This window comes from Hibiscus syriacus, unplaced genomic scaffold, assembly GCF_006381635.1.
Source record: "Hibiscus syriacus cultivar Baekdansim isolate YM2019G1 unplaced genomic scaffold, ASM638163v2 tig00002193_pilon, whole genome shotgun sequence".
NCBI lineage: Eukaryota > Viridiplantae > Streptophyta > Magnoliopsida > Malvales > Malvaceae > Hibiscus > Hibiscus syriacus.
The window spans coordinates 367,188-439,276 of NW_024061914.1; positions in this window are offsets into that span (position 1 = coordinate 367,188).

Genomic DNA, 72,089 nt, shown 5'->3' on the forward strand with positions numbered 1-72,089 from the left:
TATGATATTGAGATGATATGAGCTAAATATCTTGCTGCCACGTATTATTATGGTAATGTGAGCTATGTTTGAAGGTTAGGAGCTAATTATATCATCTCTCATAATATGTGTAAGATTATGCATGAAGCTTAAGAGCTAATATGAATGCATATGAACTAAGGAAATGAATTATAAATATACTGCCTTGATGTATATATGATAATCATGCTTAAAATAATTATAAGACTATCCTAACATGCTTAAATATCGATGTGCATGTTGTGTCCATACTAAGTTATTCTTTAACTATTAAAACAATATATAACATAACATAGGAGGTGTTAAGTTATCAAATGAATCAAAAGCTTCAAGACACTTAGTTAGGAGAACTTCCCTGAATTGTTTGGCACTTGACCTAGTAATGGGACCTCGTGGCATGACTTCCGGATCTGGGGTGGGTGTGACCACATCATCCCCCCTTCCTTTTAAGTGATTTGTCCCCAAATCGTGTCCATTCTCAAAGGGTGATAAGTGTATGATGTTGAATGAAGCACTGACGCCACCAAACTCACTGGGCAACTCTAGTTTATAGGCATTGTAGTTGATCTTTTCCACAATCTGAAATGGGCCATCTCCTCGGGGTAATAGTTTGGACTTCTTGATGTAAGGTAATTCTACCTTCTCGTTTGATTGTGGATCTAGGAAGGAAGCAAAACAACCTGCACAAGTGAATGGCTCAAAACATAATGGATAAGGGTGGTAAACGTATGGTTTAATAGGTAGGCTATTTAATAAATGAGAGATGGAAGCGGAAGCTGATTGAATGGTTATGGTTATGGCGATGAAACAAAAGGATGGTGGTGAGGATAGTATCTTGAAGAATGCTCAAAGAAGAACTAATACTATAGAGAGCAAAGACCCAATATTTATATTGTTTCTTCAAGGGGTGGTGTTAAGTACTTTGACCCACTAGTTATATGAACTAAGAATCAGAAGTATCAAGATGAAAGAAGAGGGTTGACCCACAAGTATAAAATACTTGATAAGTCGATAAAAAGTCACCAGGACTTAAGGAAGAGAATAATCTCACTTTGATTAATAAAAATGGTCTGATTACAAATGATGAATGCTTTCCTATTTATAGGAAATGGAGGGGCATAGCCGAATAGAGACATAATGGTTTAGCCAACCCATGTATCTCCCTATAAAGACATAATTTAAATGCTAAAAGAGATGATGGTTCGGCCCTTGATGGAAGGAAATGATCCTTGGCTGAATAACACTTGTATCCCTTCAAATTGGTGCCAAATGGGAGAAGTAATGGTGATTGGCCGAATGGATAGATGGCCATTCATCTTGGTGCCTAAATGAACCATATGCAAGGCACATGGGGGATGATCACATGCAAAACACATGGCTTGGCCAAATAGGGAGAGAACTCTTCATCTTGGCGCCTAAATGATCCACATGCAAGGCATATGGGGGCTGGTCATATGCAAGGCACATGGGTGTTCTAGGAAGCCTTGTGGTGCAGCCTTGTGCATGGAATGATAGCTGGTCATGCTCTCTCTCTTGGGCGTGCGTGTGTCTTCTTCAACCTAGCTTGAGTTGTGGAGCTAGCTAGCAAAAATGGGCTGTTTGAGAACAAGCTTCCTAGCTAAGTCCTTGTGAGCTCCTTAACATTATGTTCAGCTACATTCAGCTACCTTTGACATCACTTTTGGCAACTCATCTCCAAATAGTCCAACTAGCTAAGTTTAGCTAGCCTTAAGCTCCTCCAGTTGAATCGAGGTTCCCTTAGTGTTCCATGAGCTGGCTTTCACTTTGTAAGCTGTTTGTGAGCTGCATATGACGTCCAAATCATTCACCAAGCTACCTCAATGTTTATTATGCTCCAATGTACTTACATGTGCAAGGAAACAAGGTAATTACATGGTATTGAGCTAATATGAGCTAATTACCTTGCTTCCATGTTTGATTATGGTAATGTGACCTAAGTTTGAATGTCATAAGCTAATTATATCATCTCCTAATATGTGTAAGGTAAGGTATAAAGCCTAAGAGCTAATATGAATGCAAATGAACTAATGAAATGCATTATAAGTATGCTGCCTTGATGTATATGTTATAATCATGCATAATATAATTATATAGTTATCCTAACATGTTTAACTTATTAAAATAACAATGTATAAGATGTATATGTATTCATACTAAGTTATTCTTTAACTAATATCCTTAGAATGATATGTAATATAATAGTATATATTATAAGGTTATTATAAAGTAAATGCATTAAAAGGATGTTCAAGAGTACTCCCTTTATAGTTAAAAACGTGCTTGCATAATCCCCCTTTCTTTAGGGTGATTTGCCCTCAAATCGAGTCCATTCTGTCCTTGCATAGCTTCATGCCTCTTTGCTAAAAGAAAGTATCCTTTGAACGTTTGTGTTCACCTTTTGAAAATGATCTTTATCTAGGGATATCCCTTTTGGATGTGACCTTTCACGTGAATTGTCCTGAAAAGTGAGGAGAGAAAAGGTTTCATATGAAGGGGTACTTACCTTTTGTAGATTAAAATCATTGGCGAAGAGTTGTGACTTTAAGTCCCAAACATCACCACTTTTCGAAGGTGACCCTTCATTTTCCAGCATTGAACCATCATGTATCTCTATGAAGAAGTTTGGTTTCTTGTTTAGTTCCTCTTCATTTTTCATCGGAGTTTTCTCTTTGCGCCATGCTTGTACACTCTTTCGCATATGCAATTGATCATGTTGTACTTCTTTTGGCATTAAAGGCATCAAGGTCACCTTGCATCCATCATGCTTAAAAGTGTATTGATTGTGAAAACAATCATGAATGGCCCTTTTGTCATATTGCCATGGTCTCCCAAGTAAGATGTGGCTAGCATGCATAGGGACAATGTCACAAACCACCTCGTCCTTGTACCTACCAACTGAGAAAGGAATTAGAACCTGTTTGGTAACATTTAACTCACCTCCTTCATTGAGCCATTGGAGTTTATATGGAGTAGGATGTTTTGACGTTGCCAATCGAAGTTTTTCAACCATAAGAGTGCTGGCTACGTTTGTGCAACTTCCTCCATCGATGATCATTGTGCAAACCTTATCCTTGACATGGCATCTTGTTTGAAAGATATTGTTTCTCTGAATATCATCTTGGGATGTTTGTGATTGTAGGCACCTCTTTGAAACAAGCATCTCACCATGATCTGCATTTTCTTCCGTTTCTTCTTCTTGTATTGTTTCAGGTTCCTCGTCAAAAATAGGCTCATCAGAATCTGATACAATATCTCCATTGTCAAGCACCATCATGGTATTTCGGTTGGGACATTGACTAGCAACATGTCCTTTTCCAAAACACTTGAAACATTTGATGTCTCTGGATCTCTCAAAAGTGCTGGTTTGCTTTTCTTTACCCTTGCTAGATTCGCCCACTTGTGTAGTTTTTAGGTACTTCTGCACGATTCTTTGTTTGGAATGGAGTTTGCTTTCAGAAAGTAATAGGTTCTTGCTTCTATTTGGTGGCCGAATTTGGACTGCTCCTAGTGTATGATTTCCTTTTGAGTTGTATTTCAATTTTCATGGCCACATGCACCATTTCTTCAATCTCTACATAATGCTGAAGTTCAACAAGGTTAGCAATATCAAGATTTAGGCTAGATAAGAATCTTTCCATTGTTACTTCTCTATCTTCATCCACATTGGCTCGGATCATGGCAATCTCCATTTCTTTGAAATAATCTTCAACGTTCTTGCTTCCTTGTTTCAAATTTTGTAATTTATGATAAAGATCTCGGTGATAGTGAGTAGGAACAAACCTTTTCCTCATAATGGCCTTCATTTCATCCCATGTTGTGATGGGGCGCGTTCACCATTTCATCTTCTTGAACTCACCAATTGGTCCCACCAAACTAAGGCATAGTCCACGAATTCTATAGCAGCAAGCCTAACCTTCTTTTGCTCCGTATAGTTTTGGCATTCAAAAATGTGTTTAATTTTGATTACCCAATCAAGATAGGCTTCTGGGAATAGTCACTTTGATGTTGCTGAAGTTGTCATTTTGATTTCGATGAACATCTCTCCTTGCTACTGATGTTACTTCGGTTTCTTCCTCTTCTAAGTCTTCTTCCATTCTAGGGCGGTTTACTCTACGGTTGCCTAAAGATGCTTCTAATTGATCCATACGATCTTGCAAAGGCTCCAATTCTAATTTCAACAATCTTACCATTTCGTGCATAATAGCTTGTGTCTGCAAGTTAGGGCTTCTCTTTCTGGGGATCATCCTGAACTCCGAGACATGGTTAGTGAAATAAGAAAAGAATAAGATGTGTAAAAGACCTTACCAGAATATACTCTCACAAAGCCTCACGAGTCACTCTAAGAAAATTTGATGTCACTCAATCCGCTCGTGTTTGCACTCTAGGACTTTAATGGCTTTTACTTGTCCTCTTCTGATCTCACACACGCTCCAGCCTTTTTCCTCTCGATTCTCTTGTCTCAAGTTCTAGAAAACTTTTACTCAAGACTATATCGAGTAAATTTTACTTGTTTGGCGTCGGCTGCAAATGGGTTAGTAGGAATGGAAAGCAAAATATAATTGAAAGGGTGGCTTAGCAATTGAAAGAAAAGAACAAAATGGGTTACTTACACAAGTCACTTTACAACCTTCTATCACCACAATCAAATTTAAAGGCTTACTTGAATGGCTTGGTGATGAGAATTGTTGATGACTGCTTCCAACTTTTCTTTCTTTCTTTTTCTTTTTCAAGTGCTTTCAATTTCTTTTTTTGAGTGCTTTTGTTTTCTTTGCTGATTTTTTTTCTTGCTTTCTTTCACTTTTGCACTCCACTGCACTTCTTGTTTTTTGTATTTTTCTTCGTTGTTGTTGTTGCACGTTGCTTTCTTCCACCAAAGCTCTAATTACCGCTTGATGTAAGGTAATTCTACCTTCTCGTTTGATTGTGGATCTAGGAAGGAAGCAAAACAACATGCACAAGTGAATGGCTCAAAACAGAATGGATAAGGGTGATAAACATATGGTTTAATAGGTAGGCTATTTAATAAATGAGAGATAGAAGCTGAAGATGATTGAATGGTTATGGTTATGGCGATGAAACAAAAGGATGGTGGTGAGGATAGTATCTTGAAGAATGCTCAAAGAAGAACCAATATTATAGAGAGCAAAGACCCAATCTTTATATTGTTTCTTCAAGGGGTGGTGTTAAGTACTTTGACCCACTAGTTATATGAACTAGGAACCAGAAGTATCAAGATGAAAGAAGAGGGTTGACGCCACAAGTATAAAATACTTGATAAGTCGATAAAAAGTCACTATGACTTAAGGAAGAGAATAATCTCACTTTGATTAATAAAAATGGTCTGATTACAAATGATGAATGCTTTCCTATTTATAGGAAATGGAGGGGCATAGCAGAATAGCGACATAATGGTTCGGCCAGCCCATGTATCTCCCTATAAAGATATAATTTAAATGCTAAAAGAGATGATGGTTCGGCCCTTGATGGAGGGAAATGATCCTTGGCCGAATAACACTTGTATCCCTTCAAATTGGCACCAAATGGGAGAAGTAATGGTGATTGGCCGAATGGAGAGATGGCCATTCATCTTGGTGCCTAAATGAACCATATGCAAGGCACATGGGGGATGATCACATGCAAAACACATGGCTTGGCTGAATAGGGAGAGAACTCTTCATCTTGGCGCCTAAATGATCCACATGCAAGGAATATGGGGGCTGGTCATATGCAAGGCACATGGGTGTTCTAGGAAGCCTTGTGGTGCAGCCTTGTGCATGGAATGATGGCTGGTCATGCTCTCTCTCTTGGGCATGCATGTGTCTCCTTCAAGCAAACATGGGTTGTTTGAGAACAAGCTTCCTAGCTAAGTCCTTGTAAGCTCCTTAACATTATGTTCAGCTACATTCAGCTACCTTTGACATCACTTTTGGCAACTCAGCTCCAAATAGTCCAACTAGCTAAGTTTAGCTAGCCTTAAGCTCCTCCAGCTGAATCGAGCTTCCCTTAGTGTTCCATGAGCTGCCTTTTACTTTGTAAGCTGTTTGTGAGCTTCATATGACGTCCAAATCATTCACCAAGCTACCTCAACGTTTATTATGCTCCAATATACCTACATGCGTAAGGAAACTAGGTAATTACATGGTATTGAGCTAATATGAGCTAATTACCTTGCTTTCATGTTTGATTATGGTAATGTGACCTAAGTTTGAATGTCATAAGCTAATTATATCATCTCCTAATATGTGTAAGGTAAGGTATAAAGCCTAAGAGCTAATATGAATGCAAATGAACTAATGAAATGCATTATAAGTATGCTGCCTTGATGTATATGTTATAATCATGCATAATATAATTATATAGCTATCCTAACATGCTTAACATATTAAAATAACAATGTGTAAGATGTATTCATACTAAGTTATTATTTAACTTCATAACTAATATCTTTAGAATGATATGTAATATAATAGTATATATTATAAGGTTATTATAAAGTAAATGCATTAAAAGGATGTTCAAGAGTACTCCTTTTATAGTTGAAAATGTGCTTGCATCACTTCTTTTGGTTTGGGAATCTTTCTTTCCTAAAGTGTACCCATACCCAATCTCCCACGTCGAAAGTTACCTTCTTTCTTCCTTTGTTTGCTTGCTATTCATATTGTCTTGTTCTCCTTTCAATATTATCCTTGAATTATTGATGGAATCTTTTAACAAATTCTGTTTTTTTTCTTTCCATCTTTGTTCACTAGTTGATCACAAGGTAAAGGAAGTAAGTCCAAAAGATTTAAAGGATTGAAACTATACACTACCTCAAATGGAGAATATTTGGTTGTTGAGTGAATGGTTCTGTTGTATGCAAACTCCACGTATGGTAGGCATTCTTCCCAAGTCTTGATGTTCTTCTTGATGATGGATCTTAGTAGTGTTGATAAAACTCTATTAACTACTTTAGTTTGTCCATCTGTTTGAGGATGGCATGTAGTAGAGAATAGAAGTTTTGTGCCAATTTTACTCCACAAAGTTCTCCAAAAATGGCTTAAGAAATTAACATCTCTATCTGATACAATGGTTCAAGGTAGTCCATGTAACCTTATCACTTCTCGGAAGAATAATTTGGCAACATGAATAGCATCATCGGTCTTATGACATGGTATAAAGTGAGCCATTTTATAGAATCCATCAACCACCACAAATATGGAATCCTTTCCACTCTTTGTTTTTGGTAATCCCAAAAACAAAGTCCATTGAGATATCTATCCATGGCATGGTTGGTATCGGCAAAGGCAAGTACAATCCATGAGGCATGACTCTTGATTTTGCCTTTTTACATACTAAATACCTTTCACATACCTTTTCACCATACCTTTTCATCTTTGGCCAAAAGACGTGTTCTTTCAAAATGCTAAGTGTTGTTTCAATGCCAAAGTGCCCCATAAGTCCTCCTTCATGCACTTCTTTGGTTAGCACTTCTCTTATGGAATCTTGTGGGATATATAGTCATCCTTCTTTGAAAAGATATCCATCATGCCGATAATATTTGTCATGAGCTCCTGTTTCACATAACTTATACCTTTCTCCAAAGTCCAAAGCAGTAGCATAATGTTCTTTAACGAATGAAAAACCAAAAAGTTTGGAATCCAAAGTGTTAAGTAAGACATACCTGCGTGAAAGAGCATCTGCCACAATATTGTCCTTTCATTTCTTGTAGTGTATGACATAAGGAAAAGACTCAAGGAATTCTACCCATTTGGTATGTCTCCTGTTGAGTTTGTGTTGTCCTTTGATATGCTTTAATGCCTCATGATCAGTGTGTATCACAAATTCTTTTGGCAATAAGTAGTGCTACCAAGTCTCCAAGGTTCGAATGAGGGCGTACATCTCTTTGTCATATGTTGGATAGTTCAAAGTTGCACCATTTAGTTTTTCACTAAAGTAGGCGATGGGCTTTCCTTCTTGACTTAAAACTGCACCAATCCCAATTCCGGAGGCATCACATTCAACTTCAAATGTTTTGTCAAAGTTTGGCATTGCAAATAGTGGAGCCTTTGTTAAACAACCCTTGAGTTCGTTGAATGCTTCATCTTATTCTTTGCCCTAAGAGAAGTTTGAATTCTTCTTAATGATCCATGTTAAGGGGGCGACAATAGAACTGAAATTTGGTACAAACCTTCTATAAAAACTGGCTAATCCATGGAAACTCCGGACTTGGCTGACATTTACCGGCTTTGGCCATTCTTGTATTACCTTAATCTTTTCTGGATCCACTGATAACCCCTGTGAACTTACAATGAAACCTAAGAAAGTAACTTGATTAGTACAAAAAGCACACTTCTTGAGATTAGCATATAAGTGCTCTTCTCTCAAAGTGTTAAGAATGGAACGTAAATGTTCAACATGATCTTTCAAAGACTTACTGTATATCAAAATATCATAAAAATAAACAACACAAAACTTACCAATGTAAGGCCAAAGGACATGGTTTATCAAACGCATAAAGGTACTAGGGGCATTAGTTAAGCCAAAAGGCATGACTAACCATTCATACAAACCTTGTTTAGTCTTAAATGCAGTTTTCCACTCATCACCTTTCTTCATTCTAATCTGATGGTAGCCACTTTTCAAGTTAATTTGGGAGAAGATGCTGGCTCCACTGAGTTCATCAAGCATGTCATCTAATCGAGGTATAGGGTGTCTATATTTGATAGTGATCTGGTTCACAGCCCTACAATACACGCACATTCTCCAAGTTCCATCTTTATTTGGAACCAACAAAACGGGTACAGCACAAGGGCTTAAACTTTCCCAAATGTTACCTTTGTCTAGGAGTTCTTTGATTTGTCTTTGTAATTCCTTTGTTTCATCAGAATTACTCCTGTATGCTGGTCTATTAGGGATAGTGGCTCCAGGAATGAAATCAATTTGATGTTTAATTCCTCTAATTGGTGGTAATCTATCGGGAATTTCTTCATGGAACATATCCTCAAATTCTTGCAAAAGATTAGAAATAGAATAAGGCAAGCCTTTATGAGGGTGAGTAAGTAGAAAACTTTCCTTATACATAAGTATAAGTAGAGCCTTCTTAGTTGATAAATGTTTCCGAACATCTCCTCTGTTGGCATTTATATTCATTTTCAGAGTATGAATTTTTTTGGCCTTCTTTTCTTTCTCCCATTCTTCTATCCGTGACTTGAGGGTCACTTGACATTCATGAACTCACCATGGATGTTCTTCAAAGCTGTTTCTAAGGGAGTTCTTCATTACCCTATCTTATACTATATCATTTATATATTCTATTCTATCATAAGCATGCATTCATATGTTAGTATAAATTATCATATTATTATTTCCATCCTATGCTTATTTGATCATGTTTTTCATATTATTCAAACATATACTATGATTACATATCATTTCCTAGGATATTATTATTACATGTTTCCATTTATCATTTATGAATACCATGTTATATGATATTCATGCATACAACATATACCCATATCTTTATGATTGATACACAATGTTATAAGCATGTTAGGATAGTCTTATAATCATATTAAGCATGATTATCATATATACATCAAGGCAGCATCATTATAAATCATTTCATTAGTTCATATGCATTCATATTAGCTCTTAAGCATCATGCATTATCTTACACATATTTTGAGATGATATAATTAGCTCATGACCTTCAAACATAGCTCACATCACCATAATCATACATGGCAGCAAGGTATTTAGCTCATAATAGCTCAATATCATGGACTTACCTTGTTTCCTTGCACATATAGGTACATTGGAGTGTGATGCACGATGAGGAAGCTTGGTAGAGTATTTGGACGTCATATGCAGCTCACAAAACAGCTTGTGGAACACTAAGGAAAGCTCAACTTAGCTAGAGGATCTAGCATGTAGTTGAACTTAGCTGGAGGAGAGCTTTGGACCAAAGTGCTGAAAAGTGGACTAAAGGTAGCTGGAAGTAGCTGGGAGAGTAGCTGAGGAGCTAAGAAGACCAAATCTAACTAGCTTGAGTTTATCAAGCTATAACTCACCTAGTTAGCTACCAAGACACTCATCTAGCTCACCTTGAAGCTTGTTCATCTCTAGGCTGCCCAATGGATGCCATGTAATCTAGATACACGTTGGAAGCTAATTCACGCCTAGTTGTTTCCTATCTTCATTCTATGGACTTCAAGACATCATCCTATGGTTGCAACCTCATCAAAGCATAGCAAGAAGACCCATGTGCATTCATGTAGGCTGCCATGTGCATCATTCAAGCATGTGCACTCCATGTGACATCAAATTGGCGCCAAAACACCAAGGGATGCTTCCTATTCGGCCAAAGACTCTTTCCTCTTCATTTTGGCGCCCAAATAACTTCCAAAAGCATTCAAATCATCCTTAGGGCCGAACCAACACATAACCATTCGGCCAAGAGCATGTATTTTCATTAAAGTCTTGTTTTTTCATTAAATATCATGTCATTTTAGGAAGGTACAAGGGCTGGCCGAACCAACATGTACCTATTCGGCCAAGTCTCTTCAAAAACTATAAATAGGCTTTCCTATTTCATTTGTAATCAGACCTTTTGTTTTAATTAAAGTGAGATTATTCTCTTCCTTAAGTCCTGGTGACTTTTATCGACTTATCAAGTATAATTTATACTTGTGGCGTCAACCCCTTTCTATTTTCACCTTGATACTTCTGGTTCCTAGTTTTTTATAACTAGTAGGTCAAAGTACTTCATACCACCCCTTAAAGAAGCAATATAAAGTCTGGGTCTTTGCTCTATATAGCATTGGTTCTTCTTTGAGTCTTCTTTAAGATATTATCCTCACAACCATCCCTTTGTTTCATAAACCATAACCATAGCCATATCAACCATCTTCCGCTTCCATCTCTCATTTTAAATAGCCCTCCTATTCACCATACGTCTACCACCCTTAACCATTCTGTTTTTGAGCCATTCACTTTCGCAGGTTGTTTTGCTTCCTTCCTAGATCCACAATCATTTGTCAAGGCATCAGAAGAGCCTTACATCAAAAATTGTGATGGAAGATGGTGATGTTTAGGTAGTATCTTATAAAACTAAGAAGGAACCAATACTATAAAGGAGCAAAGACCCGTTTCTTATAAGCCTTATAAGGGATGGTATGAAATGACTTTGACCCACTAGTTATAGAAACTAGGAACCAGAAGTATCAAAGAAAAGGGTTTGACGCCACAAACTATGAAAGCTTGCTTAATCGATATAGTTCTAAAAAGAAATTAAAGAGAGAATAATCTCACAAAGATTTAATTTATCAAAGGGTTGAGTTACAATTGAAATGCCAAAGCATATTTATAGATTTGTATAGGCTTGGCTGAATAGATGCATGTCTTTTCGGCAAAGTACGTGATTTAAATTGAAAATGCATGATGCTTGGTTGAAAGGAAGTGTCCTTGGCCGAATGGTCTTCTTATGGTTCATCTTGGCGCCAACTTTAAAGCAATGCCTTGGTTTGGTCGAATAGGGAGAAACCTCTTCACTTTGGCACCCATTTCACCCACACGTTTGGCACATGTGTAGGCTGGTCATGAGGCACTCACATGGATGGTGTAAAATGCTTATGGTGTGGACTCCTTCATGGCGTGAAGATGAGCAGCAAGTTAGGCCTAACTTGGCATCACACATGTGTCTAAATGACATGTCATCATTTGGGCAGCAACTAATTATGAAAGGACACATTTGTGTGAAGCAACCTTTCATCATTTGAGCTACTTCCCATGTGTTTAAGCTGAAGATGAGTTGGCCATAGATGAAATACATGACTATGAGTCTTAGGACAGCTCTTTGTGAAAGGGCACTTCTCGGATTGGTAACTCTTCGCGAAAAGGTAGAAATTCACAAAATTCAACCTAGACCATATTTGTAGTGCTCTGTGTGGTGAAGATGATGGTGCAACTCTCCAGCTGAAAAGAGGTCTCTAGCTAGCTCAAAAGTCCAGCTCAAGTGAGCTATGAGCTTGGAGGTCAGCTGACAACTTTGTCTCAAAATGTCCTTGAGCTGTCCCGGAGTTGTCCTAGTCAAGTTTCCTTAGCTCAATGAATCCAATGCTAGCTTTAAATCAGCTCCAATGATGTGGCTGAATATGTACCTACAAAAGAAAGGATATAATAAGCTAAATAATATAAGATATAATCATGTAAATATGTGGTTCATAATAATAACTTCATACATTCATAATATCATCATCATAACTATAAATATAATGTATGTAAGTTATTATCATAACTATGGTATAAAGAAAGATTAAGTTAAAGAAAATATCCCTTTGATTTTTGAGAAAGTTTGGAGATGCAAGTCCATTTTTTATGTTGAATTGGATCACATCAGCACATGCTTGAATGATGCACATGGGTCTTCTTGCAATGTTTTAATGAGGTTGTAACCATAGGATGATGTCTTGAAGTCCATGGGCAGCCTAGAGATGAACTAGCTTCAAGGTAAACTAGGTGAGTGTTTTGGTAGCTAACTAGGTGAGCTATAACTTGATGAACTCAAGCTAGTTAGCTTTGGTCTTCTCAGCTCCTCAGCTACTCTCCCAGCTACTTCCAGCTGCATTTAGTCCACTCTTCAACACTTTGGTCCAAAGCTCTCCTCCAGCTAAGTTCAGCTACATGCTAGCTCCTCCAGCTAAGTTCAGCTACATGCTAGCTCCTCCAGCTAAGTTGAGCTTTCCTTAGTGTTCCACAAGCTGCCATGATATTTGTGAGCTATTTCTGAGCTGCATATGACGTCCAAATACTCTACCAAGCTGTCCCAACGTGTGCCATGCTCCAATGTACCTACATGTGCAAAGAAAATAAGGTAATTCAATGGCATTGAGCTTGTATGAGCTAATTACCTTGCTGTCGTGCATGATCATGGTCTTGTGAGGTATGAATGCATGACATGAGCTATGTATATCATCATATACTATATGTGAGATAATGTATATGACTTAGGAGCTGAAATGAATGCAAATGAGCTAACAAATGAATGATTAAGCATGCTTCCATGTCATGAATGTATTGAAACATACTTAGATAAATGCAAAACGAATATGAAACAATAACATGCTTGAAGTATCATTGTGTAGCAATTAATATAAACATGTGGATATGTTCAATGCATGAATATCATATAACATGATATTCATAATAAATGATAAATGGAAACATGTAGTAATAATATCCCAAGAAATGATATGTAATCATAGCATAGATATGAATGATATGGAAAACATGATGAACTAAACATAGGATTGTATGAATGATATGATAATTTACACTAACATGTGAATGCATGATTATGATAGATTAGAATGTATAAATGATATAATATAAGATAAAGTAAGAAAGAAATCCCTTAGAATCAGCTTTGAATAACATCCATGGTGTGTTCAAGTCATGGAGAAAGTTGGAGCTAATTTGGATCGTATCATTAAGAACTTTGACCCACTAGTTATAAGAACTAGGAACAAGAAGTATCAAGGGGAAAAGGGGTTGACACCACAACTATAAAAATACTTTATAAGTCGATAACAGTCACTAGGACTTAAGGAAGAGAATAATCTCACTTATATTAATTAAAATGGTCTGAATACAAATGATATTTGCTTTCCTATTTATAGGAAATGGAGAGGTATGGCCGAATGATTACAAGGGGATTCGGCCAGCCTTGTGCTTTCCTATAGAGTCATAACTTAATTGCAAAATAGAGAGGATGGTTCATTTTAAATGGAGGGTAATAACCCTTGGCCGAATAGCTCTTGTGTCCCTTCATGTTGGTGCCAAATTGGATAGGAGATGATGCTTGGCTGAATAGGGAGAAGGTTTTCATCTTGGCACCTAAATGATATCACACGCAAGGCACATGAGGGCTGGTCATATAGACGCACATGGGTGCTCTAGGGAGCCTTGTGGTGAAGCCTTGTGCATGTGATGATGGCTGGTCATGTCCTCCATCTTGGGCATGCATGTGTCTCCTTCCAAGCTAGCTTGATTGTGGAACTAGCTAGCAAGCATGGGGTTGTTTGTGAACAAGCTTCCTAACCGAGTCCTTGTGAGCTCTATATCAACATGTTCAGCTACATTCAGCTACCATTGATATCACTTTTGGCAACTCAGCTCCAAATAGTCCAACTAGCTGAGTTTAGCTAGCCTTAAGCTCCTCCAGCTGAATCGATCTTTCCTTAGTGCTCCATGAGCTGCCTTGTACTTTGTGAGCTGCATGAAGCTTAAGAGCTAATATGAATGCATATGAACTAAGGAAATGAATTATAAATATGATGCCTTGATGTATATATGATAATCATGCTTAAAATGATTATAAGACTATCCTAACATGCTTAAATATCGATGTGCATGCTGTGTTCATACTAAGTTATTCTTTAACTATTAAAACATTATATAACATAACATAGGAGGTGTTAAGTTATCAAATGAATCAAAAGCTTCAAGACACTTAGTTAGGAGAACTTCCCTAAATTGTTTGGCCCTTGACCTAGTAATGGGACCTTGTGGTATGACTTCCGGATATGGGGTGGGTGTGACCACATCATCCCCCCTTCTTTTAAGCGATTTGTCCCTAAATCGTGTACATCCTCAAAGGGTGATAAGTCTGTGATGTTGAATGAAGCACTGACGCCACCAAACTCACTAGGCAACTCTAGTTTATAGGCATTGTCATTGATTTTTTCCACAATCTGAAATGGGCCATCTCCTCGGGGTAATAGTTTGGACTTCCGTTGGTTTGGGAATCTTTCTTTCCTAAAGTGTACCCAAACCCAATCTCCCACATCGAAAGTTACCTTCTTTCTTCCTTTGTTTGCTTGCTGTTCATATTGTCTTATTCTCCTTTCAATATTGTCCTTGACTTGTTGATGTAGTTTTTTAACAAATTCTGCTTGTTCTTTCCATCTTTGTTCACTAGTTGATCACAAGGTAAAGGAAGTAAGTCTAAAGGAGTTAAAGGATTGAAACCATACACTACCTCAAATGGAGAATATTTGGTTGCTGAGTGAATGGTTCAGTTGTATGCAAACTCCACGTGTGGTAGGCATTCTTCCCAAGTCTTGATGTTCTTCTTGATGATGGATCTTAGTAGTGTTGATAAAACTCTATTAACTACTTCGGTTTGTCCATCTGTTTGAGGATGGCATGTAGTAGAGAATAGAAGTTTTGTGCCAATTTTACTCCACTAAGTTCTCTAAAAATCGCTTAAGAATTTAACATCTCTATACGACACAATGGTTTGAGGAAGTCTATGTAACCTTACCACTTCTCGGAAGAATAAGTTGGCAACATGAATAACATCATCGGTCTTGTGACATGGTATAAAGTGAGCCATTTTAGAGAATCGATCAACCACCACAAATATGGAATCCTTTCCACTTGTTTTTGATAATCCTAAAACAAAGTCCATTGAGATATCTATCCATGGCATGGTTGGTATCGGTAAAGGCATGTACAATCCATGAGGCATGACTTTTGATTTTGCCTTTTTACATACTAAACACCTTTCATATACCTTTTCAACATACATTTTCATCTTTGGCCAAAAGAGGTGTTCTTTCAAAATGCTAAGTGTCTTTTCAACGCCAAAGTGTCCCATAAGTCCTCCTTCATGCGGTTCTTTGGTTAGCACTTCTCTTATGGAACCTTGTAGGATACATAGTCGTCCTTCTTTGAAAAGATATCCATCATGCCGATAATATTTGTCATGAGCTCCTGTTTCACATAACTTATACCTTTCTCCAAGGTCCTAATCAGTAGCATAATGTTCCTTAATGAATGAAAAACCAAGGAGTTTGGAATTCAAAGTGTTAAGTAAGACATACCTGTGTGAAAGAGCATCTACCACAGTATTGTCCTTTCCTTTCTTGTAGTGTATGACATAAGAAAATGACTCAAGGAATTCGACCCATTTGGCATGTCTCCTGTTGAGTTTGTGTTGTCCTTTGATATGCTTTAATGGCTTATGATCAGTGTGTATCAAAAATTCTTTTGGCAATAAGTAGTGCTGCCAAGTCTCCAAGGTTCGAATGAGGGCCTACATCTCTTTGTTATATGTTGGATAATTCAAAGTTGCACCATTTAGTTTTTCACTAAAGTAGGCGATGGGCTTTCCTTCTTGACTTAAAACAACACCAATCCCAATTCCGGAGGCATCACATTTAACTTCAAATGTTTTATCAAAGTTTGGTATTGCTAATAGGCGATGGGCTTTCCTCCTTGAGTTTGTTGAATGCTTCATCTTGTTCTTTACCCCAAGAGAAGTTTGAATTTTTCTTAATGATCCCTGTTAAGGGGGCGGCAATAGAACTAAAATTTGGTACAGACCTTCTATAAAAACTGGCTAATCCATGAAAAACTCCAGACTTGGCTGACGTTTACCGGCTTTGGCCATTCTTGTATTGCCTTAATCTTTTCTGGATCCACTAATAACCCCTGTGAACTTACAATGAAGCCTAAGAAAGTAACTTGATTAGTACAAAAAGCACACTTCTTGAGATTAGCATATAAGTGCTCTTCTCTCAAAGTGCTAAGAATGGAACGTAAATGTTCAACATGATCTTTCAAAGACTTACTGTATATCAAAATATCATCAAAATAAACAACACAAAACTTACCAATGTAAGGCCGAAGGACATGGTTCATGAAACGCATAAAGGTACTAGGGGCATTAGTTAAGCCAAAAGGCATGACTAACCATTCATACAAACCTTATTTAGTCTTGAATGCAGTTTTCCACTCGTCATCTTCCTTCATTCTAATATGATGGTAGCCACTTTTCAAGTCAATTTTGGAGAAGATACTAGCTCCACTGAGTTCATCAAGAATGTCATCTAATCGAGGTATAGGGTGTCTATATTTGATAGTGATCTGGTTCACAGCCCTACAATCCACACACATTCTCCAAGTTCCATCTGTCTTTAGAACCAACAAAACGGGTACATCACAAGGGCTTAACTTTCCCGAATGTAACCTTTGTCTAGGATTTCTTTGATTTGTCTTTGTAATTCCTTTGTTTCCTTGGGATTACTCTTTGTATGCTGGTTTATTAGGGATAGTGTCTCCAGGAATGAAATCAATTTGATGTTTAATTCCTCTAATTGGTGGTAATCTATCGGTAATTTCTTCAGGGAACATATCCTCAAATTCTTGCAAAAGATTAGAAATAGAATAAGGCAAGCCTTTAGGAGGGTGAGTAAGTAGAAAACTTTCCTTATACATAAGTATAAGTAGAGCCTTCTTAGTTGATAAATGTTTCCGAACATATCCTCTGTTGGCATATATATTCATTTTCAGAGTATGAATTTCTTTGGCCTTCTTTTCTTTCTCCCATTCTTCTATGCGTGACTTGAGGGTCACTTGACATTCATGAACTTGGCATGGTAACAAGGGTGCCAATATGATTTTCTTTCCTTGATGCTGGAAAGAGTAATTGTTAGAGAATCCGTCATGGATAGCTTTCTTATCATACTGCCAAGGTCGTCCTAGTATAAGGTGGCTTGCACTCATGGGCACCACGTCACAAAGGACTTCATCACTATATCTTCCAATTGAGAAAGGTACAACAACTTGTTTGGTTACCTTTGCTTCACCCACATCATTGAGCCATTGAAGTTTGTATGGATGAGGATGCTTGGAAGTCTTGAGACCCAACTTTTCCACCATGTGAGTACTTTCTACGTTTGTACAACTTCCTCCATCAATGATCACCACACAAACTTTATCTCCCACGTGACATTTGGTATGGAAGATGTTCTCTCTTTGTTCATCTTCTTGAGTTTGAATGTTCAAAGTCCTTTTGACTACAAAGATGTTGAATGGAAGAGACATGTTAGCAAATAAGGAAAAATGAAATGTGTGTAGGACCTTACCAGAATATACTCTCACAAAACTTAACGAGTCACTCCAAGGAAACTTGAATGTCACTCAATCCCCTCGTGTTTGCACTCTAGGACTTTAATGGCTTTTACTTGTCCTCTTTTGATATCACACACGCTCTAGCCTTTTTCCTCTCGATTCTCTTGTCCTAAGTTCTAGAGGACTTTACTCAAGACCGTATCAAGTAAATTTTTACTTGTTTGGTGTCGGCTGCAAAAAGGTTAGTAGGAATGGAAAGCAAAATATAATTGAAAGGGTGGCTTAGAAAATAAAAAGAAGAGAACAAAAGGGGTTACTTACACAAAGTTACTTTACAACCTTCTATTACCACAATCAATTTAAAGGCTTACTTGAATGGCTTGGTGATGAGAATTGTTGTTGTGTGCTTTCAACTTTATAGGAAATGGAGAGACATGGCTGAATAATTACAAAGAGATTCGGCCAGCCTTGTGCCTTCCTATAGAGACATAATTTAATGCTAAATAGAGATGACGCTTCAATTTAAATGGAGGGTAATAACCCTTGGCCGAATAGTTCTTGTGTCACTTCATGTTGGCACCAATTTGGATGGTAGTTGATGCTTGGCTGAATAGGGAGAGAACTCTTCATATTGGCGCCTAAATGAACCAAATGCAAGGCACATGGGGGCTGATCACATGCAAAACACATGGCTTGGCTGAATAGGGAGAGAACTCTTCATCTTGGCGCCTAAATGATCCACATGCAAGGCACATGGGGGCTGGTCATATGCAAGGCACATGGGTGTTCTAGGAAGCCTTGTGGTGCAGCCTTGTGCATGGAATGATGGCTGGTCATGTGCTCTCTCTTGGTCGTTCATGTGTCTCCTTCAAGCTAGCTTGAGTTATGGAGCTAGCTAGCAAACATGGGTTGTTTGTGAACAAGCTTCCTAGCTAAGTCCTTGTGAGCTCCTTAACATTATGTTAAGCTACATTCAGCTACCTTTGACATCACTTTTGGCAACTCAGCTCCAAATAGTCCAACTAGCTAAGTTTAGCTAGCCTTAAGCTCCTCCAGCTGAATCGAGCTTCCCTTAGTGTTCCATGAGCTGCCTTGTACTTTGTAACCTGTTTGTGAGCTGCATATGACGTCCAAATCATTCACCAAGCTACCTCAACGTGCATCATGCTCCAATGTACCTATATGTGCAAGGAAACAAGGTAATTCCATGGTATTGAGCTGATATGAGCTAAATACCTTGCTGCCATGTTTGTTTATGGTAATGTGAGCTAAGTTTGAAGGCCATGTGATGTAAGGCGAATCTACACGCTTTGATGGAAGAGAGTAGATAGCCTTATTATGTCCTGATCTAGGATTGACAAGTACTGATGTCCTTGAATTTATAAGTTTGGACTGCAAAATAAGATAAGAAAATATGATTAATAATGGACTTAAATAAAGGAATAATAATATAAGTAATGAAATGAAATAAAGATAGGATAGAGATGGCTTCAGAATTGATGGTATTGATGGATGTTGTTGATGGTGGCAATGATGAAATGGAGATGGTGTTGATTTGTATCTCAAACTCGCCAAAGATGAAATAATGCTAACGAGCACAATCCCGGTCTTCACAAACTTGTTTGAGGGGTGGTGATAGTGTCTTCAACCCACTAGATATCAATCTAGGAATTTTGGAATCAGGATGGAATGAATGACGCCACAAGTATATGAATTATACTTGCTTAATCGATAAAGTTCACAAAGAACTTTGAAGAGAAATAACTCACAAGAGTATATTTTATATTAGAGATGAGATGCGTACAAATGAAGGCAAGCCACTATATTTATAAGAAATGAGAGGGCTTGGCCGAATAGTTACATGATGTTTCAACTAGATACATGTCTTTAGGAAAATACATAATGCTTGAGATGAATGAATAAGTCCTTTGGGCTTGTGATGGTTTGGCTAACTCTTCATGAAAGGCCTTAATGATTCGGTCAAAGGGTGGAGAGACATCTCCCTTGGCCGAATGGTTCATGCTTGTTCATCTTGGCATTAATTTCCTCTCCTTGGCTGAATAGTCATGTGCCTTATCATGTTTGGCGCCAAAGCTTCCATGTGCAAGGCATGTGGTGTGACCGAATAGGCTTGGAGCTCTATCTCATGTCTCTTGGTGATTTAAGCTTCCAATGCTAGCAATTCCCTTCACCAACGTGCTCCTAGATGAAAAGGCATCTTTATGGGCAGCATCATTCATGAAAGGTCACAATGTTTGAGAAAGGTGTCCCTTCATGTTTGAGCTGCTTATGGTGTGAATGAGCTAAAGGTGAGCTGGCCATAGATGACTTGTGACATGGTGAACGTTTGGGCAGCTCCTTGTGAAAAGGTACCTCTTGAGGTGGCAACTATTCGCGAAAAGGTATAATTTCACAAATTTTAACTTAGGACATATTTGAAGTGTCCTAAGTGGTGATGATGATGGTGCAACTCCCCAGCTGAAATAAGGTCATCTTGTAGCTCAAATCTTCAGCTCAATCTAGCTATGAGCTCACGGCCTCCGAACTACTTTTCACCAATTATTCCTCGTGCTCTCCTAATTGATCCCATGTAAGTTTCCTTGCTGTTACATGCTCCATTTAGCTCTAATGCAGCTCCCAAGTGTTGGTCGAATGTGCCTACATGCATAACATAAAGAAATAAACTAAGTATATAAGCTTATATAATGTGTATATTATAAGATTGTGACTATAGTATATGATAATAACTTGTATCTCATATATAAATGGTTAACTTATTATCATAATAACTATAGGTATAATATCTATATATGAAAATAACTATCTTATAACATATGAAATAAGCATCTATAGGTATAAAGATAGAAAGTTTCTTCCTTGGAGAGGTTGGAATAGCCATGGTAAATATGAAGTCTGAATTGGATCACATCATCCTCCCCTTCTTTTAATCGATTTATCCTCAAATCGAATGATCGTCTTTTCCTAGTGTCCTTCCATTCAATCTTTACAAAAAGGTTCATATCCGTTGAAAGACTGCTTTGGAAGTTCTTAACCTGAAAAGAAAGAAAACTTTCATTAGTAAAAATGTGATCAAACATAACTAAAGTTAAGAAATATTTCCTGTAAAATTGAATGTTCAAAGTTCATATCTATTGAAGTCATTTTTCTTTGAACGTTTGCACCCTTTTGCATTCCAAAAATCACGTCCATTTGTTCTTTAATAGATGTTTGCATTGATTCGTGAAAGATGATGACTCTTGGAATGGTGATGTTCTCATAAGTCACGCCCCTTGGTTGAAAAATCGCTTCCCTTTGATTTTCATTAGGCATAATTCTTGATTCTTGAAGGATCACGTCCTTTGGATGAAGAATTACCACTCTTTGCTTTTCAAAAATCGCATCTTTTGGCTCTTGAAAGGTCACGTCCTTTAATTTCCCAAATCGATGGATTGTGTCACTTGGATCATCCTGCAAATCAAAGGAAATTCCTGCATTGTCAACGTTAGAAAAATCTTCATTGACCTTGCACCTCGTCAGTAAACATCTTTGTAACAAGCACTTAGATGTATAAGCACTTATTTTTGGAATGTTTTCTTCCTGGATTAACTTCGATTTTCCTTTCCTCATGGCCTCAACACTTTGTTTCATCTTGATTTGCTCAACTTGGACTTGTTTAGGCGTCAAGGGTGTTAGGATGATCTTCTTTCCTCCATGGTTGAATGAATACTGATTGGTAAAACAATCATGAATGGTCCTCCTATCATATTGTCATGGTCTTCCAAGGAGTAAATGGCTAGCATGCATAGGAACAACATCGCACATAACCTCGTCCTTGTACTTACCAATTGAAAAAGGGACCATCACCTGTTTGTTGACATTAAGTTCACCTCGTTCATTGAGCCATTGTAGTTTGTAGGGATTTGGATGTTTCAATGTTTGCAATCCCAATTTCTCCACCATGATGGTACTGGCAACATTAGTACAACTCCCTCCGTCTAGAATCATGAAACACACTTTTTCATTCACATGGCAGCGGGTATGAAAGATGTTTTCCCTTTGTGCATCGTCTTCTACTACTTGGGAACTTAGACTTCTCTTGACCACTAGGGCTTCACCTTCCACAGGAGCACCAATTTCGATTTCTTCCTCCACTTCTGTTGGTGGTGCTTCTTCTTCTTCATGGTTAGATTCAATCTCACCATTTCCAAGTAATAACATGGTGTTTCTATTGGGACATTGTGTGGATATATGCCCCCTCCCAAGAGATTTAAAACAACGGATGTCTCTTTTTCGTTAAGGGATCTCTTTCCCTCGATTCTCCTTACCAAGTTGGGATGCATTTGATGATTCGGCTTTTTCCTTGATAGGAGTAGGAGTAGACTTCTTCAAATTGTTAGGACTCCATCTCGAAGGCATGGTAGTGCGAGATATAGATCTCCTTCGTAATTGCCTCTCTATTTTCATAGCCATTTGCACCATTTCATCAAGTTTGATATAATGATACAATTCTAGTGTGTTGGCAATCTCAGGATTGAGTCCAGCAAGAAATATAGCCATGGTTGCTTCACGATCCTCCTCAATATTGACTCGAATCATTTCCACTTCCATTTCTTTATAATAATCCTCCACACTCCGTTGGCCTTGCTTCAAATTCTACAATTTCTGAAACATGTCTCGGTGATAATGAGTAGGAATGAAACTTTTACGCATGATACCTTTCATTTCGAGCCATGTTGAAATTGGTCTCTCTCCATTCCTTATTCGAGTAATAGTAAGTTGATCACACCATATCAAAGCATAATCAACAAACTCCATGGCTGCCAATCTTACTTTCTTGAGTTCAGAATAGTTATGGCAACTAAACACATGTTTCACCTTGCTTTCCCATTCAAGATAGGCTTTTGGATCAGTCTTCCCTTAGAATTGAGGAATTTTGATTTTGATGTTGCTCATATTATCATCAACATTGGCACACCTAGGTCCTTGTATCAATGCTGGTTCTTCTTCATCATAAGGATTTGGGACATCATCTTCTGGAAGAGGTTGTTACCTCCGAGGAGTATTATTGTTTCTAATTTATGGTTGATCTTGTCTTTTGTCTAGTTTCTCATAGAGAGCATCAAATTCTGTTCGAAACAATCTCATCATTTCTCCAATCAGTGCTTGCATTTGCAAATTGGGCTGACCTGCATTTCCTTTAGGACTTTGAGACATGGTTAGTAAATAAAACAAAAAAATAAACCTTACCAGCACACTCACAAAGTCTCACAATTTCACTCCAAAGAAAAGATAAGATCACTCCACTCAACACTCGTGTTTACTCTCGGGAATATATATTTGGCTTTTAACAATTCCCCTTCTGATCTCACTCTCTCAATAGCCTTTTTCCACTCAATTTCTCTTGCTATGTCCTTTGAGGAACTTACTCAAGATTAGAACAAGTTAATTCTTTCCTTGTGTGCGACGGTTGCAAATAGGTTAGGGTAGAAAGAATAGAAAAAATGTAAAGGTAGAAGAAAGGATTTAAAGGAATTAAAAGATAAAAATGGTTGAAGACAAGGAAAATGAAAGGATAGAAAAGGAAGAGGTGACTTACAATTCAAGAAACAACACTTACTGCAACCTTTCTCAAGAAACAATAAGGTTATCTTCTCTTAGTGTAGATAGGCCTCTTTGATGTACTTTGCAATGGTAAAGCACTTTCCTTAGCTCGCTTTCTCTTTTTGAACTTCTCTTTTTCCTTTCTTTTCTTCTTTTCTGATTTTTCTCTTCTTTTTGCACTCCAATTTGTTAAAGGAGTCTTTTTCTCTTTTGAATTTCTTTTTGCTTTGCACGCCAATGACACTTTTGTTGTCAATCCAACTATGCTCTGATTACCGCTTGATGTAAGGCGAATCTACACGCTTTGATGGAAGAGAGTAGATAGCCTTATTGTGTCCCGATCTAGGATTGACAAGTACTGATGTCCTTGAATTTATAAGTTTGGGCTGCAAAATAAGAGAAGAAAATATGATTAATAATGGACTTAAATAAAGGAATAATAATATAAATAATGAAATGAAATAAAGATAGGATAGAGATGGCTGCGGAATTGATGGTATTGATGGATGTTGTTGATGGTGGCAATGATGAAATGGAGATGGTGTTGATTTGTATCTCAAACTCGCCAAAGATGAAATAATGCTAACGAGCACAATCCCGGTCTTCACAAACTTGTTTGAGGGGTGGTGATAGTGTCTTCAACCCACTAGATATCAATCTAGGAATTTTGGAATCAGGATGGAATGAATGACGCCACAAGTATATGAATTATACTTGCTTAATCGATAAAGTTCACAAAGAACTTTGAAGAGAAATAACTCACAATAGTATATTTTATATTAGAGATGAGATGCGTACAAATGAAGGCAAGCCACTCTATTTATAGGAAATGAGAGGGCTTGGCCGAATAGTTACATGATGTTTCAGCTAGATACATGTCTTTAGGAAAATACATAATGCTTTAGATGAATGAATAAGTCCTTTGGGCTTGTGATGGTTCGGCTAACTCTTCATGAAAGGCCTTAATGATTCAGTCAAAGGGTGGAGAGACATCTCCCTTGGCCGAATGGTTCATGCTTGTTCATCTTGGCGCCAATTTCCTCTCCTTGGCCGAATAGTCATGTGCCTTATCATGTTTGGCTCCAAAGCTTCTTTGTGCAAGGCATGTTGTGTGACTGAATAGGCTTGGAGCTCTATCTCATGTCTCTTGGTGATTTAAGCTTCCAATGCTAGCAATTCCTTCACCAATGTTCTCCTAGATGAAAAGGCATCTTCATGGGCAGCATCATTCATGAAAGGTCACAATGTTTGAGAAAGGTGTCCCTTCATGTTTGAGCTGCTTATGGTGTGAATGAGCTAAAGGTGAGCTGGCCATAGATGACTTTGACATGGTGAACGTTTGGGCAGCTCCTTGTGAAAAGGTACCTCTTGAGGTGGCAACTATTCGCGAAAAGGTATAATTTCACAAATTTTAACTTAGGACATATTTGAAGTGTCCTAAGTGGTGATGATGATGGTGCAACTCCCCAGCTGAAATAAGGTCATGTTGTAGCTCAAATCTTCAGCTCAATCTAGCTATGAGCTCACGGCCTCCGGACAACTTTTCACCAATTGTTCCTTGTGCTCTCCTAATCGATCCCATGTAAGTTCCTTGCTGTTACATGCTCCATTTAGCTCTAATGCAGCTCCCAAGTGTTGGCCGAATGTGCCTATGATAACATAAGAAATAAACTAAGTATATAAGCTTATAATGTGTATATTTAAGATTGTGACTATAGTATATGATAATAACTTGTATCTCATATATAATGGTTAACTTATTATCATAATAACTATAGGTAGAATATATATATTAAAATAACTATCTTATAACATATGAAATAAGCATCTATAGGTATAAAGATAGAAAGTTTCTTCCCTGGAGAGCTTGGAATAGCCATGGTAAATATGATGCTGAATTGGATCACATCACCATGAGCTAATTATATCATCTCATAATATGTATAAGGTTATGCATGAGGCTTAAGAGCTAATATGAATTCATATGAACTAACGAAATGCATTATAAATATGCTGCATTGATGTATATATAATAATCATGCTTAATATGATTATAAAACTATCTTATCATGTTTAACATATTAAAATAAGAATGTGCAAGATGTATTCATACTAAGTTATTCTTTAACTTCATAACTAATATCCTAAGCATGATATGTATTATAATAGTATATATTATAAGGCTAGTATAAAGTGAATGCATTATAAGGATGTTAAAGAATACTCCCTTTATAGTTGAAAATGTGCTTGTATCAGTTTAGCTAGACTTGAGCTCCTCCAGTTGAGTTGAGCTTTCCTTAGTGTTCCACGAGTTGCCTTGTACTTTGTGAGCTGATTGTGAGCATGTACAAGGAAACAAGGTAATTCCATGGCATTGAGTTGATATGAGATAAATACCTTGCTGCAATGCATGATTATGATATTGTGAGCTATGTTTGCATGTCATGAGTTAAATATATCATCTCATAATGTTTGTGAGGTAATGTATAAAGTCTATGAACTAATAATAATGCATATGATTTAATAAAATGAATGATAAGTATGATGCCTTGATGTATATGTGATAATCTTGCTTAATATGATTGTAACATGTTTATCATATTAAAATAACAATGTACATAATGTGTGAAGATGTATTTATGTTAAGTTATTTATTAACTACATAACTAGTACTAATTCTTAACATAAGATGTATTATAATAGCATATATTATCAAACTAGTATAAAGTAAATTCAATATAAAGATGTTCAAGAGTACTCCCTTATAGGTGAAAACGTGCTTTCATCATTTCCTTGAATTGATGATCACAGGCAAAGAACCTTCCACGTAAATGATTTAATGTGCTGCAAAAAAGAAATAAGTTAGAACATGAAACGTCATTAACAATGTGAATGAATGTACAAGATTCATTAAGGTTCATGAATGGAATTTGGTTCGTTGAAACTTCCCTTTCATAAGGTTCATTGGATCTTGAATATAAAGTGAATGTACTTCGAATGTGAAAGAGCACATGCTTTGGAATACCAAATGTTACAACCTTTGGAACTTCAATGGACAAATGTGATTCATGAATTTGCAATGGTATGGCCTTTGGAATAACCTGCAAATCAAATGAAAGAATAGGAAGAAAAGATTTATTAGTAGAAAGTAAAACTTCATTCTCCTCACATTCTTTTCACATGTTCATGTCCTTTATAAATTTCACTTAGTCATACTCCTCTCATATGCTCTCTTTGCATTCCTGTTCTTTTTGAGTTCCACTCTCACACTGATGTTTTACAACACACTCATCTTCACTCTCAATGCTCTTACTCTCATTTTGGATTACTCCAATGGCCTTCTCACGTAAAATCACACTCTCATTTTTAACTCCAAATGTCTTGGTTTTCTCACGATGTTCTTCAATGTTTTTCTTTAGTTGAGTTTGCTCTTCATGCACTTAATTTGGCAACATTGGCACCAAGGTGATCTTCTTTTCATTATGGATGAATGAGAAGTGATTGGTGAAGCAATTATGTGTTGCTCATTTATCAAATTGCCAAGGTCGACCGAAAAGAAAATGGCTTGAATTCATGGGAACAACATCACATAATACTTCATCTTTGTATCTTCTAATTGAGAATGGTATAAGTACTTGTTTAGTAACCTTCAACTCTTCTTCGCCATTTAACCATTGCAATTCATATGGGATGAATGTTTGATCGTTGTAAGCCCAGCTTTTTACCATATATGTGCTAGCAAGGTTTGCACAACTTCCACTATCAATGGCTACAAGACATACTTTACCATTTACATGGCAACGAGTATGAAATACATTTTCTCTTTTTTTAATGTTCTCCATTGCTTGGGAAGAGGAAAGATCAAGTAACATTGTTAGTTAAAAAAATTGAAATGTAAAAAAATATGACCTTACCAAATTTCACACAACAAAACCTCACGGTCACTCCAAAAAAGAATTGTGATGTAACTCCACTCAAGCACTCGTGTTTCATTCGGGACTATGCTTTTGGCTTTTGTAATTCCCCCTCTGATCTCACACGCTCTTTATGCCTTTTTCCACTTGTTTCTCTTGTTAAGTTCTAAATGAACAAACTCAAGACCTTCAAATGAAGTGCTTAGGTGTTTGCTGCAAAATGATGTTAGGTAGGAAAAACAAGAACAAATATAAAGTAAAAGGTTTGCTTAAAAAGAAAGGAAAGAAATTGAAAGAAGGAAATGAGTTCTTACTACAAGACACTTACAACCTTCCCTAGCCATAATCAAAGTCTTGAAAATGGCTTCAGGCTTGCTTGCAATTGTTGTGTAGATCACCTTTTTATTCACTTTTTATTTTATTCTTGCTTTGATTTTGTCTTTTCTTTTGCTTTCTTTTGTACGTTTCTTCAATGATTTTTGAATAGCACTTCTTTTTCCTTTTGGTTTACTTTATTCGTTAAATCAACACTTCACAAGTTGCTTGCTTCCACCATAGCTGTGATACCATATGATACAAGCACACCCTACTCCACTTGGTAAAGACTTGCACTTTTATTGTAGGACCTAGGAAGGCAACAAGTGTTCCTGAAATAAGAAGACTTAAAAGAAAATGGTTATGTATGAATGAATAAGTTGGTAAGATAAAAAAAATGGCAGCGGAATAAATAAAGAGATGATATGTTGAAAGGATTTAGAGAAGTATTTGTATGGTGAATGATGGTATGGTTATGGTTGAGTTTATGAAAAAAAATGGAAGATGATGGATAGTATCTTAGAAAGACCAAAGAAGAACCAGGGCTACAATGAGCAAAGACCCAGTCTTACAAATCTCTCTAAGGGGTGGTAGAAAAGGAATTAGTCCCACTATCTATAAAGAGATAAGAACCACAAGTATCAAGGTGGATAGAAGATATGATGTGAGGCTAACCAGGCTTCTTCAATGATAGAGAAGTTGGCAACCTTGTTGTTTCCCGATCTAGGAGAGACACCAAATGCTACACCTTGGATTGAAAGTAATATGCACAAAAAGAAGAAGAATTGATTAAGTAATATGATAATTAAGAAATGAAAAGTAAATAGAAATGGAAAGATTTGAAATGGATAGAATAGTTATCAAAGATGGGCTGCGGAAGTGTTGAATAAATCTCCTTCAAGTGATGTTGACTTCGGCCTCCAATGGTGGTGATGAAGTATGCCTTGTTGATGAATGAAGGATGATTTAATGGTGATGAAATGGTAATGGAAGGATGATGTTATTGGCGTGATATGGTGATGGAATATGGTGATGATATAGGCGTGATAATGGTGATGGACTATGGTGATGATATAGGCGTGATAATGGAGATGGATTATGGTGGTGAAAATAGTATCTTATAAAACTAAGAAGGAACCAATGCTATAAAGGAGCAAAGACCCGTTTCTTATAAGTTCTATAAGGGATGGTATGAAAGGACTTTGACCCACTAGTTATTTAAACTAGGAACCAGAAGTATCAATGAGGAAATGACGCCACAAGCTTTAGAAAAGGCTTGCTTAATCGATATAGTTCTGAAAAGAACTTGAAGAGAGAATAATCTCACAAAAGGATTTTTAATTATCAAAGGGTTCTGTTACAAATGAAATGCAATAGCCTATTTATAGTTTTCAAAGGGTTTAGGCCGAATAGATACTTGATGGTTCGGCCAAGGTTGAAATCCCTTTGAAAATACATGATTTTTGATGAAAATACATGATTTAAATGAAGATACATGCTCTTGGCCGAATGGTTATGTGTTGGTTCGGCCCTAAGGTTGATTTGAATGCATTGGAAGTTATTTGGGCGCCAAAATGAAGAGGAAAGAGTCTTTGGCCGAATAGGAAGCATCCCTTGGTGTTTTGGCGCCAATTGATGTCACATGGAGTGCACATGCTTGAATGATGCACATGGCAGCCTACTTGAACGCACATGGGTCTTCTTTCAAGGCTTGGTGATGTTACATAGGATGGTGTCTTGAAGTCCATGGAATGAATATGGCAGCAACTAGGCGTGACTTGGCTTCCAACATGCATCTAGGTGTCATGGCCTTCAATGTGCAGCAACTTGTCATGAAAGGTCACATTATGTGGAAGGTAACCTTTCATCATTTGAGCTACTTTACAATTGTTTGAGCTGAAGATGAGTGGCCATAGATGAATTACATGAAGATGAGTCATAGGTCAGCTCCTTGTGAAAAGGCACCTTTTGGAATGACAACTATTCGCGAAAAGGTACGAATCCACAAAAATTTACATAGACCATATTTGAAGTGTTCTGTGTGGTGAAGATGACGGTGCAACTCTCCAGCTGAAATGAGGTCTCTAGCTAGCTCAAAAGTCCAACTCAAGTGAGCTATGAGCTCGGGGGTCAGCTAGCAACTTTGTCCCAAAATGTTCTTGAGTTGTCCCGGAGTTGTCCTAGTTAAGTTCCATAGCTCTTGGACTCCAATGCTAGCTTAAGTCAGCTCCCATCATATGGCCGAACATGCACCTACAAAAGAAAGCATAATATAAGCTAAGTATATGAATTATTATAAAGTAATAAGAATGTGCATATTATAAAGATGTGAACTATAGGTTATTGATAGGGAAGCGGTGGCGGATTGATGAACGTTGCTCTTGTTGAAGAATCAAACCTAGAAAGCTCTAGACTCGATTAAGAACAAAGGGAACGAATAGGGGAAGGTGGCGGTAGCAAGTAGGGTTCTTAGAGTTTCTTTTATGTGCTGGAATCAAGGCAATAAGATTAGAATAAAATAAACAAAAGATAAATAAACGGAAGATGAAATAAGATAATAAAGAAATCAAAATATCTCCCTTATGAAGGTGAACGGTAAAGATGATTGATGGTGCGGATGGATTTGTGGAAAAATATATGATAAGTGTCCTATCGAGCCCTCCTAGTTGCAATGAAAAGGCAAACACGATAAATGGCTCTAACCAACCCTCCTAGTCGTGATGAAAAGGCAAATTGGAGTGTGAAGATTAATCTCCCTCACAAGAACTTGAAGAACTCAAGGAGAAGAAGCTTCGAAGGCACAAGGCAATCAGCACTTGCAAAAACGAACTCTCGTTGTATTATTAATCAAAGAAATCTGATTTACAAAGTTGAATGAAGCCTCCTTTATATAGGGGCTGAATTCTAAAGGTCCTAAATAACTAAAGAATAAAATATTAATAAACTAAACATGTTTTAACCCTAATTCCTAATAAAATAATAATAACTAAAAATATTGTTTTAACCCAACCTTAATTCCTAAAAAATAATAAATCTGATCCTAAAATAATTAATCATCCTATATTAAATTATATTACAAATAATCATATAAATATTGAAAATTCGTAATATTTACAAAATAACGTATTAATCCCGTATAGGATTTCCTGCATGCACCGTCTTCAGTAAAATGACCATATCTTGAGTTCTAGATATCAAATTGATACAATTCAAGAACCGTTGGAAAGATAAGAGACAGACGGTTGTATCTCCAGAAGACATGTCGACCAAATAAGATCAGGATACCATTCAAAAAGTCGTCGCAAGTCTGCTACTGTTCTGATCTTCTTTTCCAAAGCTTGGACGAGTGGATCATTTGGAAGAGTTATTACTTCTTCCTTTGATGTGAACCTTGTGATGCATGTATCATCCTCCCTTTCTTCAAAAAGATTCGACCTCGAATCTGAAACATTAAAGGGTTCAACATTAGAATAGTTTAATAATTCATTCACATTATGCTTACCGAATAGATATGCTTTGAATCTTCGAGACTTTGTTCTTCTAATAGGTTCGAGTAGAAACATTAGTCCAAAGAAGCATGTATTATGGACTCTGGTGCATGTATCATTCCCCCACTCCTCAAAAGGATTCGTCCTCGAATCTGAAAATCCAAAAGAAAGAGAATTAGATGTTGAAATAAAAACTTGTGAAACATTTACCAGGATCAATGTGATGTGTCTTTATGCGTTTTAGTCGAGGTTTCTTCTTTGTAGGAACTGATTTCTTGTAGTCTTGAAATCCTCTTTTGCATACAAGTCTTGTAATCTGATGTTTTGGTTGAATTTCAACATGGCGCCGATCACTATTGGCTTTCTGTATGATTATTTCAGATAATTTCTCCATGGTTTTATTCGTGTGTGGCGAGAATGAGTGTTTAAAAACCATGTCAACTGGTTTGTTAACGTAATCCCTTAAGTCTCCTAAGTGTGGTTCATGAATTAATGATTCCCAAGAGGAGATTTGTGGACTGTATAACCTGTTTAGTTGGCAAGGAAACTCATATACAAGATAAAGCTCATTAAAAGCACTTTTAAATGTATGGGTAGAAATATCATAAATATTCGAGTTATCGTGATATACATCTTTGATATGTTCAATTCTCGGAATAGAAGTATGAGTTTGATAGGTAAGAGTATACCTTCGTGGTAGTGTATCGTCTACTGTGTTTGCTTACCTTGGTATGTTACGCACTTAAAGGAGTTGTGTTTAGTATGGATGACAACTTCACGAGCCTTACCTTGTAAGAAGAGAGAAGTACGTTACAATGTCATTAAAATGAGTAATAAAATAATTACCTTTGGACTCTCGTAAATCGTGACTCTTCATTGGTATGGCATAGTGATTAGGGCTTTCAGGTGGTAACCCGTCAGGAGGGTCACCTAGCACTATTCGACAACTCTTGGCGATGGAAGATGGTGTGGTCCAGTCTCGTGTTGCTTTTACTTTCTCATCATTTACATGGATTCTCTGTGCATGAACTATAAAGCCTGAAGAGTGTTCAAATCATATTTCGTCATTATGATGGCGTCACGACTAAGGCTTTCCTGGATGTAGCCTTTTTGTAACAAATCCAATTCTTTGGTTTCTTCGAGATTGTATGTTTGACGAGGTATGATGGAACCTTGAATTAGATTGATTTGGCATTGTTTTCCTCTTTCAGTGGTAATTCGTTAGGTAGATCACCTAACACTTCTCGAAAATCCTGTAAAAGAGATGAAAACACACTAGGCAAATCCTTGTTAATGTTAGAAATCGAAACAATTGATTCCCTAAAGTGAACAAGGATGCAAGGTTGTTTGTAAATAAGGTTCTCTCTCAATTCTTTTGTGCTCACACATAGATTTGAGTCACTCTTTTTTCTCACATTTAGGTTCACTCACCTCCCATGGGTCATTATTCTTTTGGCTTTTATAACTAGTAACCTCTTTTGCTTTTGCCTCTTCTCAACTTTTTCTTTTTTTGCTTTCCCTACCTCCTCACAAATTATCATTTGATCTTTAGGGACTGGAAGTGTGTCATTCTTTGCTGGTCGTTCTTTCTCCTTGTCAGGTTTGTCATCTCTTGGCTTTTTTAGAGAAGCTGGAGTAGAAGATGAGGAAGGATTTGAAGGATTACCTTGGTAAGAGGATGAAGTACCTAGGTAATGTTCACCGAATCTAGATCTCCTTTGGATTTGTGCTTCGATTGTCATTGCTTTCTTTAGTGCGTCTTCAAGGTTTTGTACCCTTGTAGATCAAGAAGATCAATGATGTTTGAGTTTAAACCGACGATGAATCTTGACACGGTGACCTCTTCTTTTTCGGTTATGTTAGTCCTATTGAGTAAGGACTGCATCTCCTTGTAGTAATCTTCAAACTGAACTTCTACCTTGTCGAAGTCGGTTGTAGTCGTTGTTTAACTTCTCGTGTATAATGTGTCGGTAGGAATCGGTTCCTCATGGTTTGTTGAGGTCGGTCCAAGAAGTGATTGTTGGAATTTGGAAGTTCTGGATCTTTTTCCTTGTTTGCATCCACCAAGTTCGAGCATATCCTTCAAATTGTATGGTGATCAGGTGAACTTGTTTAGCTTGGGGGCAGTCATGGTATGCGAATATGAGATCAACTTTTCCTTCCCATTCGATGTACCTGTCTGGATCGTTGTCTCCTTTGAAAGACGGAATCATGAACTTTGGTTTTGTAAAGAGTTTGGGTGCTTGGAAACGTGGTTGTTCTTTCTCGGGTACCAAAAGTTCAGCATTGTTTGGTCTTGGATTATGGTTTGGTAGATTCAGTTGTGGTTCTTGTCGTTCTCTGACGATTTCATCAAATCTTTCAACTTGAGTCGTGAGTGGGCAAGTGTGGCTAAGTAGCCGTAAGTGTCTTGTTGTTAGTGTCGCCCATTCTGAAATCATAACACTCAAAAGAAAATTTTAAAGTAAAATAAAAATAAAATAAATTCAACAAAGCAAGAAACCTCACAAGTCACTCCAAGAAAGTAACACAACGAGAGGCAAGTAAGCCGATCTTGTACTCTTTAAAACTCACTTTTACCAAGTAGTCTTTCACAGTTCGTATCGGAGTTTGATTACTAGCAAAGGCGATAAGAAAAACCTAAAAGCTCTAAGAGGCCAAACAAAGGTTAGACTCCAAGCGAACGAGAATGCAAAGAAGGAAGAAGTATGCAACTCTTTAGTCATACTAACAATGAAGATAAGTGTTAGATAATGTAAAAGAACATAACAAGGAAAAACAAAAGAATTAAAGCACTAAGAGTCAAAGAAAAAAAAGAACCAACCCAGAAACCTGGAAAACGCTGGATCAATTTTAGAAACGTTTTTGAGGGGTTTACCGGTGTCAAAAAATTCTGGAAAAATTCTTGAATGTCTTTGATGCGTCAAGAAACCACCTGTAAAATTTCAGAACCAAATACCTTCAGTAGTATCCAGTAGACTCTGTTGAACGGTGAGTCCTCAAACAATCTGTTTTTCTTGATTGCTTTGTTCGAAGGTGTTGTTGATCTCCAAAAATTTGATTTTTTGTTTGAATGATCTTCAATATATGAATTTTCAATATGGAAATTTTCACCACGAAATTCCTCCTGTAAAATTTTCAAGAAATTCGACAAGATTCTAAACCGAATCTGCCGCTGAAACTTGAATGATGTATTGAAGGCTCCAATGAACTCCAATTGGGGTGAAATTTGGACTTGGGTTTAATATTAGAATGAATATGATATATGGATAAAATCAGCCCTAAATACCTTCGTTTGCAATTTTTTGAAATTTTGGCTTTTTTGGCTCTTTTTTTGTTTTTTGCCTTTTTTTTTTTTGCCTTTTTTTGTTTGTTTTTTTGAAAAAAAATAGCAAACTAACAAGAAGGATTTAAATATAAATTAAAATTAAATAAAAAGAACCTGAAACGCTGAATCTTTTGTGAACTAGCTCCGTTGGGGTACCTTGACGATTTTGTGTGCAAGAACAAGCAAAATTGCTTGCTTCTTTCCAAGAATCGGCCCAAATCTGATACCAATTGATAGGGAAGCGGTGGCGAATTGATGAACGTTGCTCTTGTTGAAGAATCAAACCTAGAAAGCTCTAGACTCGATTAAGAACAAAGGGAACGAATAGGGGAAGGTGGCGGTAGCAAGTAGGGTTCTTAGAGTTCTTTTATGTGCTGGAATCAAGGCAATAGATTAGAATAAAATAAACAAAAGATAAATAAACGGAAGAGAAATAAGATAATAAAGAAATCAAATATCTCCCTTATGAAGGTGAACGGTAAAGATGATTGATGGTGCGGATGGATTTGTGGAAAAATATATGATAAGTGTCCTATCGAGCCCTCCTAGTCGCAATGAAAGGCAAACACGATAAATGGCTCTAACCAACCTCCTAGTCATGATGAAAAGGCAAATGGAGTGTGAAGATTAATCTCCCTCACAAGAACTTGAAAGAACTCAAGGAGAAGAAGCTCGAAGGCACAAGGCAATCAGCACTTGCAAAAACGAACTCTCGTTGTATTATTAATCAAAGAAATCTGATTTACAAAGTTGAATGAAGCCTCCTTTATATAGGGGCTGAATCTAAAGGTCCTAATAATTAAAGAATAAAATATAATAAACTAAACATGTTTTAACCCTAATTCCTAATAAAATAATAAATAACTAAAATATTGTTTTAAACCCAACCTTAATTCCTAATAAAATAATAAATCTGATCCTAAAAGATAATTAATCATCCTATATAAATTATATTACAAATAATCAATATAAATATTGAAAATTCGTAATATTTACAAAATAACGTATTAATCCCGTATAGGATTTCCTGCATGCACCGTCTTCAGTAAAATGACCATATCTTGAGTTCTAGATATCGAATTGATGCAATTCAAGAACCGTTGGAAAGATAAGAGACAGATGGTTGTATCTCCAGAAGACATGTCGACCAAATAAGATCAGGATCCCATTCAAAAAGTCGTCGCAAGTATGCTACTGTTCTGATCTTCTTTTCCAAAGCTTGGACGAGTGGATCATTTGGAAGAGTTATTACTTCTTCCTTTGATGTGAACCTTGTGATGCATGTATCAGTTATAATAATAACTCATGCATCATACGATAATGAATGAATATTATTATTACAACTATAGATTATATGCATGAATATCAATCAATGATGCAAACCATAGGACATAATGAATGAATGCACATGTTATGATAATCAAGCATAGTCTAATATGAAATTGTATGCTTATAATAATATATAGTGCATAAATAAGTAATATAAGATAAAGTAAGGTAGAACTCCCTTAGAACCAGATTTGAATAACCTCCATGGTGTGATCAAATCATGGAGAAATTTAGAGCTAGAGGATCACATCATCCTCCCTTCTTTTGAGCGATTTGTCCTCAAATCGAAATGTGACTTCTCCTTAGTGTCCTCCCATCCGGTATATGCAACGGGGATCTTTATGAAATGTTTCTTTTCATAAGTCATGTCCTTGAATAAGTGCTTTGAATGTACTGACCTGAAAAGAAATATAACTCTCATAAGTAAAAACCCGATTAAATACAAATAATGGAAAATTGTACTTCCTGTTGGTGTTTGATGGTTGGTTAAAAATCATGTCTGTTGAAGACATGTTGCTTTGAATGATCATGTCCCTTGGCATCCCAAAAGTCATGTCCATTGGATCATGAAAATTCACGATTTATGCTCTTGAAGGGTCACATCCATTAAGCCTTTATGATTCACGTCTCTTGGCTCTTTCCCTTGACAAATTGTGTTTTGAATCATCCTTGTCATCACAAATTGATAAGATAATGCCACAGACATAAATTGAATTGCTGCAAAATGAATCAAATAAGTAAATGAAAAACTATTGACAAGATGAATAGACATATTCAAACCAGGGTGGATGTTAATGGGAGTTGGTTGTTGAATTCTTTTCATAATTGGAAATGTACTTGGAATGTCAACGGCTGCTACTCTAGGTATTTCAAGTGACACTTCCTTTGAAATATCAAGAGACATGTTTGTGGATCACCAAAAAGTCACATCTTTTAGTCCTCAACAGCCATGATTCTTGATTCATCTCCTTGAAAAGATATGTCCCTTAAATGGTCCTGGAAAACAAAAGGAATGATAGGGGAAGAAAGGTTAGATAAAATTTGTTCTTCACTCTCCTCTTTTTCTCCAAATTCATTCTTCTCATTTTCAACTCCAACGTTTTCTACATCCGCTCTCTTTTGTTCAACTTCAAAAGCTTTTCTTCATTTGATTCTTCCTCCAAACGTTCTCCTTCAGTGTATATCTTTAAGTTGCTTGTTCATTGCTTCAATTCTCATTTCAAATGAGTTTGATCTTCACTCACTCGGCTAGGAGATAATGGAGTCAAAATGAATTTTCTTTCATTGTGGATGATTAAGTATCGATTTGAGAATCCATCATGGACAGCCCGTTTGTCAAATAGCCATGGTCGTCCAAATAGGCACCACGTCACATAGAATCTCGTCTTTGTACCTTCCAATTGATAATGGCATAAGTACTTGTTCAGTGACCATCAACTCTTCCTCGTCATTAAACCATTGCAATTCATATGGGCTGGAATGTTTAATTGTTGAAAGCCCCAATTTGTTCACCGTGTATGTGCTTGCAATGTTTGTACAACTTCTTCCATCAATAGCTACAAGACACACTTTACCATCTACATGGCAACGAGTGTGAAATGTGTTTGTTCTTTGTTGTTCGTCCTCTAATGTTTGGAAAGATGGAAGATCACAAGGCATTGTTAGTAGAAAAAAAAATTAAACCTTACCAGCGCACTCACAAAGCCTCACTTGGTCACTCCAAAGAAAGTTCAGATTCCACTCACACTCGTGTTTGCACTCGGGGATATGATCCTTGGCTTTTTCTGATCCCCCTTCTAATCTTACCCTCTCGTTTGCCTTTTACCGCTCAATTCTCTCTTGTGGGTCCTTTTAAAGAACTAACTCAAGATTGAGCAAGTTTCTTTAGTTTGTGCGTCGGTTTAGAAATGGTTAAGGTATAGGATAAAGGATAGGCTAGAAAAAGTTAAGAAAGATGATAAGGTAATGGAATAAGAAAAGATGAAAGAAAAGATGACTTACAACTCAAGTTGCAACAATTACTATCTTCCTTCACAAGAAACAACAAGGATACCTCCTTCAAGTTTGATGTTGGGCAGATTGTATGGTGCTTCTCTTTGAGTGTACTTTGCAACTTGCTTCACTTTTCTTTTGCTTTTGAATTTCTTCTTTTCTTTTCTTTCTTTTGCACTCCAAATTTGTTGTAGGAGTCTTTTCTTTTCTCTTTTGTTTTCTTCTTTCTTGTTGCTTTTGTTGTAGCACTTTTAATGTCAATCCACCAAAGCTCTGATACAACTTGATGTGAGGCTAACCAGGCTTCTTCAATGATGGAGAAGTTGGCAACCTTGTTGTTTCCCGATCTAGGAGAGACACCAAATGTACACCTTGGATTGAAAGTAATATGCACAAAAAGAAGAATTGATTAAGTAATATGATAATTAAGAAATGAAAAGTAAATATAAATGGAAGATTTGAAATGGATAGAATAGTTATCAAAGATGGGCTGCGGAAGTGTTGAATAAATCTCCTTCAAGTGATGTTGACTTCAGCCTCCAATGGTGGTGATGAAGTATGCCTTGTTGATGAATGAAGGATGATTTAATGGTGATGAAATGGTAATGGAAGGATGATGATTGGCGTGATATGGTGATGGAATATGGTGATGATATAGGCGTGATAATGGTGATGGACTATGGTGATGATATAGGCGTGATAATGGAGATGGATTATGGTGGTGAAATAGTATCTTATAAAACTAAGAAGGAACCAATGCTATAAAGGAGCAAAGACCCGTTTCTTATAAGTTCTATAAGGGATGGTATGAAAGGACTTTGACCCACTAGTTATTTAAACTAGGAACCAGAAGTATCAATGAGGAAATGACGCCACAAGCTTTAGAAAAGGCTTGCTAATCGATATAGTTCTGAAAAGAACTTGAAGAGAGAATAATCTCACAAAAGGATTTTTAATTATCAAAGGGTTCTGTTACAAATGAAATGCAATAGCCTATTTATAGTTTTCAAAGGGTTTAGGCCGAATAGATACTTGATGGTTCGGCCAAGGTTGAAATCCCTTTGAAAATACATGATTTTTGATGAAAATACATGATTTAAATGAAGATACATGCTCTTGGCCGAATGGTTATGTGTTGGTTCGGCCCTAAGGTTGATTTGAATGCATTTGGAAGTTATTTGGGCGCCAAAATGAAGAGGAAAGAGTCTTTGGCCGAATAGGAAGCATCCCTTGGTGTTTTGGCGCCAATTTGATGTCACATGGAGTGCACATGCTTGAATGATGCACATGGCAGCCTACTTGAACGCACATGGGTCTTCTTGCAAGGCTTTGGTGATGTTACAACCATAGGATGGTGTCTTGAAGTCCATGGAATGAATATGGCAGCAACTAGGCGTGACTTGGCTTCCACATGCATCTAGGTGTCATGGCCTTCAATGTGCAGCAACTTGTCATGAAAGGTCACATTATGTGGAAGGTAACCTTTCATCATTTGAGCTACTTTACAATTGTTTGAGCTGAAGATGAGCTGGCCATAGATGAATTACATGAAGATGAGTCATAGGTCAGCTCCTTGTGAAAAGGCACCTTTTGGAATGACAACTATTCGCAAAAAGGTACGAATCCACAAAAATTTACATAGACCATATTTGAAGTGTTCTGTGTGGTGAAGATGACGGTGCAACTCTCCAGCTGAAATGAGGTCTCTAGCTAGCTCAAAAGTCCAACTCAAGTGAGCTATGAGCTCGGGGGTCAGCTAGCAACTTTGTCCCAAAATGTTCTTGAGTTGTCCCGGAGTTGTCCTAGTTAAGTTTCCATAGCTCTTGGACTCCAATGCTAGCTTTAAGTCAGCTCCCATCATATGGCCGAACATGCACCTACAAAAGAAAGCATAATATAAGCTAAGTATATGAATTATTATAAAGTAATAAGAATGTGCATATTATAAAGATGTGAACTATAGGTTATAATAATAACTCATGCATCATACGATAATGAATGAATATTATTATTACAACTATAGATTATATGCATGAATATCAATCAATGATGCAAACCATAGGACATAATGAATGAATGCACATGTTATGATAATTCAAGCATAGTCTAATATGAAATTGTATGCTTATAATAATATATAGTGCATAAATAAGTAAATATAAGATAAAGTAAGGTAGAAATCCCTTAGAACCAGATTTGAATAACCTCCATGGTGTGATCAAATCATGGAGAAATTTAGAGCTAGACAGGATCACATCAAGATAGGTGACGCCACAAGCACAAGAGCACTTGATAAGTCGATATAGTTCTTAAAGAACTCGAAAGAGTAAAAATCTCACAAGTTTTGATTAAACAAAGTTGGTTCCTTTACAAAATGAAAGCTAAACTATTTATAGGCCTAAGGATTCCTAGGATACACATACAAGCTTTAATGAGTGAACATTCATGAATGAATGTTCATACTTTAAGTATATACAAAGCATGGTTTAGGTGAATGAATTTTGATGAATGGATGTTCATCTTTTAATGGAATACATCCTTTGGCCGAATTCATCCCACCTTGTGTGAACTTGTTGATTTGTCTTATATGGATGAATGTTCATGAATGTATCTTGGCTGAAATTCTTCCCCCTTGTGTGAACATGACTATTTGGCTTCTTGCATGAATATGCATGAATGGATGAACTTAAAATCCTTTGAATGAATCCTTGCACCTCCTCATAAATGTTTTGATTCATTTTAATATTTTTTCTCGTCTATGCATGTCTTCATTAATTCCTCCCATGCATAAGTCCTTTAAAGGAGATAAATGGTTCAAATCCTGTATTAATTTCCAGCTCAAACGGTCTTCAGTAATCTGGGAATATCTCAAGCTCCCGATATCGGATTGATGTGATTCAAAGTGCGTTGGAAAGATAAGAGATAGGGGATTAAATGTTAAGACTTCATCACCGAAAGATGCTTGGAACATGTTAAAAAATGGAGACGAATCTGATTGACGTGAATTGTCCAACCAACTCTTCAATTGCCTTTAGTCTTCTTGGCATCCAATGTACCTAGACAAAGTTTGTAAACAAATAATTAGATAGGAATTGAGCTATGATAATTATGAATGCATGCTTCCACCTATGTTCATAATGTAAATGATGTAAGGCGAATCTACACGCTTTGATGGAAGAGAGTAGATAGCCTTATTGTGTCCCGATCTAGGATTGACAAGTACTAATGTCCTTGAATTTATAAGTTTGGGCTGCAAAATAAGATAAAAAAAGAATGATTAATAATGGAATTAATAAAGGGGATAATAATATAAGTAATGAAAATAAATAATAAGAATGAAATGAAATAAATAAAGGATAGAGATGGCTGTGGAATTGATGGAAGAGATGGATAATTCTCTTAAGCTTCCAAGGATCACGCCTTTTGGTTCCTCCATTTGACAAATTGAATCATTTGGAATATCTCCTTGATCCGACACATCATATTCGTTAAAAAGAATATGTATATCTTCATCACCACTCTTTGAATCATCATGATGGTTTGTGGAGAGTCTTAACCTTTGAAACTTCTTGAAATGCTTGAGTTCAATGCACCAATCGCGCTTATAACGACAAATGATCTTGTCATTAACTTTTGGTAAGATAATACCATGTACATAACTCAAATTCCTGCAAAGTAAATCAAAGTTAAAATATAAGAAATTATTAACAAGATGAATGGAAACATCAAACCAAGGTGGATGTTTAATAGGAGTTGGTTGTTGAATTCTTTTCGCGATTGGCAATGCACTTGGAATGTCAACGAACACAACTCTTGGCACTTCAAATGACGTTTCTTTTGGAACTTCAAATGGCATCATCTTTGAAACATCAAGAGACATGTTTTGTGGATCAAAAGTAACAACTATATGTTCTTCAAAAGTCACATCTTTAGTCCTCCAAAAGACATGATTCTTGAATCATCTCCTTGAAAAGATATGTCTCTTGAATTGTCCTGCAAAACAAAAGGAAGAATAGGAGAAAAAGTAATGTTAGATAAAATTTGTTCTTTACTCTCCTCTTTATATCCAAATTCATCTCTTTCAATTCTCTTATTTGCAATCCCAACTTTTTCATCATTTGAATTTTCCTCCAAATGTTCTTCTTCAATTGCATTGTCTTTAAGTTGCTCGTTCATTGCTTCAATGTTCTTCTTCAAGGTGTTTTGATCTTCATTTACTCGGCTAGGAGATAGTGAAGTCAAGATGATTTTCCTTTCATTGTGAAAGGAGTATCGGTTTGTTAAACCATCATGAAAAGCACGCTTGTCAAATTGCCATGACCTCCGCAAGAGTAAATGACTCGTATTCATATGTACCACGTCACATAGAATCTCTTCTTTGTAACTTCCAAGTGAGAATAGAACAAATACTTGTTCAGTAACCTTCAATTCTGCATTGCCATGCAATCATTGCAATTCATATGGGCTGGAATGTTTAATCGTTATAAGCCCCAATTTGTTCACCATGTATGTACTTGCAATGTTTCTACAAGTTCCTCCGTCAATAGCTACAAGACACACTTTACCATTTACATGGCAACGAGTGTGAAATGTGTTTATTCTTTGCTTTTCGTTCTCCATTGTTTGGAAAGATGAAAGATCATAAGACATTGTTAGTAGAAAGAAAGAAATAAAATTAAAAACCTTACCAGCACACTCTCAAAGCCTCACAATCTTCACTCCAAAGAAAATTAAGAGATCACTCCACTCAACACTCGTGTTTACTCTCAGGAATATAATTTGGCTTTTAACAATTCCCCTTCTGATCTCACTCTTTCAGTTAGCCTTTTTCCACTCAATTTCTCTTGTTAAGTCCTTTGAGGAACTTACTCAAGATTATAACAAGTTAATTCATTCCTTGTGTGCGTCGACTGCAAATAGGTTAGGGTAGCAAGAGTAGAAAAAAATGGAAAGGTAGAAGAAAAAATTCAAAGGTATTAAAAGAAGGAAATGGTTGAAGATAAAGAAAATGAAAGTATAAAAAAAGGAAGAGGTGACTTACAATTCAAGAAACAACACTTACTGCAACCTTTCACAAGAAACAATAAGGTTATCTTCTCTAAGTGTAGATGGCCTCTTTGATGTTCTTGTAATGGTAGAGCACTTTCCTTGGCTTGCTTTCTCTTTTTCTTTTCTTTTCTTCTTTTCTGATTTTTCTCTTCTTTTTGCACTCCAATTTGTTGAAGGAGTCTTTTTCTCTTTTGAATTTCTTTTTTTTTGTTTTGCATGCCAATGACACTTTTGTTGTCAATCCGACTATGCTCTGATACCACTTGATGTAAGGCGAATCTACACGCTTTGATGGAAGAGAGTAGAAAGCCTTATTGTGTCCCGATCTAGGATTGACAAGTACTAATGTCCTTGAATTTATAAGTTTGGGCTGCAAAATAAGATAAAAAAAGAATGATTAATAATGGAATTAATAAAGGGGATAATAATATAAGTAATGAAAATAAATAATAAGAATGAAATGAAATAAATAAAGGATAGAGATGGCTGTGGAATTGATGGAAGAGATGGATGATGTTGATGATGAAATGGAAATGGTGGTGATGTTGTATCTCAAACACGCCAAAGAGGAAACTATGCTATGAAGCACAATCCCGGTCTTCACAAACTTGCTTGAGGGGTGGTGATAGTGTCTTCAACCCACTAGATATCAATCTAGGAATTTTGGAATCAAGATGGAAGGAATGACGCCACAAGTATAGAAACTATACTTGTTTAATCGATAAAGTTCACAAAGAACTTTGAAGAGAAATAAATCAAAAGAGTATATTTTATATAAGAGATGAGATGCTTACAAATGAAATGACAAAGCCTATTTATAGTTTTCAAAGGGTTTAGGCTGAATAGGTACATGATGGTTCGGCTATGCATGAAACCCCTTTGAAAATACATGACTTTTAAATGAAAATACATGATTTTAATGAAGATACATGCTCTTGGCTGAATAGTAAGGTGTTGGTTCGGCCTAAGGATGTTTTGAATGCTTTTGGAAGTCATTTAGGCGCCAAAATGGAGAGGAATAAGTCTTTGGCCGAATAGGAAGCATCCCTTGGTGTTTTGGCGCCTATTTGATGTCACATGGAGTGCACATGCTTGAATGATGCACATGGCAGCCTACTTGAACGCACATGGGTCTTCTTGCAAGGCTTTGGTGAGGTTACAACCATAGGATAATGTCTTGAAGTCCATGGAATGAAGATGGCAACAACTAGGCGTGACTTGGCTTCCAACATGCATCTAGGTGTCATGGTCTTCAATGGGCAGCAACTTGTCATGAAAGGTCACATTTGTGGAAGGTAACCTTTCATCATTTGAGCTACTTCACATGTGTATGAGCTGAAGATGAGCTGGCCATAGGTGAATTACATGAAGATGAGTCTTTGGCCAGCTCCTTGTGAAAAGGCACCTCTTGGAATGTCAACTCTTTGCGAAAAGGTACGAATCCACAAAATTTGACTTAGACCATATTTGAAGTACTCTGTGTGGTGGTGATGATGGTGTAACTCTCCAGCTGAAATGAGGTCTCTAGCTAGCTCAAAAGTCCAGCTCAAGTGAGCTATGAGCTCGGGGGTTAGCTGACAACTTTTCATCATTTGTTTTTCATGATCTCCCGAGTCATCCTATGAAAGTTTTCCTAGCTCCTTATCATTAGTTAAGCTCAAATTTAGCTCCCAAGTGTTGGCCTAATATGCCTACATGCATAACATAAAGAAATAAACTAAGTATAGAAACTATATAATGCATATAATATAATGATGTGCATATTATAAAGATGTGAACTATAGGTTATAATAATAATTCATGCATCATATGATAATGAATGAATATTAATATTATAACTATAGATTATATACATGAATATCAATCAATGATGCAAACCATAGGATATAATGAATGAATGCACATACTATGATAATTCAAGTATAGTCTAATATGCAAATGTATGCTCATAATAATATATATAGTGCATAAATAAGTAAATATAATATAAAGTATGGTAGAACTCCCTTATATTGAGTTTGATGGTTCTTCAATGATGTGAGTATGTCATGCAGAAAGTTGGTGCTAAACAGGATCACATCAGTAAATGAGCTAACTATGAATGCATATGCATTGAATGAGTTATATAAAGATGTGAATTAATAAGTCATGCAGGAATATCGTATAGTAAACATATAAATGATAGCATATAATATTCAAACAAAATTAAGAATAAGATAAACATATTCACGTGACATGTAATGCATAAATGAGTAAATAAATAATAAAATAAGGTAAGACTCCCTTAGAATCAACAAGGTAGAATTTCCATGAAGTGATCGTATTTGAAGAAGTTTGGTCCTTGGCATGATCGCATCAGTGTTTCATTCAATGTCTCTGATTTGTCACCCTTTAAAGATGGAAATGATTTGGGGACAAATCACATAAAAGAGGGGGAGGATGATGTGGTTCACCTACGCTAGACCCATAAGTAATGCCACAAGATCCCATTACTCGATCTAGAGCCAAACAATTCATGGATGTACACTTACTCAAGTGCCTTGATGCTTTTGATTCATTTGACAAGTTACCATTACTTAATGATATGTTATATAATGTTTTGCTAGCTGAAAACTAACTTCAAATGCTCACATCTTTATATTACTTATTGCATGATGTTACTTCACATATTTACTTAGTTATTATTGAATTATATTAATTTTGCATTCATTTAGATTGATTTCATTTCATTCAAATGTTGGCAGCATATTAATGCTTCTTTACCTATCTAATTTCAATTCAATTTAGCTCAAGAGTCACATATGTTAGCTTATTACTAAAATACCATCTCATCTTTATCCCATGACATGTATTCTTAGCTCATAGTACAATTACATGCACGACAACAAGCATTTGCATTCATTCCAACTCATTTCCTTTGATTTACCTTAGTTTCTTTATTCATGTAGGTGCATCAATGGGTGGCACACATTATGGTAGCTTGGTGGACTATTTTTCCTCAATATGTAGCTCATAATTAGCTCAAAAGGATTCAAGTAGCTCATGGAGACTTATGGAAAGCTCAACTCAGCTGGAGGAGCTAGCATGTAGCTGAACCTTGCTGGATAAACCATTTGAAGCCAAGTTCCTAAAAGTGATGTCAAGTGCATATGTTGCTTCATTTAGGCATCAAATTGAAAGGGTTTAAACACTATTCGACCAAAGCTTATGACTTTTCAATCTAGCCGAAACATTACTAATGCTTTCTAGATAATTATTCAAATAATTTTGTATTTTTTGAAAGGACACAAGGGCTGGTCGAATAACCATGTATCCATTCGGCCATATCCATTCATTTCTTATAAATAGGCTAGTCTATTTCTTTCTAAACACAATTTTTTATTATTAAATCAAGTGAGATTATTTTCCTTTCTCAAGTCCTTATGACTTTTATCGACTTATCAAGTATCTCATACTTGAGGCCTTCCATTTGATACTTATGGTTCCTAGATTTCTATTTAGTGGGTCCAAGTCCTTTCTACCATCCCTTATAACGACTTATAATAATCGGGTCTTTGCTCATCTATAGCATTGGTTTATTCTTAGTGTTATAAGATACTATCACCTTAACCAATTTCTTTCATAAACCATCACCTTCCCATCACTTAATCAATTTCCATTTCCATTCGAACAAAAGAGCCCACCCTTTTTCACCTACATCAACTACCAAACCATTCTTTTGAAGCCATTCACTTACATTTGCATGTTGTTTTGCTTTCTTTCTAGATCTACAATAAAAAAGGTATAACACACTTACATAACTATATTGCTTTTTGATAATGGGGAAGTTGTTTTTGACTCAAAAGAAGATATACAAAAAGAAGAAAGAGAAGAAATAGTTGAAGATGAAGAAAAAGAAAAAGAATCTGATACGATCCAAACTAGCTCCAACTTTCTCCATGACTTGAACACACCATGGATGTTCTTCAAATCTGTTTCTAAGGGAGTTCTTCATTACCCTATCTTATACTATATCATTTATACATTCTATTCTATCATAAGCATGCATTCACATGTTAGTATAAATTATCATATTATTATTTCCATCCTATGCTTATTTGATCATGTTTTTCATATTATTCAAATATATACTATGATTACATATCATTTCTTAGGATATTATTATTACATGTTTCCATTTATCATTTATGAATACCATGTTATATGATATTCATGCATACAACATATACCCATATCTTTATGATTGATACACAATGTTATAAGCATGTTAGGATAGTCTTATAATCATATTAAGCATGATTATCATATATACATCAAGGCAGCATCATTATAAATCATTTCATTAGTTCATATACATTCATATTAGCTCTTAAGCTTCATGCATTATCGTACACATATTTTGAGATGATATAATTAGCTCATGACCTTCAAATATAGCTCACATCACCATAATCATACATGGCAGCAAGGTATTTAGCTCATACAGCTCAATGCCATGGACTTACCTTGTTTCCTTGCACATGTACGTACATTGGATCACAGAACACGTTGGGGTAGCTTGGTGGATTATTTGGACATCAAATGCAGCTCACAAATAGCTCACATGGAATATGGCAGCTCGTGGAACACTAAGGAAAGCTCAACTTAGCTGGAGGAGCTAGCATGTAGCTGAACTTAGCTAGAGGAGAGTTTTGGACAAAAGTGCTGAAAAGTGGACTAAAGGTAGCTGGAAGTAGCTGGGAGAGTAGCTGAGGAGCTGAGAAGACCAAAGCTAACTAGCTTGAGTTTATCAAGCTATAACTCACCTAGTTAGCTACCAAGACACTCATCTAGCTTACCTTGAAGCTAGTTCATCTCTAGGCTGCCCAATGGATGCCATGTCATCTAGATACACGTTGGAAGCTAATTCATGCCTAGTTGTTACCTATCTTCATTCCATGGACTTCAAGACATCATCCTATGGTTGCAACTTCATCAAATCATAGCAAGAAGACCCATGTGCATTCATGTAGGCTGCCATGTGCATCATTCAAGCATGTGCACTTCATGTGACATCAAATTGGCACCAAAACACCAAGGGATGCTTCCTATTCGGCCAAAGACTAGTTACTCTTCATTTTGGCGCCCAAATAACTTCCAAATGCATTGAAATAATCCTTAGGGCCGAACCAACACATAACCATTCAGCCAAGAACATGTAGTTTCATTAAAGTCTTATTTTTTTCATTAAAAATCATGTCATTTTAGGAAGGTACAAGGGCTGGCCGAACCAACATGTACCTATTCGGCCAAGTCCCTTCAAAAAATATAAATAGGCTTTCCTATTTCATTTGTAATCAGACCTTTTATTTTAATTGAAGTGAGATTATTCTCTTTCTTAAGTCATGGTGACTTTTTATCGACTTATCAAGTATAATTTATACTTGTGGCATCAACCCTCTTCTTTCATCTTAATCTTCTGGTTCCTAGTTCATATAACTAGTGGGTCAAAGTACTTATCACCACCCCTTGAAGAAACAATATAAAGATTCGGTCTTTGCTCTCTATAGCATTGGTTCTTCTTTGAGCGTTCTTCAAGATACTATCCTCACAACCATCCTTTTTGTTTCATCACCATAACCATAACTATTTCAATCATCTTTCGCTTCCATCTCTCATTTATTAAATAGCCTACCTATTAAACCATACGATTACTACCCTTACCCATTCTGTTTTGAGCCATTCACTTGTGCAAGTTGTTTTTGCTTCCTTCCTAGATCCATAATCTAACGAGAAGGTAGAATTACCTTACACCAAGCGGTAATCAGAGCTTTGGTGGAAGAAAGCAACGTGCAACAACAACAAAGAAGAAAAAAAATACAAAAGAAGTGCAAGTAAAGTGCAAAAATGAAAGAAAGCAAGAAAAATCAGCAAGGAAAATAAAAGCACTCAAAAGAAGAAATTGAAAGCACTTAAAAAGCAGAAAAAAGAAAGAAAGAAAAGTTGGAAGCACTCATCAACAATTCTCATCACCAAGCCATTCAAGTAAGCCTTTGATTGTGGTGATAGAAGGTTGTAAAGTGACTTGTGTAAGTAACCCCTTTTGTTCTTTTCTTTCTATTTCTAAGCCACCCTTTCAGTATATTTGTTTTCCCTTCCTACTAACCTTTTTGCAGCCGACGTCAAACAAGTAAAATTTACTTGATATAGTCTTGAGTAAAGTTCTCTAGAACTTGAGACAAGAGAATCGAGAGGAAAAAGGCTGGAGAGTGTGTGAGATCAGAAGAGGACAACTAAAAGCCATTAAAGTCCTAGAGTGCAAACACGAGCGGATTGAGTGACATTCAAGTTTCCTTGGAGTGACTCGTGAGGCTTTGTGAGAATATATTCTGGTAAGGTCCTACACACATTTCATTTTTTCTTATTTGCTAACATGTCTCTTCCATCCAACACCTTTGTAGTCAAAAAGACTTTGAACATTCAAAGTCAAGAGGATGAACAAAGAGAGAACATCTTCCATACCAAATGTTACGTGGGAGATAAAATTTGCGTGGTGATCATTGATGGAGGAAGTTATACAAACGTAGCAAGTACTCACATGGTGGAAAAGTTGGGTCTCAAGACTTCCAAGCATCCTCATCCTTACAAACTTCAATGGCTCAACGATGTGGGTGAAGCCAAGGTAACCAAACAAGTTGTTGTACCTTTCTCAATTGGAAGATACCAAGACGAAGTCCTTTGTGATGTGGTGCCCATGAGTGCAAGCCACCTTATACTCGGGCGTCCTTGGCAATATGATAAGAAGGCTACCCATGATGGATTCTCTAACAAGTACTCTTTCCAGCATCAAGGGAGGAAAATCATATTAGCACCGATGCTTCCAAGGCAAGTTCATGAATGTCAAGTAATCCTCAAGTCACGTATAGAGGAATGGGAGAAAGATAAAGCCATGAAGAAAGTTGAAAGAGAATTTTTGCATGAGAAAAGAGTGGAGAGAGTTGAAAATGGACAAAATGAAAGGATTGAATATGGGAGCAAAGAGGGAAAGGAAAATGAGGGTGAAGAATTTATTTTATCTAATCCTACTCCTATTCTTTCTTTTGACGTGCAGGATAATCCAATAGACATGTCACTTCAAGTTGAAGATTCAAGAAACATGTCTTTTGAAGAATCAATAGACGTGACTTTTGGTGATGCACAAGATATGTCCTTTGACATTTCAAAGGATGTACCTCTTGAAATTCAAAAGAATGAGCCAATTGGAGTACCAAGAGTTGAGATCATTCAGACTCCAAGTACATTGCACATATTGAAGGGAATTCAACAACCAATGGAGTTTTTCATCATTAAGCAACCAATTCCCATTAAACATCCACCCTGGTTTGCTAATTCTATTCATTTTGATATTAGTTTTTCGTTTTATAACTTTCATTTATTTTTCAGCAATTTGATTAGTATAAGTGGTGTTATCCAATCAATCTATGATGACAAGATCATTTGTCATTTTGAGTTTGATTGGTACATCAAATTCCGCCAATGCGATGCTGTGAAGCAAGCATTGTCCACATTTTTAAAGGCCATCATCTGGAAGAGCACAAAGCTTAAAGTTGTTGACTTTATCCACTTGCTTGAAGGAGATCAAAAGTCAAATTTCTTCACCAACCATCATGATGATTCAAGGAGTAAGAGTGAAAAGATACAATGTTTTGAAAGGATATAACCTTTGGAGTACAAGACACAATTTTGGAATCAAAGGACATGTGCTGGTTTCCAAACATTGTGTCCTCCCAATAAAGGACGTGAAGTTACCATATTTAAAGCCAAGAGGTTGAACATATCGTGTGAATAATCTATTGGAGGAAAACATAAGGATTCAATCCTTCCTACATCAAGAAGGTCTTCAATGAGAAATTACTTTGATTTGAGGACAAATCACCTAAAAGAAGGGGAGGATGATACGATCCAAACTAGCTCCAACTTTCTCCATGACATGAACACACCATGGATGTTCTTCAAATCTATTTCTAAGGGAGTTCTTCATTACCCTATCTTATACTATATCATTTATACATTATATTCTATCATAAGTATGCATTCACATGTTAGTATAAATTATCATATTATTATTTCCATCCTATGCTTATTTGATCATGTTTTTCATATTATTCAAATATATGCTATGATTACATATCATTTCTTAGGATATTATTATTACATGTTTCCATTTATCATTTATGAATACCAAGTTATATGATATTCATGCATACAACATATACCCATATCTTTATGATTGATACACAATGTTATAAGCATGTTAGGATAGTCTTATAATCATATTAAGCATGATTATCATATATACATCAAGGCAGCATCATTATAAATCATTTCATTAGTTCATATGCATTCATATTAGCTCTTAAGCTTCATGCATTATCGTACACATATTTTGAGATGATATAATTAGCTCATGACCTTCATATATAGCTCACATCACCATAATCATACATGGCAGCAAGGTATTTAGCTCATAACAACTCAATGCCATGGACTTACCTTGTTTCCTTGCACATGTACGTACATTGGATCACTGAACACGTTGGGGTAGCTTGGTGGATTATTTGGACATCAAATGCAGCTCACAAATAGCTCACATGGAATATGGCAGCTCGTGGAACACTAAGGAAAGCTCAACTTAGCTGGAGGAGCTAGCATGTAGCTGAACTTAGCTAGAGGAGAGTTTTGGACCAAAGTGCTAAAAAGTGGCCTAAAGGTAGCTGGAAGTAGCTGGGAGAGTAGCTGAGGAGCTGAGAAGACCAAAGCTAACTAGCTTGAGTTTATCAAGCTATAACTCACCTAGTTAGCTACAAAGACACTCATCTAGCTTACCTTGAAGCTAGTTCATCTCTAGGCTGCCCAATGGATGTCATGTCATCTAGATACACGTTGGAAGCTAATTCATACCTAGTTGTTACCTATCTTCATTCCATGGACTTCAAGACATCATCCTATGGTTGCAACCTCATCAAAGCATAGCAAGAAGACCCATGTGCATTCATGTAGGCTGCCATGTGTATCATTCAAGCATGTGCACTTCATATGACATCAAATTGGTGCCAAAACACCAAGGGATGCTTCCTATTCGGCCAAAGACTCTTTCCTCTTCATTTTAGCGCCCAAATAACTTCCAAATGCATTCAAATCATCCTTAAGGCCGAACCAACACATAACCATTCGACCAAGAGCATGCAGTTTCATTAAAGTCTTATTTTTTTCATTAAAAATCATGTCATTTTAGGAAGGTACAAGGGCTGGCCGAACCAACATGTACCTATTCGGCCAAGTCCCTTCAAAAACTATAAATAGGCTTTCCTATTTCATTTGTAATCAGACCTTTTATTTTAATTGAAGTGAGATTATTCTCTTTCTTAAGTCCTGGTGACTTTTTATCGACTTATCAAGTATAATTTATACTTGTGGCATCAACCCTCTTCTTTCATCTTGATACTTCTGGTTCCTAGTTCATATAACTAGTGGGTCAAAGTACTTATCACCACCCCTTGAAGAAACAATATAAAGATTCGGTCTTTGCTCTCTACAACATTGGTTCTTCTTTGAGCATTCTTCAAGATACTATCCTCACAACCATCCTTTTTGTTTCATCACCATAACCATAATCATTTCAATCATCTTCCACTTCCATCTCTCATTTATTAAATAGCCTACCTATTAAACCATACGATTACCACCCTTACCCATTCTGTTTTGAGCCATTCACTTGTGCAGGTTGTTTTGCTTCCTTCCTAGATCCACAATCAAACGAGAAGGTAGAATTACCTTACATCAGAATCTACTGTCAGTGGAGAAATCCTTGTTGTAAAAAGGAGCCTTAACACCTAAATGGCCAGAGAAGAACTACAACAAGAAAACATTTTTCACACCAGATGCTATGTAAAGGACAAAGTGTCCATTATGATTATTGACGGAGTAAGTTATAGAAATATGGCTAGTATCATTATGGTGGAGAAGCTGGAGTGACCTTAGCTACCTAGCTAGCTACCTACACTATCACGCTAGCTACGTAAGCTTCTAGCTTGCTCACAAACCTAGCTATCTACGTATGTAATGAACACATCTATGTGAGAAACATGTGGTTGAGGGAGCACCATAGGCAAGGCGTGGAAGAGCACACCAAGACAAGGATCATGTGCTTTCATTAAAGAAGCATGCAATCTCTTTTGAATTTAAACACTGTGCTTACTCCCAAAGAGTTATAACTACTTGGACAATCCCTCACAACCATTCATTTAGGCACCAAGAATGAAGAATAATAAATCTTTTCGGCTAAGCAATGTAAACCACTCATCTAAGCACTTCAATGGTCAAACCAAGGCAACCATGCGACCAAAACACATAATTAGGCTTAGGAGAAGGCTAGCAGAACCAACACATATCCATTCATCACCAAAGGTGATGTAAGGTACTTATACCTCCAATTGATTATGGATCTAGGAAGGAAGCAAAACAACCTGCAAATAAGTGAATGACTCAAACAGAGTGGCTTGGTAGTTGATGTAGGTGAAAATGAAAGGCTATTTTCTAATATGAGATTGGTTGCAGAAGTGTTGTTGTAATGGCAATGGTTTGGCTTAAGAAACAATGGGAATGGGTAGGATAGTATCTTAATAGACTAAGAAAGAACTAGTGTTGGTTGCACAAGTCTAGTTAAGGGGTGGTAGAAAGGACTTAGACCCACTAGATAATAATATTGGAACCACAAGTATCAAATAAAAAGGATGGACGCCACAAGTATAGAAATACTTGATAAGCCGATAAAAGTCACCAAAGACTTAAGAAAAGAGAGAAATCTCACTTAAATAAAATATATGAAAAGGTCTCTTTGTCTCAAGTTCTATGTAGAGTTTACTCAAAACTATATTAAGTAATGTTACTTGTTGTGCGTCAGCTGCAAAATGGTTAGTATGTATGAAAAAGCAAATATAATGTAATAAGGTGGCTTAGAAATAAGAAAGAAAAGAAAAAAGGGTTTACTTACAACAAAGTCACTTAACAACCTTTCTATCACCACAATCAATTAGAAAGGCTTACTTGACTTGCTTGGTGATGAAAACTTGTTTCTTGTGCTTTCAACTTCTTTTTCTTTGCAATTTCTTTTTTTTCTTCTTGAATGCTTGCAATTGCTTTGCTAATTTTTTTAACTTTCTTCAATTGCACTTTTTTTAATTTTGAATTGTTATTGTTGTTGCACGTTGCTTCTCCACAAAAGCTCTGATACTGTTTGATGTAAGGTACTTGTACCTTGAATTGATTATGGATCTATAAAGGAAATAAAACAACCTGCAAGTAAGTGAATGACTCAAACAGAGTGGCTTGGTAGTTGATGTAGGTGATTATGGAAGGCTATTTTCTGATATGAGAATGGTTGCAGAAGTGTTGTTGTAATGACAATGGTTTTGGCTTATGAAACAAAGGAAAAAGTAGGATAATATCTTAAATAGACTAAGGAAGAACCAGTGCTATAAGAGAGCAAAGACCCAACCTTACAAGTCAATTTAAGGGGGTGGTAGAAAGGTCTTGGACACCCACTAGATAATAATCTAGGAACCACAAGTATCAAATGGAAAAGATGGACTCCACAAGTATAGAAATACTTGATAAGTCGATAAAAGTCACAAAGGACTTGAGAAAATAGAGAAATATCACCTGAATAAATTATATAAAAGTTTTAATTACAAATGAAATATGGCAGCCTATTTATAGGATTTGAAAGGGGCATGGTCGAATGGGCACATGGTGTTTCGGCCAGCCTTGTGTCCTTTGAAAAAATTAAAATAAAATTAAATAACTATGTAAATAATTAGGTGATGGTTCGGTTGGTTTGGAGAGGGCATAATGCTTGGTCGAATAGTGCTTGTTCCATCTCAATTTTGCGCCTAAGTGAAACAGCATGGTCCTTGGCCGAATGGTGATGTTGGTTGGATGCTTAGCACAACACATGCCTTGCTAGTCATATGGTTAGAAAATGGTGCTATAGGGAGCCTTGTGGTGCAACCTTGTGTATAGGATGAAGGCTGATAATGTGTAGTAGCTTTGGGTGTGCATTGAACCTCCTCCAAACTAGTGTAGACGTGTAGTTAGCTAGCAAGCATGGGTTGGTTGTGAGTGTTCTAGCTGATACCTCCTTGGCTCATTAGCACCTTTCCTAGATACCTTTAGCTGCTCATTTGGTTACTTCAGTAACCTAGCTTTATTTAGTCCACCGATCTGAGTTTAGCTAGCCCTTAGCTCCTCCAGCTGAGTTGAGCTTCCCATTGTCTTTCATGAGCTGCCATGGAGATTGTGAGCTGCCATAGAGTGCCAAATACTCCCACGAGCTGCCCTAATGTGTTTCGTTCCTCCATGTACCTATATATGCAAAGAAAGTAAGGTAAATTGATGTGAATGAGTTGGAATGAATGCAAATGCATGCTGTCATGAGAGAATACATGCTTGTGAGCTATAGATGGCTATCATGAGCGAAGTATAAGAGGTTTATATAAGAAGGAGCTAATATATATGACTTGTGAGCTGAATTGAAATAAAATGAGCTAAGAAATGAATGATTGCCATGCTGCCAATATATGAATGAAATGAAATCAATATAAATGTTTGCAAAACAAAAGCAAATAAATAATATGCTATTTACAGATGTGTAAACAATAATATGCAGCAATAATAATTAAGTTATAGATATTTCATATTAATGAATATGAATGATCAAAGTATGTTTATATTTAAGTACAACATGTATATATATATCAAAGTAAATATGCAATAGAATAATAAAGTAAAAGAATGATATGAAAACTCATTGTGATTCATTGTGTGGATATATTAAGAAATTAAGTGGGAGCCTGGTCATGCATGTATCAAAAGGATGTAAATATTCAACAAAGAAGCATATACTTTCATAGAAAACATCCTTTGACCAAAAATACATAACCATTCAACCTAGCACATCCAAAAATGGCGATCTCTATGAGTGACGTGAATCTGCCCATTGGATTGCCTTGAATGTGCCTTGTACTAAATACAAAATGTATATAAGTTACAATGCTCAAGGTAATGAATAAGTAATAAGTAACATTCTAATGTAACACATGATGCCATGGCTAATATAATAATACAATTTATATGATAACATAAGTAAGGAATGTGTAACATATGTATGAAACAAGCTAATTAAAGATGTGACATGCATGAATATCATATAGGATGCAAACATTTGATAATATATGAATATTCAAGCATATTTTAGAATGTCAAAGCATGCTTATAACACATATAAAGCATAAATGAGTAAATAACTAATAAAATAAGGAAGAACTCCCTTAGAATCATCATGGAAGAACTTCAAAGTTGTGAGCATGTTTTGTTTGAACATGGTGGTCGGTAGGATCACATCATCCCCTTCTTTAAGGCGATTTGTCCCCAAATCGATGCTTGGTACATAAGGGAACAACTTGGATCCTTGTTAGATTGGAAATTCTTTTATTCTCATGTTGCACCATTTTCTTTGCTCAACATGCTTCACATGTTCAAGTCTTTTGTTTTGAATCAACAACCTTAAAAATAAGACAAAGTTAGAAGTAGATAACTTATAATCAAAGAAAAGGAAAGGATTAAATTCATGAATGAATGAGTTTGGACTCTTAATGTTCTCCATGGTTATGTTCATTGAATCTTCCCTTTCATAAGGTTCATTCGATCATGAGTATGAGGTGAATGTACTTTGAAGGTTAATGAACATGTTCTTTATAATTTCAAGTGACACATCTTTTGTAAATTTCAAAAGAAATGACGCTTGAAACATCTTGAATGTCCCTTGGAATAACCTGCTGATGTAGGCTGATCTACACGCTTTGGGAGAAGAGAGTAGATAGCCTTATTGTGTACCGATCTAGGATTGACAAGTACTGATGTCCTTGAATTATAAGCTTGGCTGTAACATAGATAAGAAAAGGAAAATGATTAATAAAGGAATATTAATGAAATGATAAAGATAAGGAATAAAATGAAATAAATAAAGAATATAGATGGCTATGGAATTAATGGTCTTGATGGATGAACATGATGGTGTTGATGATGAAATGGAGATGGTGTTGTTGTTGTATCTCAAACACGCCAAAGAAGAAATAATGCTAAGGAGCAAAATCTCGATCTTCACAAACTTGTTTGAGGGGTGGTGATAGTGCCTTCAACCCTATAGATATTAATCTAGGAATTTTGGAATCAGGATGGAAAGAATAACGCCACAAGTATAGGAATTATACTTGTTTAATCGATAAAGTTCACAAAGAACTTTGAAGAGAAATTAACTCACAAGAGTAATTTTTATATATGAGATGAGATAAGTACAAATGATGGCAAGCCACTATATTTATAGGAAATGAGAGAGCTTGGCCAAATGGTTACATGGATGTTTCGGCTAGATACATGACTTTATGAAGATACATAATGCTTTAAAATGAAAGAACATGTCTATAGGCTTGGTGTTGGTTCGGCTATCCCTTCATAAAGGGTCTTGATGATTCGGCTAAAAATGGGAAGGCATCTCTTGAAACTAAAATCTTCAGCTCAGTCCAGCTATGAGCTCATGGCTTCTAGACCACTTTTCACCAATTTGCTTCTTATGCTCTATTAATCGTTCCCATGTAAGTATCCTTGCTATTGCATGCTCCATTTAGCTCCAATGTAGCTCCCAAGTATTGGCCGAATGTGCCTATATGCATAACATAAAGAAATAAACTAAGTATATGAACTTATATAATGTATAATATAAGAATGCGAACTATAGTATATAATAACTTATATATCATATATTAATGATTAAGTTATCATAATAACCATAGATATTATATGTATGAAATAACTATATTATAACATTTGAAATAAACATATATGTGTAAAGTTAGAAAGTTTCTTCCCTTGTAAGGGTGGAATAACCATGGTAAACATGATGTTGAATTGGATCACATCATCATCCCCTTCTTTTAATCGATTTGTCCTCAAATCAAAAGATCTTCTTTTCCTTGAGTCCTTCCATTCGATAAGTACCTTTATAAAAAGGTTCATATCTTTTGAAAGAATGCTTTGAAAGTTCTTGATCTGAAAAGAAAGAAAACTTTCATTAGTAAAAATGGGATCGAACAACATTAAAGTTGAGAAATACTTCCTGAAAAATGTAGGTTCAAAGTTCATGTCTATTGAAGACATTTGGCTTTGAATGTTGATGCCCTTTTGTATTCCAAAAATCATGCCCCTTTGTTCCTCCATAGATAGATGCATTGATTCGTGAAAGGTGATGATTCTTGGAATGGTGATGTCCTCATAAGTCACGCCCTTTTGATGAAGAATCGCTTCCTTTTGGTTTTCATTAGGCATAACTCTTGATTCTTGAAGGGTCACGTCCTTTGGATGAAGAATTACCACTCTTTGTTCTTCAATAGTCACACCTCCTAGCTCTTGAAAAGTCACTTCATTTAATTCACCAAATTGATGGATTGTGTCGCTTGGATCATCCTGTAAATCAAAGGAAACTCCTGAATTTTTAAGGTTAGAAAAATCATCATTAACTTTGCATCTTGTCAATAGACATCTTTGTAACAAGCACTTAGATGTATAAGCACTTATTTTTTAGCTGGTTTCCTCCTTGATTAACTTCGATTTTCCTTTCCTCAACACTTTGTTTCATCTTGATTTGATCAATTTGGACTTGTTTAGGCGTCAAGGGTGTTAGGATGATCTTATTCCCTCCATGGTTGAATGAATACTGATTGGTAAAATAATCATGAATGGTCCTCTTATCATATTGCCATGGTCTTCCAAGGAGTAAATGGCTAGCAGGCATAGGAACAACATCACACATAACCTCGTCCTTGTACTTACCAATAGAGAAAGGAACCATCACCTGTTTGTTGACATTAAGTTCTCCTCGTTCATTTAGCCATTATAATTTGTAGGGATTTGGATGCTTCAACATTTTTAATCCCAATTTCTCCACCATAATGGTACTTGCCATATTGGTACAACTTCCACCGTCTATGATCATGAAACACACCTTTTCATTCACATGGTAGCGGGTTTGAAAGATATTTTCCCGTTGTGCATAGTCCTCTACCACTTGAGCACTTAGAGTTATTTTGACCACTAGGGCTTCACCTTCCACCGGAGCACCAATTTCTGCTTCTTCTTCAACTTCTATTGGAGGCGGGGGTGCTTCTTCTTCTTCATGGTCTGATTTAATCTCACTATTTCCAAGTAGTAGCATGGTGTTTCGGTTGGGACATTATATGGAAACATGCCCCCTTCCAAGACATTTAAAGCAACAGATGTCTCTTGATCATTCAGGGATCTCTTTTTCTCGATTATCCTTGTTGAGTTGGGAAGTATTTAAGGATTCAGCCTTTTCCTTGATAGGAGTAGGAGTAGACTTCTTCAAATTGTTAGGATTCCATCTCGAAGGCATGGTAGCGCGAGATATAGATCTTCTCCGTAATTGCCTCTCTATTTTCATAGTCATTTGCACCATTTCATCAAGTTCTATGTAATGGTACAACTCTAGTGTGTTGGTAATCTCAGAATTAAGTCCGGTAAGAAATCTGGCCATGGTCGCTTCACGATCCTCCTCAATATTAACTCAGATCATTACTACTTCCATTTCCTTATAATAATCCTCTACACTCCATTGGCCTTGTTTCAAGTACTGCAATTTCTGAAACATGTCTCGGTGATAATGAGTAGGAATAAAACGTTTACACATGATACCTTGCATTTCGAGCCATGTTGAGATTGGTCTTTCTCCATTCCTCCTCTGGGTAATAGTAAGTTGATCCCACAATATCAAAGCATAATCAACAAACTCCATGGCTGCCAATCTTACTTTCTTGACTTCGGAATAGTTATGGCAACTGAAAACATGTTCCACCTTGCTTTCCCATTCAAGATATGCTTCCAGATCAGTTTTTCCTTGAAATTGAGGAATCTTGATTTTTATGTTGCTCATGTTATCATCAACATTGGCACGCCTAGGTCCATGTATCAATGCTGGTTCTTCTTCATCATAATTATTTAGGACATCAACTTCTGGAAGAGGTTGTTACCTCCGAGGAGTATCATTGTTCTGAGTTTTTGGTTGATCTTGTCTTTGGTCTAGTTTCTCATGGAGAGCATCAAATTCTGTTCGAAACATTCTCATCATTTCTCCAATCAATGCTTGCATTTGCAAATTGGGTTGACCTGCATTTTCTTTAGGATTTTGAGACATGGTTAGTAGATAGATAAAAAAAGAAACCTTACCAGCACACTTACAAAGCCTCTCAAAATTCACTCCAAACTCCAAAGAAATAATAAGATCACTCCACTCAACACTCGTATTTACTCTCGGGAATATAATTATGGCTTTTAACAATTCCCCTTCTGATCTCACTCTCTTAATAGCCTTTTTTCCATTCAATTTCTCTTGCTAAGTCCTTTGAGGAACTTACTCAATATTATAACAAGTTAATTCTTTCATTGTGTGCGTCGGCTGCAAATAAGGTTAGGGTAGGAAGAATAGAAGAAATGGAAAGGTAGAAGAAAGGATTCAAGGCATTAAAAGAAGGAAATGGTTGAAGACAAGGAAAATGAAAGGATTGAAAAAGGAAGAGGTGACTTACAATTCAAGAAACAACACTTACTGCAACCTTTCTCAAGAAACAATAAGGTTATCTTCTCTTAGTGTAGTTTGGCCTCTTTGATGTTCTTGTAATGGTATACCACTTTTCCTTGGCTTGCTTTCTCTTTTTGAATTTCTTTTTTTTTCTTTTCTTTTTTTCTGATTTTTTCTTCTTTTTGTCTTTGCATGCCAATGACACTTTTGTTGTCAATCCAACTATGCTCTGATTACCGCTTGATGTAAGCTGATCTACACGCTTTGGGAGAAGAGAGTAGATAGCCTTATTGTGTCCCGATCTAGGATTGACAAGTACTGATGTCCTTGAATTATAAGCTTGGCCGCAACATAGATAAGAAAAGGAAAATGATTAATAAAGAAAGATTAATGAAATGATAAAGATAAGGAATGAAATGAAATAAATAAAGGATAGAGATGGTTACGGAATTGATGGTCTCGATGGATGAAGATGATGGTGTTGATGATGAAATGGAGATGGTGTTGTTGTTGTATCTCAAACACGCCAAAGAAGAAATAATGTTAAGGAGCACAATCCCGGTCTTCGCAAACTTGTTTGAGGGGTGGTGATAGTATCTTCAACCCTCTAGATATTAATCTACGAATTTTAGAATCATGATTGAAAGAATGACGCCACAAGTATTGGAATTATACTTGTTTAATCAATAAAGTTCACAAAGAACTTTGAAGAGAAATTAACTCACAAGAGTAATTTTTAAATATAAGATGAGATGAGTACAAATGATGGTAAGCCACTCTATTTATAGGAAATGAGAGGGTTTGACCGAATGGTTACATGATGTTCCGGCTAGATACATGACTTTATGAAGATACATAATGCTTTAAAATGAAAGAACATGTCTCTAGGCTTGGTTTTGGTTCGACTATCCCTTCATAAATGGTCTTGATTATTCGGCTAAAGATGGGAAGGCATCTCCCTTGCCCGAATGGGCATGCTTGTTCATCTTGGCGCCATTTGCTGCTCTTTGGTCGAATAGTGATGTGCCTCCTCATGTTGACGCCAAATGCTCATGTGTATAGCATGTGTTGTGGTTGAATATGTATGAAGCTTTATATCATGTCCCATGGTGATTTAAGCCTCCAATGATTACAAGGTCTTCACCAGCATGCTCTTAGATGTAAAGGCATCTTCATGGGCAGCAACATTCATGAAAGGTCACAATGTTTGAGAAAGATAACCCTTCATGTTTGAGCTACTTATGGTGTGAATGAGCTACAGGTGAGCTAGCCATAGGTGACTTGTAGCATGATGAACATTATGGCAGCTCCTTGTAAAAAGGTACCTCTTGAGGTGGCAACTATTCACGAAAAGGTACGATTTCACAAATTTTGACTTAGGACATATTTCAAGTGTCTTAAGTGGTGATGATGATGGTAAAGCTCCCCAGCTGAAATGAGGTAATCTTGTAGCTCAAATCTTCAGCTCAATCCAGCTATGAGCTCACGGCTTCTAGACCACTTTTCACCAATTTGTTCCTTATGCTCTCTTAATCATTCCCATATAAGTATCCTTGCTGTTGCATGCTCCATTTAGCTCCAATGTAGCTCCCAAATATTGGTCGAATGTGCCTACATGCATAACATAAAGAAATAAACTAAGTATATGAACTTACGTAATGTATAATATAAGAATACGAACTATAGTATATAATAACTTATATCTCATATATTAATGATTAAGTTATTATAATAACCATAGATATTATATGTATGAAAATAACTATATTATAACATTTGAAATAGACATATATATGTGTAAAGTTAGAAAGTTTCTTCCCTTGTAAGGGTGGAATAGCCGTGGTAAACATGATGCTGAATTGGATCACATCACCTGCAAATTCAAAGAATGAATGGAAGAAAAACATTGATTAGTATAAACCAAAACTTCCTTCTCCTCACATTCTTTTCTTTCATGCTCATGTTTTTCAATACACTCATCTTCACTCTCAATGCTCTTACTCTCATTTTCAATTACTCCAATGGCATTCTCATGCAAAATCACACTTTCATTTTCAACTCCAAATGTCCTAGCTTTCTCACAATATTCTTCTTTGATTGGTGCATGTTCAACTCCACTGTATCTTTTAACGACAACATCACTTGCAATCTTTTCATTTTCTCTTCTACACACACTTCCCTCTTTTCTCCCAAATTTAATATTTTCAACTTTCATCATGGCTTTAGTTTTCTTCCATTCCTCTATACATGATTTGACGATAACTTGGCATTCATGGACTTGATTTGGGTACATTGGAACTAACTTGATCTTTCTCCCTTGGTGTTTGAATGAATACTCGTTGGAAAACCAATCATACAATGCTCGTTTATCAAACTGCCAAGGACGTCCAAGGAGTAGATGGCTTGAATTCATGGAAACAACATCACACAAGACTTCATCTTCATATCTCCCAATTGAAAATAACACAAGTACTTGCTCTATGACTTCTAAATCTTCATCTTCATTTAGTCCTTGCAAAACATACGGTCTGGGATGTTTGAAAGTTATAAGCCCCAACTTCTCGACCATGTATGTGCTTGCAAGATTTGCACAACTTTCACGATCAATGGCTACAAGGCATATTTTATCATTCATATGAAAACGAGTATGAAATGGATTCCTCCTTTGCTATCCGTATTCCATTCGAAAGATGGGAGAATTGTTAGTGAAAAATTAATAATTGAATAAGATGAAAGGACCTTACCAATAATCACTCACAAATCCTCACGATCACTCCAAAAAATGATATTGCTCCAATCAACGCTCGTGTTTGCACTCGGGTATATAAATTGGCTTTTGCAATTCCCCTTCTGATCTCACACACTCAATTAGCCTTTTCCCACTCGTTCCTCTCTTATAAAGTTCTTTTAAGAACTAACTCGAGACCTTTCAAGTGCTATGGACGTCGGCTGAAAAGTGCGTTAGTGTAGAGGGAAAAATAGAAAGGTAGAAATAATAAATAATAAAGGGTGGTCTTATAAAAGGAAGAAAAAGAAAGAAAGGTTCACTTACTATGCAAAGATACTCACCACCTTCCTAGAAGAAACAATCAAAGGACTTGAAGACTTCTTTAGGATCAGTTGGAATGATGATGTTGCTTGTAACCTTTGGCACCTCTTTGCATTTTGCTTTCTTTGTTTACTTTCTTTAGTTTTTCTTCACTTGGAATCCCTTGTTGATGTTGGGATTAACTTGCTGATTTTTTTTTTTGCACTTCTCTTTTTTATTTTCTTTTTATTGAATGGTAGGATGTTGCTTTTGCTTGTTCTTGTTGCAATCCACCATAGCTCTGATTACCATTTGATATAGTTCAACCTAGCCTCACTTGGATGGATGGTGAAGTCAAGGTAGTACCTTTGATTGTTTCGATCAAAGAAAGCAACAAGGATCCTGGACAAACAAGAAAGCTACAAAAATAGTTAAATAAAAGTAATGAAATGAAAAGATAAATATGGTAGCGGAAAATATATATAAGTTGGTGATATGTTTAAAGAAAATGATGAAGTATGGTAATAGAAGTAGAATGAAGGTGATGGAGTTGAATATGAAAAGTAGTATCTCAAAGAAGACTCAAAGAAGAACCAACGTTAAAGAACAAAGACTTAGACTTTATGATACAATCCAAACTAGCTCCAACTTTCTCCATGACTTGAACACACCATGGATGTTCTTCAAAGCTGTTTCTAAGTAAGTTCTTCATTACCATCTTATACTATATCATTTATACATTATATTCTATCATAAGCATGCATTCACATGTTAGTATAAATTATCATATTATTATTTCCATCCTATGCTTATTTGATCATGTTTTTCATATTATTCAAATATATGCTATGATTACATATCATTTCTTAGGATATTATTATTATATGTTTCCATTTATCATTTATGAATACCATGTTATATGATATTCATGCATACAACATATACCCATATCTTTATGATTGATACACAATGTTATAAGCATGTTAGGATAGTCTTATAATCATATTAAGCATGATTATCATATATACATCAAGGCATCATCATTATAAATCATTTCATTAGTTCATATGCATTCATAATAGCTCTTAAGCTTCATGCATTATCTTACACATATTTTAAGATGATATAATTAGCTCAACCTTCAAACATAGCTCACAATACCATAATTATGCATGGCAGCAAGGTATTTAGATCGTCTTAGCTAAATATCATGGAATTACCTTATTTCCTTGCACATATAGGTACAATGGAGTGTGATGAACGTTGAGATAGCTTGGTGGATGATTTGGACGTCCTATGGCAGCTCACAAATAGTTTACAAAGGACAAGGCAACTCATGGAACATTAAGGAATGCTCAATTCACCTGGAGGAGCTCAAGGCTAGCTAAACTCAGCTAGTTGGACTATTTGGAGTTGAGTTGCCAAAAGTGATATCAATGGTAGCTGAATGTAGCTGAACGTTCTGTTATGAAGGTCATAAGGATTCAGCTCGGAAGCTTGTTCACAAAACAACCCATGCTTGCTAGCTAGCTCCACACTCAAGCTAGGTTAGAGGAGACACATGCACGCCTAAGAAGGGAACACATGACCAGCCATCATCCCATGCAAAGGGCTGCACCACAAGGCTCCCTAGAACACCCATGTTCTTTGCATATGATCAGCCCCAATGTGCCTTGCATATGATCAGCCCCTATGTGCCTTGCATGTGGTTCATTTAGGCGCTAAGATGAAGAGCTCTCTCCCTATTCGACCAAGCATCATTTCCCATCCAATTTGGTGCCAACTTGAGGGGACACAAGAACTATTCGGCCAAGGATTATTTCCCTCCATATAGGACCGAAACATTATGTCATTTAGCATTAAATTATGTCATTTTATAGAGGCACAAGGGCTGGCCGAACCACCATGTATCCATTCGGCCATGCCCCTCCATTTCCTATAAATAGGAAAGCATAATTCATTTGTAAGCAGACCTTTTTGATTAATATAAGTGAGATTATTCTCTTCCTTAAGTCCTGGTGACTTTTATCGACTTATCAAGTATTTTATACTTATGGCATCAACCTCTTTCTTTTCATCTCGATACTTCTGGTTCCTAGTTCATATAACTAGTGGGTCAAAGTACTTAACACCACCCCTTGAAGAAGCAATATAAAGTCTGGGTCTTTGCTCTCTATAGCATTGGTTCTTCTTTGAGACTTCTTCAAGATACTATCCTCACTACCACCCCTTTTGCTTCATCGCCATAACCATAGCCATTTCAATCATCTTCCGCTTCCATCACTCATTTCAAACAGCCCTCCTATTCACCCATATGTTTACCACCCTTAACCCTCTCTTTTGAGCCATTCACTTGTGCAGGTTGTTTGTTTCCTTCTTAGATCCACAGTCAATTGTTAAGGCATCATAAGAGCCTTATATCAAGCGGTTATCAGAGCTTTGGTGGAAGAAAGCAACAACAACAAAAACAAAAATACAAAAAGAAGTGCAAGTGAAAGTAAAATAAAAATCAACAAACAAATTGCAGCACTCAAAAAGAAGAAATTTCCAGCACTCAAAAAGAAGAAAAGAAAAGAAAAGAAAAGAATGAAGTTGAAGCACTCATCAACAATTCTCATCACCAAGCAAGTCAAGTAAGCCGTTTAAATTAATTGTGGTGATAGAAGGTTGTAAAGTGACTTGTGTAAGTAACCCTTTTGTTCTTTTCTTTCTATTTCTAAGCCACCATTTCATTATATTTTGCTTTACATTCCTACTAACCCTTTTGCAGCCGATGCCAAACAAGTAAAATTTACGTGATATAGTCTTGAGTAAAGTTCTCTAGAACTTTAGACAAGAGAATCGAGAGGAAAAAGGCTGGAGAGTGTGTGAGATCAGAAGAGGACAAGTAAAAGCCATTAAGTCCTAGAGTGCAAACACGAGCGGATTGAGTGATATTCAAGTTTCCTTGGAGTGACTCGTGAGGCTTTGTGAGAGTACATTCTGGTAAGGTCCTACACACATTTCATTTTTTTCCTTATTTGCTAACATGTCTCTTCCATCCAACATCCTTGTAGTCAAAAAACTTTAAACATTCAAAGTTAAGAAGATGAACAGAGGGAGAACATCTTTCATACCAAATGTCACGTGGGAGATAAAGTTTGCGTGGTGATCATTGATGGAGGGAGTTGTACAAATGTAGCAAGTACTCACATGGTGGAAAAGTTGTGTCTCAAGACTTCCAAGCATCCTCATCCTTACAAACTTCAGTGGCTCAACGATGTGGGTGAAGCCAAGGTAACCAAACAAGTTATTGTACCTTTCTCAATTAGGAGATACAATGATGGAGTCCTTTGTGACGTGGTGCCCATGAGTACAAGTCACATTATATTAGGAAGTCCTTGGCAATTTGACAAGAAGGCTACCCATGATGAATTTTCTAACAAGTACTCTTTCCAACATCAAGGAAAGAAAATCATATTGGCGCCCTTGCTTCCCAGTCAAGTTCATGAATGCCAAGTGACACTTAAGTCACGCATAGAAGAATGGGAGAAAATGAAGGCCATAAAAATAAGCTTTGAAGAAGAATGTTTTGAGAAGACAAGAACAATTGGAAATGAATCTGTTGGAGTTGAAAAGGATGTTTTGCAAGTAGTGGAGTAAATTGAAAGTGGTAAATTTGAAAATGATGAGTATAGAGAAGAGAAGCAGAGTAAAGGATAAATTTTACCTAACAATTCTTCTTCTACTATTTCTTTTTCCTTGCAGGATATTCAAAGAGACAAATCTTTTCAAGTAGAAAATTCAAGAAACATGTCTTTTGAAGAACCAATAGGTGTGACCTTTGGTAATCCACAAGACATGTCCTTTGACGTTCCAACAGTTATGCCACTTGAAGTTCAAAAAGATGTGTCACTTGAAGTGCCACAAGTTGTGATCATTGAGGCTCCAAGTACATTCCAACTATTGAAGAGATTTCAGCAACCAATGGAGTTTTCCATCATCAAGCAACCAATGCCCATTAAACATCCACCATGATTTGCTATTTCCATTCACCTTGTTAATAGTTTTTCATTTACTAACTTTGAATTATTTTGCAGCAACTTGTTTCATCCTTATGGTGAAGAAATCATACCAATATTCAAGGCAATAATTTGGAGAGGCACAATGGTGAAAAGATAGGATGATTTAAATCAGGCCCAAGGAATCATTCAAAGAACACTTATCTTCACCAAGGGACGTGATGACTCCAACCAAGAGACAAACCTTTTCACCAACAAGCATGGTGAATTAAAAGGAGGAAATGAAGATATAGAGGTCCTTTCCGAGCATTATGATGATTCAAAGAATAAAGAAAAAGGATCAAGTTGGTTCGTGAAGCGATTTATATCTCCCGTTCAAAGGACATATGATGGTTCCCAAATATTTTGTCCTCCCATAAAAGGACGTGAAGTTACCAGAATTGAAGCCAAGAGTTTCAACATTTCATGTGAAGCATTTATTGGAGGAAAACATAAGGATTCAATCCTTCCAACATCAAGAAGGTCTTCAATGAGAAACTACTTCGATTTGATGACAAATCGCCTAAAAGAAGGGGAGGATGATACGATCCAAACTAGCTTCAACTTTCTCCATGACTTGAACACACCATGGATGTTCTTCAAAGCTGTTTCTAAGGGAGTTCTTCATTACCCTATCTTATACTATATCATTTATACATTCTATTCAATCATAAGCATGCATTCACATGTTAGTATATATTATCATATTATTATTTCCATCCTATGCTTATTTGATCATGTTTTTCATATTATTCAAATATATGCTATGATTACATATCATTTCTTAGGATATTATTATTACATGTTTCCATTTATCATTTATGAATACCAAGTTATATGATATTCATGCATACAACATATACCCATATCTTTATGATTGATACACAATGTTATAAGCATGTTAGGATAGTCTTATAATCATATTAAGCATGATTATCATATATACATCAAGACAGCATCATTATAAATCATTTAATTAGTTCATATGCATTCATATTAGCTCTTAAGCTTCATGCATTATCTTACACATATTTTGAGATGATATAATTAGCTCATAACCTTCAAACATAGCTCACAATACCATAATCATGCATGACAGCAAGGTATTTAGCTCGTCTTAGCTAAATATCATGGACTTACCTTATTTCCTTGCACATATAGGTACAATGGAGTGTGATGAACGTTGAGATAGCTTGGTGGATGATTTAGACGTCCTATGGCAGCTCACAAATAGTTTACAAAGGACAAGGCAGCTCATGGAACATTAAGGAATGCTCAATTCACCTGGAGGAGCTCAAGCCTAGCTAAACTCAGCTAGTTGGACTATTTGGAGTTGAGTTGCAAAAAGTGATATCAATGGTAGCTGAAAGTAGCTGAACGTGCTGTTATGAAGCTCATAAGGATTCAGCTAGGAAGCTTGTTCACAAAACAGCCCATGCTTGCTAGCTAGCTCCACACTCAAGCTAGCTTGGAGGAGACACATGCACGCCTAAGAAGGGAACACATGACCAGCCATCATCCCATGCAAAGGGCTGCACCACAAGGCTCACTAGAACACCCATGTGTTTTGCATATGATCAGCCCCCATGTGCCTTGCATGTGGTTCATTTAGGAGCCAAGATGAAGAGCTCTCTCCCTATTCGACCAAGTATCATTTCCCATCCAATTTGGCGCCAACTTGAGGGGACGCAAGAACTATTCGGCCAAGGATTATTTCCCTCCATATAGGATCGAAACATTATGTCGTTTAGCATTAAATTATGTCATTTTATAGAGGCACAAGGGCTGGCTGAACCACCATGTATCCATTCGGACATGCCCCTCCATTTACTATAAATAGGAAAACACAATTCATTTGTAAGCAGACCTTTTTGATTAATATAAGTGAGATTATTCTCTTCCTTAAGTCCTGGTGACTTTTATCGACTTATCAAGTATTTTATACTTGTGGCATCAACCCCTTTCTTTTCATCTTGATACTTCTGGTTCCTAGTTCATATAACTAGTGGGTCAAAGTACTTAACATCACCCCTTGAAGAAGTAATATATAGTCTGGGTGTTTGCTCTCTATAGCATTGTGATGCGATCATGCCAAGGATCAAACTTCTTCAACACATGATCACTTCATGGACGTTCTGCCTTGTTGATTCTAAGGGAGTGTTACCTTATTTTATTATTTATTTACTCAATTATGCATTACATGTCACGTGAATATGTTTATCTTATTCTTAATTTTTTCTTGAATATTATATGATGTCATTTATATGTATAATATATGATATTCATGCATGACTTATTAATTCACATCTTTATATAACTCATTCAATGAATATGCATTCATAGTTAGCTCATTTGCATTATTAACATAGGTGGCAGCATGCATTCATAATTATCATAGCTCAATTCCTATCTAATTATTTGTTTACATACTTTGTCTAGGTTCATTGGATGCTAAGAAGACTAAAGGCAATTGAAGAGTTGGTTGGACAGTTCACGTCACTCAGATTGATCTACATTTTTGAACAAGTTCCAAACATCTTTGGGTGATGAAGTCTCTTAACATTTAATCCCCTATCTCGTAGCTTTCCAACGCATTTTGAATCACATCAATACGATATCGGGAGCTTGAGATATGCCCAAATTACTGAAGACAGTGCAGACTGAAAATTAATACGGGATTTCCAATCATTCATCTCCTTCAAAGGACTTATGCATGGGAGGAATTAATGAAGACATACATGGACGATAAAAGAATATTAAAATGAATCAGAACATTGGTGAGGAGGTGCAAGGATTCTTTTAAAGGCTTTTAAATTCATCCATTCATGCATATTCATGCAAGAAGCCAAATAGTCATGTTCACACAAGGGGGAAGAATTTCAGCCAAGATACATTCATGAACATTCATCCATAGAAAACAAATCAACAAGTTCACACAAGGTGTGATGAATTCGTCCAAAGAATGTTGATACATGCATCACAAGGCTCACATCAAAGGAAGAAGTAATAACTCTTCCAAATGATCCACTCGTCAAAGCATTGGAAAAGAAGATCAGAACAGAAGCAGACTTACGACGACTTTTTGAATGGGATCCTTATCTTATTTAGTCAATATGTCTTCTGGAGATACAACCGTCTGTCTCTTATCTTTCTAACGGTTCTTGAATTGCATCAATCCGATATTGGAAACTCAAGATATGGCTATTCTACTGAAGACGGTGCATGCAGAAAATCCTATACGGGATTTTGTAAATATTACGAATTTTCAATATTTTTATTGATTATTTGTAATATTACTTAATATAGGATGATGCATTATCTTTTAGGATTAGATTTATTATTTTATTAGGAATTAAGTTTGGGTTAAAAATATTATCTTTAGTTATTATTATTTTACTAGGAATTAGAGTTAAGATATGTTTAGTTTATTATTATTTTATTCATTAGTTATTTAGGACCTTTAGAACTCAGCCCCTATATAAAGGAGGCTTCATTAAACTTTGTAATTCAAGATTTCTTTGATTAATAATACAACGAGAGTTCGTTTTTGCAAGTGCTGATTGCCTTGTGCCTTCGAAGCTTCTTCTCCTGGAGTTCTTTCAAGTTCTTGTGAGGGAGATTAATCTTCACACTCCAATTTGCCTTTTCATTGCGACTAGGAGGGTTGGTTAGAGCCATAGTATCATGTTTGCCTTTTCATTGCGACTAGGAGGGCTCGATAGGACATTCTCCATCGATTTTCCACATATCCATCCACGTCATCAATCATCTTTACCGTTCACCTTCATAAGGGAGATCTTTTGATTTCTTGGTTATCTTATTATATTTGCAATTCCTTTATCTTTTCTTTATCTTTTTTAATCTTATTTTTAATCTTATTTTTAGCACTAAAAAGAAACCCTAAAGAACCCTATCTATTGCCGTCACCTTCCCCATTCATCCCTTATTGTTCTTCATCGAGTCTAGATCTTTTCTAGATTTGATTCTTCTTCAAGAGCAACGTTCATCAATCCAACACCACTTCCCTATCAATTGGTATCAGATTTGGACCGATTCTTGGAAAGAAGCAAGCAATCTTGTTTGTTCTTGCATACAACACTGTCAAGGTACCCCAACGGAGCTAGTTCAGAGAAGATTTATCGTTTCAAGTTATTTTTATTTAGTTTTAATTTAGATTCAAATCCTTCTTGTTAGTTTGCTATTTTTTTCAACAAAAAAATAAAAAAAAGCCAAAATTTCAAAAAAAATTGCAAACGAAGGTATTTAGGGCTTATTTTATCCAGATATCATATTCGTCTTAAGTTTAATCTCCAGTCCAAAATTCACCCAAATCGGAGTTCATTAGAGCCTTCAAATATATTCTTCAAGTTTCATCGGCAGAT